This window comes from Falco punctatus, assembly GCF_963210335.1.
Source record: "Falco punctatus genome assembly, chromosome: 9".
In the NCBI taxonomy this organism is placed as follows: Eukaryota; Metazoa; Chordata; class Aves; order Falconiformes; family Falconidae; genus Falco; species Falco punctatus.
Genome location: NC_137589.1, coordinates 37496555 through 37568643, shown reverse-complemented (window position 1 = coordinate 37568643; position 72089 = coordinate 37496555). Strand labels below are relative to the sequence as shown.

Below are 72089 nucleotides of genomic sequence, written 5' to 3'. Positions count from 1 at the left end.
AATGTTGCATGGCAGGGACCTCATAGGAACAATACTGATACTATAGTTATGCATAAGGCACTAGCAATGTTGTTTATGTCTTTTAATAAAGAGCCTTTCAGATAATGAATGACAGATGGGCTTTAGTTTAGGACACAGAATATAAAGATTACATACTAATAGCAACAGCCAGGAAAAAAATGTGATAGGCAGGGACAAAGAAGAGCAAACAAGAAAGAATTTGAAAATAGCAAAGATACAAGCAAATATTTATGCAGGCTAGCTAATGTCAACCTACCTCCACAGTGCCTGGGGCATGTGGCTCCTTAGCAGGGACCCTAAGCTCCATCCAGTCTGTTTCTCAAGGGGAACGGGCTTAGCCAGCTAGAAAATGGCCTAGCACTTTGGGAAAGAGGAGATATTTCTCAGAAACGTGATTTAGAGTGGAGTCCTGAAAGAGATACTTGAGGCACTTGAGACTGCTAAATACAAAAAAACTTAAAAGCATAGCTGCGAGGGTGCTGCACCGTACAGAAGCCTCTGCAGTGAGCAGAAATACTGACACATTTTCCCTGAAGTATTTGTATTTTGTTAGAGGTAGAACTAAAATCCAGCTGAACAAAAATCTTCCACTTGAAAAAATAAAGTTCATAGAAGCTCAGGCCTCAAATACCTGTGTTTAAAGCTCAGGTAAATGTGAAGGCAAAAATGGAGCAAACGTTATTGGAAGACAAAATGCAAATTACTGAGTCTAATCTCTCTGCAGTGATCAGCACACTCACTTTATCTGGTTTCCATCTGTCATCTGAGCTTCAAGTTTACAGGCAATGTACTGTCTGTCCTGAAATCTACATCGCTGATGAGGCATTCAGTTTGCTGTAGTGGCGAGTCTCCTCCCTGGAGATAACCAATCTTTTTATTTGGGGAAATAGGTAAGGGAATTTAGTCACAAACATACTGGAAAACTGCAAGCTTTTCTGTCTGTGCTTTTCAAAAAATAATCACATTTACAAAGTTTTCTCCTAGAATGGTCTGGGTATACAATTTCCAAGTTCAGAAAAAAAATGTTTTTGACTAAACTGTTTCAGACAATGGTGAAGAGAATGCTGTGAATGGAGCTAAATGGAATTAAAAAGACAATTATATAGTCTTTTCCAACCAGTTTTCCTGTAAGTTTTTTTCCTGGTACCTCATAAAACTCACTTTTAAAGAGTATATTGTATTGTTAAATAAAAAAATCAAAAGCAGAACTGCTAGGGTGCTGTACTGGACAAAAGTGCCTGTGGTGAATGTTGAGGGAGCAGAAATGTTGACATATCTGAGTACCGAGCACTGTTCATACAGTGAATTTCAAAGGCTTTTCCTCATTCTATATGGGTTCTTATTTCAACACAAAAATTGTTCTGTGCTTGCAATAAAGCGCCGGGAGCGGCAAATCTCAAACCAGCCAGTACATGACATGAGATGCAAAGACATAAACCTGTGCTGCCTACACTGTGGTTATCAGGCCACCATTTCTACATAACTTCACCTACTGGGTCGCCTCATAGGCAGGGGAAAGGCAGAGATGTTTAAAATCAAACCTACCTAATTGCTAAAACCAACTCTGTGGAATCCATGTTCGCTTTGTGACTGTTGGGTAAGAATGGCCATAGCTGACTTGGGTATTAGATCTTAAAAATAAAAAAGCTGAATTTATATATCTGAAATGTGCAAACCTTTTTATTTATGCATATATACTTTTGCAAAAAGAAAAAAAACCCACTCCTGAAACACAACCCTTCTGTGAGCAGGCCCCCGATGACAAAGCTGAACCACCTCTAAATAAATCTGCTGCTGCTCTTTGTCCACTTATTAAACTACCTAAAAAAAAAGTAGAACACCAAAGTGCCAAAAACTTTAATAAAACAGATTAAAACTCATAAGCCCTGTGCGCAACAGGTGTTAAATCTAGATGCAATGTGCATTACGTTACCACCTGTGCTCATCTTATTCTGGCCAAAACAATATCCTTTGCAGGTGTGCAGGAGAAGTAGGAATGTAACAGTGCTTTAGGGTAAGGGGAGAAAGTGGCAGCTTTGGCTGAGGTTTTCACATAAAGTCTGCAGTCAAAGAACATTTAGCTGCATGCCAGGGGATGACCAGGTCTGTATGCAAAAACTTCTGGGAACCATGTGCAGGTGTGGACACCGAGAAATACTTTTTGCTAGCTAGATTTCCCTGTGTACTGCTGCTGACCCATCTGGAAATGATGGCACATGACAGTTGAAGTATTTCCTGGGATTAATAAAGGGATCAATTAGATAAACAGTCTTTCATAGTTATCATATTCATCATATTTATGAGAAAATTCTGACATTTCTTTTTACTTTTTTTCCTTTCTGCTTCAGCAGTAGCTGAAGAATGCTGATGAGATACTAATTACAGGCATTCAACCCTCAGCTGCTCCCAGTGGCTAAAGTTCAAACCCAAATGAAAGGGTTTTGGATACAGAAGTAACAAATTTCACCGGTGATCCTGGTTTCTCAGCTTCTGTGGAGCACGGGTCCATTGGGAAAGCACTCCTTGCTCCATGAATAGATGGTATTCCTTCCTCATCAGTCCAATGATCATTAAAACAAAGAGTGAGACCCTGGAAGACTTTTCTTAAACCTGTATCTCCTGTATAGGGAACATGCCATTTATATGCTTCTTGTTGAGCTGAGGTAGGTTCTCAGTAACACTTCTCCACGATGGCCTGCATCACTTCTCCACAGCTATTTGGAAGGTAAGGCATCCAAGTCAGGGGGAGAGATGTACTTTGAGCATTTGCAAGACTTTGTTATTCAAAACACAGTTTTAAAATGGCTGTAGGAATTTAATTAGAAACTTCCATTAGGAGATTAGATGACTAGAACAAAGAAAACCAGTGAAAAGGCTTCTTATTAAAACCAGTAGCACTGCAAAATATTGATAATATAACAAAGGAATGAGTGGATATGCATAGCAAATTATTAAAGGTTACAGATAAATGTCCAAAAGTTGCTTAGTTTCTGGTTATCCCAGTATATACAGAAGCCACCGAGACAAGATGACACATAGTCCCTGCCCCTGCAGAACATGTGGCTGAGTTCAGCCAGAGGTATCAGACAGTGCAAAGCTCAGAAGCGCAGAGCACTAGTCATTTGCATCTTTTCAGCCCTAGTGCATAAACGAGGCACAAATACACACATACACAGGTTGCAGCACAGATTCTAGCCACAAAGATTAGTAAATGTAAACTCCTCTGATAAATAATCATGACTGGCAAAAGGGGAGGTTTTGCCTGGAAAAGAACTGGAACAAGAAGAGTCTCAGGGCTCTGTGACACTGCAGAATCCCTGAGTACCCTTACTGTGCAATGTCAGCTCAAGTGAGCTTAAGCCCTAGAAAATTCTGCCTAGAGATCTGTCTTGATGTAGTCAGAAACTTTCACAGGCAATAAAAAATAAATAAATCAATAAATGATTTAAGATCAAACCTGGACACAATTTGATTAAGTTCACCTTCCTGGACTTCAGATGAGTTGTTGCCACTCAGAGTCATATCTTAGCACCTACTTACTCAAAACAGTCCTCCTGTTTCCATCCAAGACTTGTCCATATTCACAGCAGCCATCAAATTCCCACTTCTTGCAGCTCTGCTCTCTGCAAAAACCTGACCAGTGCCTAGTTTTATAGTTTATACAACTAGACCAGTCTTGTTTTAATAGTTCTTTCTGATACAGTCTGGCCCACTTTTGAATCTACACTTCAATTTTTCAAGACTCAGCCAAGTCAATGGGTTTGTAGTGTATATGGAACAAATAACTGAGGCACAAAGCATCTTCATTTTCAGAACAGAAGTGCTAGATTTTTCCAAAGCATCAGGTGTAAGACTGTTGGTTATGCCTATACAACATTGCAATATTGAGCTGCCCAGGGCTACCTAACCAGTAAAGCACTATGTTGATGTAGGTATGTTGCTGTCAGTATCCAAGTTAGTTCATGCAGAGTTTGATCTTTGCACGATACTTCAGGAAATATAGAACAATTAATTTAATTTTTTTTAAATGCCTTGCTTACCAGGGATATACAGAGTCCATTTCTATGAACACAGATGAATATGCACTCTATTATTGCTTGAGAAAGACCTCTTAAGTAACCCAAGACAAAACCAGTACATGGCAAGGCATGCATTGCCTACCTCACCCTTAGCCTTCTCACAACCGAAGATCCTTCCATCTTTTTCATGTTCTGGCAGAATCCAGTGAGCCAGCACTGCCTTGTTTGTCCTTGCACTGCTCTAACAGGCTGGGACAGCTGACCAGTCTCCCTTCTCAATTCCAGACCCTTCTTAATGTAACTTCAAACGAAAAGCCACTTTTCTGGAGTTTAACAGACTTACAGTTACCTCACTATTAGTCATACTGCAAACCTGATAATACCTACTACCCTGCCAACGTGGGAGCCAAAGCAGCACAGCTAGCAACTGGCAATGGCAACAATCTGACAACTTTTGTTTACAGAAAAGGAAGTAAACCAAAAAATGAGCACACAAAGATTTACAGAGACGTTTCATCTTCATTAACACAAGACAGCATTTTAATGGTTACCAGTTACTAAAAGGTTAATAAATTTGAATATTTCCAAGAAAAAGTAAGGGTATTACAAGATTAATAGATAGCTAGATGGATGGCTGTAAAATACTAGAAAATTGCTGATTGCTTTGCTAAAGGGCAGAGGCAAATTACAATCATTGTCTTTTGTTCTTGTGAACCCAAGGCATTTTTTTTTGTAGTCAAGTTATTTTAAAATGAACCATACAAGAAACTATGATGTCCCAGGAAAAAGTGAATATAACCCAGGCCATTTAAATGGGTCATGAAACCATCCTGAAGCAATATTGAAACACCCCAATATATTTGCCCATTTTACAGGCTTCACACAGTCTGTAAAAGTCTAGAAGACGTGTCTTTTTAACAATACTACAGTATCTTAAGGTCAATGTTATGGTAACACAAGCTTCCTTCCTTTCATCACAGAAAGAAAATTGCACAGCTACTGCAAGATAAAATCCCATCCAGTTGTACAAAAATTAAAAAAAAAAATCCATCCTTCTACACTTTGTGCTGATGAAACTAGATGGGGTCACCTGCTTAGAAAAGAAAGAAACAGGGAGGAGAAGCATATAATGGTACCAGAACATCTTCCAAACAGACCTTGCTTGGTACTATAATAAGTTTCTGCAATAATTTTTGTTCTCCTGCTGAAACAAACCAACCCTCTCAAATCCAAACATCACAACTCCTTTACCTTTTCAAAAGTCTGTGATAGTTCCTGAACAATTATTTTAATAATACTGTGACCATTCCTTTCAGAAACTCAGAAGAAGAAAAAAAACCTTTCCCTCTGAAGAAAAGTTAAACCATCTCCAGTCCGTGAGGCTGTTCTACACAAAGAGGACAGTTGCCTTAGCTAGACTCCCATAGTACCTGTAAGCTTCTTGTCCTAGTGTTAACCTGGACTGGAGTGCCCTTTTAACACATCCTTGTTTTGTCATGAAGTACAATGATTTCATGCAAGAGTATACTAATTCCTGGGACCACCCCCCCCAGTTCTGGCCATGGTTGAGAGCACCCTTGAATGGAAGCTCAGCAAAGGAGGGATTTGCTCTGTGCTCTCCCTAAACCTCTGCTCCAGCAGGAGCCTGGTGACACTGGCGAGAGCCAGGGCAGCAGACCAGGAAGGCTCTCCTGGCACCGTTCCTGATGATAACCATCAGGCTGAGAAGGACCCTGGCAGCTTGGTCCAGAAGCAAGTGGTCCCCCTGAGGACAACTGGGATCTTTGGAAGTAAGCAGCTTTGGGGGCCTGTTGGGCCCCTTTGCTCTTTAGGGAAGAGCTCCTTGAAATTCCACTCAAAATAACTCTAGTATTCCTCCAACCACACAATATCTGCTTTAAACTTATGTTTATATGGTAATATTTAAATTATAAAGCAATAGCCTTTCACCTTTAGGTTCCTGACTGGATTCAAACCCTCCTCCTATGGGAAATGAGTTTGGTGGCCTAAGCTGAGTCTCAAGTAGACAAAAGTCCTTATCTCTAAACTCCAAACATAATTCAGCACAACATGGCATGATTGGAAGTCCCTGCTCAGGAAAAGACAAGGAATGAGCTTGTGTCAGAAGTAAATTACCTAAGTAATCAAATCAATATTGAATTCAAAGTGGAAATATCAAAATTATCAGGTGGTGCTGTGGAGGCTACAAAATTGCTGTTTAGCACAATGTTTTCCAGCTATATTCAAAATGAGAAATGTCATTTAGAGCAGATAAACTACAAAAAATGAGGTCAAAGCTGCAAAGAAGCATAAGCTGAGAACCTTAATAAATTAAAAAATTTCCTTGAGTAGCACCTTATCTCCCTTGGAAGAATGCATACAGTCTGGAACTGTGTATCTTCCCTCCTCCCAAGTATGAGGCAAAGAACAACCACGATCTGCATCTCAGATACATTTAAAGATGGCTGAGCATGTGGTAGAAATAGCATTTAGAGGTGAGTCCTTAAGCAAACTCTATGAGTTTAAAACTGGACATCATATGTTGTGGCAAAATAGCTACAGAAAAACTAACAGATCTTGAAGTTGTAATAGATTCAATGGAAAAAAGTACAGTTCTCTCAGGTTGGAGGGGATAAAAAGATGTAACAGGCTGTGAACCTCTCCACCTGATGACGAAAAAAGCACCTCTTACGAAAAAAAAAATAAATTGTTGTGATCCTTAAACCATCTCCTGGTCAAGTTAATGTGACATTAGATTTTCATGTCTTCCCTGCCTGCTCGCTTTAGTGTCTACCCTTTACTCACAACAAAATGGATGACAGTTTCATTACAGAATGGCATCACTTGTCGAACTTTGAATTACTGATCATAAAAATATCAGTTATTCTTTGAAGGATTGTTTGAGCACTTTTTTTTTTATCAGCATTACTGTTTAGTGCAATGTACACAAGGGGTTGAGGGGGGAAGTGATGGTGGAAAGAAATCAAACCTGGCTGAAGAGCTATGAGTTTGCAATACCTTACCCATACAAACAAGCTTCTATTGCAGTTATAGGCAGCAGAAATAAAAGGGAGCTTTTTGGCTCACAGCTATAAAAAAAAAATTATCATAGTGATGAAGTTCCTCAGCCATCAACAGAGCTGTGATAACGCTGTTTGATGATGATTTTCCCATGAATGTTAAACAGCCGCCACTGCGGAGGAAAAGGAGCTTATCTGCACCTAATACTGATCTCTAATTCCTGCCCTTCTTGAACCATCCATTTTCTAACAGCATTAACTGGGAAATTTACATCCCATCTTAATGCTGCTAAAGAGGACAGGAGATGAAGAGTAAATGACAGCAGTGTAATGAGGATGGCTTTTTTCTCCTTTCTCTTTAATGGCTGAAGATTTACACAATTGTCTGTAAGCTTATATAGAGAGCTTACCTGAACCTTTTGCCAGCATGGATTCAACTTACAGGAGCTTTTGTTAACTAAATACACATAAATATTTTAAAGGAGGTTTAATATTGTGACTTCAAAGAAAGCTAAAAGACAGGATGAGAAAAAATATTTTTTAGCATTTTGATTATGGATAAAAATTGCTAATATTTCTTTCTTAAGCAGATGCAGATGTATTTCCAAAATACAAAAATCAGATTTTATAAATTTTTTTTTAGCAAAAAAATGCTTTTCAGGTTTTTTTATCATGTAGAAGAAAAATCTTTATTCAGGTTACAGAATTTTAGTGAAGAATTATCTCCAAAACTCAGAAACCAATGGTTATCCAAATACATTATGTAGAGCTGTATTTCATGTCACCCACAATATGGATTGCTTTCTGATCATGTAGCTTCAGCTTCCATCAGAATAGAAGGCGCTACACCGCATGGCAGAAAGGACAGTAAGAATGGAATGTTCTAATATAGGAAACCACAGCAACAATACTTGGCCAGATTCAGTCAAAGTATTTCTATACATCCAGATGATAATTTCAATGGAAATTAGAACCAGTTCAAGATGTGCTGTTGATATTCAAAAGGCTCTTGGTCTGACTCAAGCTTTTGCTCAGATACAAAAGACTAAATTTAATTAGCAAGCATTTTTTTTTAAATAGGGTTTATTTTTCCCCTCCAAGTCTTAACTTACTTCATATATATTATTTCTCCAGGGTGTGTAAAGAAAGGCTGTAGTTAAAAGGAAAAACACAAAATACTGTTTAGAAATGCAAGGGTGGAGGCTTTAACTCCTACTCATTAGTATAACTCAGGGCAGTATAGGTGTGTGAAAGAAAATGCAAGACAGGGGACTTTCCGTTTTTCAAAGACTCTTTTGATAATCTATTAATTTTACTCTTCAGAAATCTCAGTGTCTGTTTAATACACATCTTCTCCACTACTTCTGTATCAGGCATGCCACAAGTATTAAACACATACAAGATAAATATGTATCCATTCATGCATGTATATCCATAGGCACATACACATATGTAAATATTGTATCAAATGTATATGACAAACATCGCATTAAAAAGTACTCCTACTAATTTTTTATTCTTCTTTCAGCAACATTCATATATACTTCCCCTCCCTTTCTCCATGGGAAAACTGTAACTGTACCTTGAGAAGAGCTTCTCAGCAGCATACTGCACGTCTGCCCATGCACTTACCATTGATTGCTCCCCTCATGAAGGTTCAAGGGTCCTGAACCATTGCTGTTTTCAAAATTGGAAAGGACAGCAGTCCCAGGCCAATTACTATTGCTACGCTGACCGTGGTGACATATATACCTGGAAGCACATGTATCTCAGAATAGAAACTTACTTTATGCTTAAGATAATAGTTGGCACTTACATTTGTAAAACATACTTGCCTAAGACCCCAGGGCCTAGATCTTTCAAAGATGTATAGGTTTCTAAACTGCTTTACTACCTTTCATTTAGGCTTCTGTTTTGAAGACATTAGGACACTGTAGGTAGAACCCAAGACGTCCAGCACACGATGTACAGGACTGATTACTGAATGATAAGCTTGTGTGGTTGTCTTCTGTTTTTCTACAGTAATCTCTTGGTCCTAAGAGGCTGACAAAATAAAATAAGCTAATTTGTAATCTGTCATTATTGTCCAAAAAACCAATTTGAGCTTCAATTCAATCTAGCCAGCCCTCAACTCAGCAAATTTGCCTTAACTTTCTTCCAACCTTTTAAAGACACCTTAATTACCTGCTATATCTGGATCTCCGAGAGTGAAATAAAAGTAATACGTACCAGAGTAAATAAGTTCATCTGAGCACTTCCGTTTAAGGACCAGTTCTGGCCAAAACCCAGATATTTTTTTGCCAATGATAACCAGTTTTAAGTAGTACATTGCCATGACCCAACACTACTTAGATTCCAGAATCACTAATGAAGTTGTCACATGGAAGTTCCACAGAAGAAACAGAGAAGCCTGCACTTTGTGATGTACAGATCAAACCAATTTCCGAGGCTGGGAAGGCGTGTATAATCCCATTTTGGTTTTGATTTTCCTTCGAGCATCATACAAGCCTCCACTACAGCTGGCATTTTGGCAGATACGTGTCCTGTCACAGACTGGCTTGCCTCTTCCAAATAGGTCCCAAGTTGTATCACTTTTCCCACCTTTCATATCTGAAATAATCACAACTATTAATCCACCTATCTGCATAACATACTAGTATTCTCCAATCTAACTGGCAGCCCACCCTTCCACGTTGCATGCAACTTCCTGAAAGAACAAGAACACAAAGGAAGATGTTTGAGCTCAGAAGAAAATAAGGATCATAATACACAGCAGAACACAGATGTAGAGGACACTGGAAAAGAATCTAGGAAAAACAACAAGCATTCATGTCTCACTATCTCTCTCTGAGGCTGTAATCCTGAAAGTACCTCGCGCTACAGCTAGGTGAGAATTTTTTACAAAATGCTATTTCCAGAAAAAAAGTGCTATTTTCATTAGAATCAAAACATTATCGTTTTCTTTTAAAATCAAAATGAAATATATCCATCAGGCAGAAACTCCCTTTGAAATAATTGGAAGAGGTTTGGGGTTTGTTGTTTTTCTTTTTAAAGTAAAATTCAAACTGATACATTTAAAACAACTGAATTACACTTCCCATGAATCACTGCAGTATATTATGAAGAAAAACTCAGTTCCGTGTTAAACCACACCGCAGAAAACATCTGTTTGGTCTAACAAACTAAAATGAAACATTTTAAAGTTGTTTATGTAACTACCCATTACACTGAAAAATCAGTTTGATATAATGAATATAGAAACATCAAAACTTCAGCATAGCAGGTATTTCTGTTTTCAGCCAATTCTTCCACACATACACACAAACTTAGATCTACATTTAAAATTGGTTTACAGTTTGCTGTATGGGATAAGGCAAAAACCAAGGTCAGCATGGTGGTGTTCCCCACAACTGCAATGAATACCCAACCTTCATTTTGCTGCCCACCATAAATAAATACCAGTATGAAAGAAAGAAAACTAGAGAAAAACAGTAGAGGTCCACCTGCACTGCATATTTGAAATGAGATTAAAAGATGAAATATAATTAAAATATCAACACAAAATTTCACCGTCTCAAGTTGCAGCATGTACCATCAGAATCGCTGTTGGCAATGCAGAACGCCAAGTGCACCAAAACTGTATCTTACTATAAACTGCAGGATTTTTTTGTGCATACAACAAACATTTTAGCATAACAGGACATAGTCAAGATGCACCTTCAACTGTACTTCACAAAATATTTTCTCCTGGGCTGCATGTTAGGGAAGAGAGGGGACAAGTAAATGTTGAAGGAAAAAATACAGACAGAAATGAGAGGTTTATAAAGAAAGCACAGACAAACCCTTAAAACAAACAAATAAAAAAAGCCATAAATGCCATCCAAACTGCTTGAAAACATCATGATGCCCCAGATTGTGTTAACACTAAGCCTTACAAAGAGAGATGGGGAAATATGATGTGGCATAACTCTGCATTTAATCAAGGTGAATCCCTCTCTGTTGATTATCAAGTGAGGATAGATTTCCTGCTCCAATCTCTATCCTTATACGTGAAGAAAGATACTGCAACTGATAACATCTAAAACCATAATAAGAAAAAGAGATTATGTTAACTGTTGCTTAAGAAGTTTCTTTGTACCAGAGAAACAAACAAATTGAGGGCTTTAAAAAAAATCAAAGGGCAATTCAATGTTGCAATTCTACATGAACAAAAAAGGACTAATAAAGGGCTGTCTCCTCTTGTTGCAGGCAGATCACAGAACTCTCGCTGCTTCGAGCATGTCAGCAGTGGCTTCCTACAACCACCACCTCATACCAGCTCTGGGAATACATGGCTAGTTAGCTTTATCTTCAAAATTGGATTATATGCTGCCTGTGCTAGCTTTATTGTTGTACCTGAGAGAATAACGTGAGGTGGCTATGCTTCTGGGAAGAAAACATGCAACGTACCTGAACATGCAAGGTCTATTTATCATATGTGATGTGGCCTTTTGTGCCCCACCACCTACCTGGAATACCAAGCCAGAGTTCCCTCCCAGACTACAATACTACTAGATTGTATAATGGAAATGGATTTTATTTGGCAAGAAAAATAAATGAGATACAGAATGAACAGCCTGCATCAAAGACCCCTAAATCAGGATACAGAACAATAAAACTCCCAATATGCTTGACTGAACTGAAAATCACTTCCCACTCAAAGGCTGTTCTGGGAAACGTCTAAAGCTGTAATATCTCATGCTTGAGAAAGCCAATGAACAACTAGATCCTGCTGTAGTACAGGTTCCTGACTACAATGAAGCCAGGAAGTGATTTGCAGGCAAGAGATAACAGTGACTGTCCTGTAGTCCCAGAAGACACTGCAAAGACATTGCAAGGTTATCTTGAGCAAGCGTGCAGTTCACCTCAAGTGATCTGCCTCATCCTTGTCTCTCCCTCCCACACACTGGCTCATAGATGAGGATGTGGATGTCCAGAAATTCACTACCATCAGCTTTACTGTTTTTCATTCGATACAGCCCTAGTATGCCCTAGAACTCTTCATGATGCTCATGTGGCCACCCTTACTTCTACAGTGTGTTAAGACATATCCTGGGCTTCTTTTGCAAATCAGTATCTTCATTTCAGTCAATGCAATTAGGAAATAAAAGAAAAAAGAAGAAAGAGGGAGTCATGCCAAAGAGTGACTTTTGTATCTAACCACTCAATACTGGGCATCCAGACTTGATCACATAGATGGAAGCTGTAAACAGTAAGCACTACAAAAGATAGACGTAAATATTAATCAGCCTAAGTTAACTTTTTACACACAAAACCCATAGTGTTTTGCTTGTAGCTGCAGACTTACATTCACTTTTGTGAATGTGTCAAATTATGATGCTTATAATGCAGTATTGTGAATTCAGCCTGTGCAAAATATCACCAATGACATTTTTAAGTGGTCCAGTTTGAAAATGTGACCCTTAGAGACTTGATGAATAAAATTAGTCAACTTTAAATTTAAGTCTGTAACTTTAAAATAGCTCTTTTCTAATTAAAGTGTGATGAAGCTTTCAGCCTATCTAGCTTGGGATGCAGAGTGCACGAGCAAACCAATTAGAGATAGTGGCAAAAACAAAATGGTGTCACAAAAAGATTTACCACATCAGTCCCTCCAGTAGCTGTACCATTTCTGCTGATAAAGGTGAAACAACAGCTACTGCTGCAGCTAAGACTGAAGCTAATGTTAAGCTGACAAATCAACTTTTAGAGTCTTGGGAGATTCAGCAGAGCTATCAAGAGGCACAAAGGCTACTAATGCTTATGTCATACTTCTCAACTCTCACATTTTACCCAGGAGACACCAGATTTTTTTGGCTTAAAAATTTTTTGCTTTTTGTATTCTCTTGGGCAAAAAAATCAAAGAGGCCCATTAATTCAATGAGAATTTCACATATCTTGCTGCTTGATTTTTTTTTTTTTCCACCAGACACACTGTTTGAGGTTGAGAAGTATGCTATACTTTGATAATGACACCCTGAAGGATAGCACTGGTAGAAAGATGAACATACAACAAAATCCCAGCTGCTGCCATTCAATGCACACTTTCAGTACATGTCGATGCCTGAATTCAGGTGGAGAGACCACCATATATCATTACACTGCCATTCAGGGAAGCCTACATAATAAGACACAAAGAACAATTCAGCTAGTATTTGAACCTACACAGGACAGAAAAGAGAACAGACTGGTCTGGCTCTTGTAAGCAAGCATACAGCTAGTAATAATCTGTCAAACATTTGCACGCCTCGTGGTAATCTGGTTCACCACTGCTCAGAGGACATGATTACATGTGTACTTGAACAAGTCTCCCTGGCTGTCTAGTGGCGAGCATTAGTAGAAATGGGAAGAGACAAACAGATAGAATGTTACAAAAAAAAAAAGCAATGATTTTTATGACAGACTTTCCTCATGTTGTTCCAGTCTTCCGTATCTCAAAATGCTGGTAGGGAAAATATCAAAATTTGGCGCAACTTGAAATTGTAGACAAAATCTAAAAGCAAAGCAAGTGTTGAAATTGTAGACAAAAGCTAAAAGCAAAGCAAGTGTTAGAGGACAGTCCAAAGTAAAGTGCTTCTCGTGTTAGGTTCAAATTTTGTTCAAAGAAACGCCATGAATACAGCTTCTTTGTGGTCAAAAGCACATGTGTTTGGGCACCTGAGGGCAGAATTACTAGACCTTCTGCACACTATGTGTTACCAAAATAACCCAGTGTACTCTGTATTAACATTCAATCATAGCCCACGTGGCAGAATCTTAGTAGCATGAGTGGTAAAGATGTAGGAAAAGTATGTAGCTCAGATTTTAAAAATCTATATCCAGCTTCAAACAAATCTGTTCTCCTTTGTTTCAGTTGCAGATAATTTTGTAGCGAAATAGTATGTGCCTAATATTCAGAAATTAATGTGAACTATAAAAGAAATTACAGCTGCAAAGTTTCAGAACTCAGTATCCCAGTGCAGTTCACCTGTTAAGTTCATATCTGAAACTTAATTCAAATTCTATGTGTGTGGCTCCTCAAAGCCATAGATTTAATTCAAGCTTAGCTGCAACATTATTATTATGAAGAAATAGTAATTAAAAGACTAAGTTAGCCAGAGGAATTGGGAAAAAATGTAAGGCAAAGCATAATTTTAAGATGTAGGTAAACATGGAAGAATGATGTCTAGTTAATTACATGCAGGAGAACAGAAATAATATGAGTTAGGAGCATGACATTATTGAAGGTAATAACACCCAGTAATATATCATAGATTATATGAGATAAGTTGAAGAAGAGTAAACTCTTTACAGGTGCAATCAGAAAAGGTTACAAGTAACTAACCACCTTAAGTAACTACCATCTGTGAATGTGATATGAAAACTGGCCTTGTTTTAGGAAACAGTACGGGGATGGTGGTTGAAAGCCTGTACAATTAGCACCCTGTTTTTCAGGTGAGGAAGAACAAAAGCTGACAGAAGATGTTCTGACTCATTGGATTAGCAATACTTGCAAAACATAGTGAAAAGATCTGCATTTGACATAAGATGATGTAATCATTGTGGCAGAGACCTTCGGAAACAGGGAACCATACTGTGGACTTGATGCTGGAAACAGGAACTAGAGGGGGAGAGTTCCTAAACTTCTAGAAACTCAGAAAAAATTATAAATTCCCCAAATTAAGATTTTATTTTCAGTCTGCAAATAAAAGAGGAAAGACATCAGAAAAAAATACTACTAAATGTCCAGCAGAAACACATTTCTAATTGACTGAGGCCATTCTGCCTTTATAATGCTGATACCTGTATTTCTGATTTTGTCTTACCAGAAGACTTTTTCTAAAACTGTCAGTTTAAGCAGCACATGCAAAATACAATCTGATTTTTCCTGAGGCCAGCGTTTCTTTCAGGGCTCTGAAAGCATAGCTCTGATACAAATCTACATCTATGTGTGCCTGCTGCATTAGTGATCATCCGCAATGGCCTGTCTGCTGTGTGAGATTATGGGGATACTGCAGGCAGGGGGCAAGGGATCAGCCAGGATGTGTACAAACTTCAAATTGCTGGCTACACCCCTGACTGAAGTCTACATAAATTATGTCCACCACATTCCCATCATTTATTTCTTTTGTCATTCCTTCAAAGAACTTGGTCATATTCTGTCTGACAGGATTTATTCTTGGTAAAACCATTGCTGATCTTCTTTTAATAACCCCTTCTCCTACAAATACCCAGAGCTTTCATCCCTAATGATTGATTCTCATATCTTAACTTTCAGCAATATATCTGAAGATAGCTATTGAAAAGCAAGTTTCATCTGCCAAGGCAAGTATAAAGATGAACTCAAGTGGCTCTATGCTTAAATGTCTATGTATCTATTTATCATCTGCTAAGGTACAAACAGCTCATCATTACAACCACCACCACTGAAGGCGAAACCGGTATCCTTCACTCCATCAATTCTAAAGCAGGAATCCAGTGTCTCAAAATACCAGTTTAACTTTTTTGAACATGAAAAGGAAAAAATAACTATCACAGACATTTTCTCTGTCAGAAAACCATTTCCCACCCTCTCCACCAATACGTCTACTACAGCTAACACACATGTACTAAAAAATGTTGTAGTTTGTTCTAATACAGACCTGCAACTTTTATAGTTTCAAGCTCCAAAATATACTGTTTACCATATTTTATTGGTGAGGTTTTATGATAAAATTGCAGGTAATAATTGAGGCTGTCACATATTCTAGTATTAATACTCAGTCACTGAGTGGTTTATTGTCTCCGGTTTTAAACCATGGAGAAAAAACCCTGGTATCTGTTCTTCCTTATACTAGTCTGTATGCCTGTGTCCACTCTAGAACTAGCTAATGCAATTCCATGTCAGCATTTTGTAGGTCTTACTACTGCACTGATGAAGAAACTTCAGTTAGTCTGGAACTCAGCTGCTGAAATTTTGACTGACACCATGCATGAAAATCACATTATCCTGGTTGTAAAAAACCTTCTCTGGCTACCTGTAAAGTACAGGATTATGTGTAAAGTCCTAGTTATTAACTTACAAGTCCTTAAATTGACTTGGGTTTGAATACCTCAGAGACATTCTGGAACCATATATCCTCAGTCGTTTTCTTTGGTCTCAGTCAATTGGATTAGTTCTTTTTGGCTGAAGACATTGAGCTACAGGGCATTTTTAGTGTTCGCTCGCTTCTCATGGAATTCATTAACCATGGAGGTCAGACTAGCTGACTCTCTAACATACTCTAAATCTGAACTTAAGGTACACATTTTTAGATTGCTTATGAGGACATATAAAAGTTATATGATCCTCTTTACTGGGTGTCTAAAGTCTTTTAGATATGTACATATCCATGACCATCAGTATTTCAGAGCTAGAATTAGTCTTGTCTCAGGGTTATTTTCCCCTCTATGCTCTGCAGGAAAAAACCCCTCACTTTGTATTATTGCAAATTTTTCCCAATAACTTTGCAAGGATCTGCAGGGAAGAGGCTTGGCAGATGGAAATCCAATGCTTAGACAAGACATTCCCATTTTTAAAGCATGTTTGACAACATGAACTAGATCAATATTTCCAGGAAGCACAGCAGGCAAAATACAGCAACACTCTTTAAGTTTTCGAAGTCTTTCATTCAAATGTTACCAGTAATTGCTTTTAAGATATTTATAACTGTCTTCCTTTTTCTCACCAGTACACACCCAAAGAAGTTGCCTTGGTTTTAGTCTGTCTGCACCACAATAAATGAGCACTGAATTCAGACATTAGATCAAATTAAGCTCTGGTCTAAATAATTAATAAGACTAGATTAGATCATGATTTTGTTGTACTAACTAACAGGCACTCCTATCAACCCCTGCATGGTGTGATGATTCCTACATCCCACAACGGTACTGCAGGTAGACATATTCTAAATTATAAAAGCATAACAAACTTAAAAGGTTGACTAATAAGACGCACAGTCTAATGGTATTTGATTTGGCTCTCCCTCTCTGTCCTAGAGAAAAGTCGTAACTATAGAGAGGACAATGCAACCAAAACAGGGAGGCATGGATGCATCTAATCCATGAACACTGTCCCTATATTGGTATATCACATAAAGAACCATTCCCTATCAGCAGTGTATGATTAACTGTCTAGAGCTTGCATGCCAACAGTTACGGGTAGATGTCATCACTTTAAAAAATAAAAGCTGTTTCTATAGACATGCACGACAGCTTGGTGAATTTGCCTGCTTTAAATTAGGCTGAGTGGTTCATGATGGTGTAAGGAGGGGAAAGATATTTTAATAAAACCAGCCGAATCAAACCTTCTCTGCCCAATCGACTTCTCACAGAACAGGTTGACAGGGTATTAAAAGCTGTTCCATTGCATTCTGCATTTGAAAAGGGTGCCTAGCATCTAGATTTAATAGAGCCCTAAATAGCTATAGATAATTTATTCTACTTATAGCTTTGAGTTCTGTTTTTCAGAGAATATGGGTCTTACAAAAATGGTTTCCATGCAAATCAAAACCAGCTGAAAGCTTGCCAAGGCCAAGATGTAATTTAAGATGGCATTTAAGCTGCTCTGTCTTTTCTGTCTCTAGAGATATCATCATAAAATAAAAGAATTCATCAGGTAATGTTTTCTTCATTGTTCAACCGCAGAATTCTGAAGTGAAAATGATAATTAGACATACAGTGCTGTCGACACATAGTTTATGAGGAGATTCTGATTAATTAGCTATGGTAAAAGGTTTTTATATAGTCATAATTAATTTATATTTCAAGAAAAAAGGCAAACATAGGACACAGATTTTAATATTTCTTTCCTCTGACAGATTTATCAAAGTAATTCTGAAGTCCTGTTGAACCTACTGCACTTCATTGTTACTCTATAAAGTGGGAAACGGGCATCTAACAGCACAACTAATATTGACTTTCCTGGGAGTCAGACAGCTTAGCACGCTCACATCATTTTGAAAAATTCATTTTTCCTCTGCTGAACCAGCAAGTGAAACCACTGTGAACTACTCACCAAGACACACCTTGGTCTGGAATACATTGAATCGGCAACGCGAAATAAGGATGTAACACACAAGTTGCCTTTTAAGTTCTACCATACTTCTTTCTACTGAATTGACCTGATTTATAGCAGGACTGAGGTCAAAAGGTGATTACTCCATATTTCCTTTACTTTTGCATATTGAGTAGTAGCTAAAAGAGTTTAGACATATTGTCTTCATATATTGCCATGTTAGTTCTATAATCGTGCTCACACTCAAATCCAAACTCCCCTAACTGACCTCACAGGCTACATGTTGATTTACACTATGGTTAACACCGTGGCGAGCCAACCAGTGCAGCAGGCAAAGAGAAGCATGACAAACTCCAGCAAATTCAAGTGTGTAAAAGAAATGTAACTGGTTCAAACCACATTGTACAGAGAAAGTGAGCCTATACTTGGGCACAGAAAACAAAGATGAAGCCACAGAGACTAACTGGTGAGTCTTCAGTAGATTACTGTCAGGGATTAATTCCATCCAAGTAAGAGAGATGAAAACCTCGCTGATCTTTGAGACAATCTTCAAACTGCAACACTATGTTTTCAGGTCTATTAGCCATGGCACCTATATACTATGATATGAAGTTTCATTTTTTCTGAAAGAAACACAGTATGAATTCATGTTGGATATGAAGCTAAAGGTACAAGCACACATGAAATCACCAGATACTGATCAGGGATTGCTGTTCACATATTTTAGTCGCTTGTTTGGAGAGAGACTTAGAGGTTAAGTCTCTTCTTGGGACATTCACCAACAACCACTGGAGAGAGCAGGAGTCTTTCCAACATAATTTGGCTCAGCCCTTTGAAAATGCTCAGGTGGCACTTCAGCTATGGGCAGAATTAGAAAGACTGCCAAAGAATCTGTTTCTTTTCTTGCTTCAGCAAGAACCTTAGTGATAAAAAGTAGCTTAAAAATCCTAAACTGCAAGATTACAAGTAATGTCCATTCAGTTTCTGGTTAAGCTTATTTGATGCAGTATATTACTTAGAATGATTTGGAGCTATAAAAAAAAATGTTACAATAGTAAAGGTACCTGAATAAATAATTCTCAATTAAATGTTAGTACCTAATTATATTAACTTATAGCAATTACTGATTCAATTACAAAATTGAAGATTAACCTGAAAATGCAGAGTGGCTAATTTATTTTTATGATAGCTATACACTAATAGCACATGTAGTTCAGCTTCTCTAGGCACAAGCAAGCTAAGGGTTATTTTAGCACTCGTTTAGGAAGCTAGATTATCTTGCAACACTTGAAGAATATCTGACTAGAATACCTACTGAATTGTCTCTGACACAATGTCACATTTTATTATTCTTTAGTCTCATGTATCTTGCACAGAAATAGGGGAAGAAATAGACCTTGATATTTATAATCTCTGTTTATGGGTTTTAATTTTTTCTGGTCAAAATTTGCATGGAGTGTTTCATGTCAGAATCTGACTTTTATAGTAAGTGAAAGAAGCAAACGTATTTCCTAATGCATTTGCATTTGGATTTTGTCTCAGGAACAGGAAAGTTAGAGAATGTTTTTTGGTTCAAATTTGGGTATAGGGGAGAATAGGTTCAATTGTCAGTCTAAATTATTTTCGCTCAGTATTTAGGGAAAGCTTTTGACTATTAAGAACAGTGAGATAGAGTAAGGTGAAGATGATATAGGTAAAGCTCCCTTTGGGTCAGGGAACATGGACTAGATGAACTCCTGAAGTGTCTTCCAGACCTCAGATTTTATAAATGTGTGTAAAATAAGACTTTTGGCATTTTGCTCTCTCATGTAATTTCATTATTTTATTTTTTCAAAAATGCAGTAAAATGAAATAAATTGAGAGAAAATTATCTTTTTAGTATATTTAGCATACCAGAAAAACTGCTAACTTTCTATATTGTGTGTGACGAAGGAAAGAGTTTTGCCACAGATTTGTACTTTAAAATCACATGACTGAAAAAATAAAAGCATGCCTTGGAATCTTAAACAGGTAACTTCTCCCAAGTCAAATCTTCAGTGATGATTTACTTATTGTGCTACTTACAATAAATATCATGATTCTCAACTACAAAGATAACAAGCTGTATTTGTGAGTGGTGCATGTCACATATTTAAGAAGTAACAAAGCAGTAAAGATTACTTCACGTGTACAGATTATGTATTATTTGTTAGTGTGTCACTTCCAGTACTCTTTCTTTTCCAAGCAAAAGTATAGAAAACATGTGATTAACTATGACACTTTATGTGTTAGCTTTTACCCAGATAAATGTCAGATTTAGATAATCCTATGGGATCTATGCTTCAAATGCTTAGAAACATGACTCTGGAAGTTTAAGAAAATATGTACATATATCTTATTGAGATTAGTATACCAAATAGTACAGTCCTGCAATAATAATGCATGGGGCAGGATTGAGTTTAGCAACCATCTCCAAACATTTCCTATGTGAATTAGTGGAAACCAAGTATATGGTAAAAGGGAGTGGATTATTCAGTAAAGATGACTGTTAAATATATCATTTCTCCCTAATCCATCTCTGTCCTAACACGTTTTTAAAAATTTCAATCTCAAATATATTTGTAACTTTCAGGAAGATAAAATATAGTATATATGGCTTCCAAAATGGACTGCTGTGGATAATTCTTTTTACTCCAATGCACAGGCTTTAGCACAGTTAATTGGTTTCTCCTCTACCATTCCTTTTTGTTTATATTTTTCCCATTTTAAATACCAAATATCTATAGAATACGCAGATAAATAAGCATCAGCATGAATACCACTGCTGTAAAGGTAACACATTTTCTGTTGTAACAGGAGTTCCTACAACTGGTCAACTTTTTTTGCCCATCATGGACTAAAGACTATCTGCTAATAGTCTGCAAGCTTTATGTAGTATCACATTTATAAGACATGCAATTCTTGGGAACTGAACCTTGCAGGAAAATTTTGTAATTAATCCTCAGGCATTCAAATCCTTTTCCAAAATTACTTTTGCTTTTGAATTTTGTCTTTTAAGACACAAAGTCAAGTGCACTATGACACTACCTTACAGGGAGAATTTATGTCTTGCAGAGCATCTCAGAGATGTAAATAATTTTAAATGCATACTTACTGAGAAGGCTGCTGTATTACCTAGATCTTAATTCTTTGTCACATACCATGTTGCTATACAAGAAAGTGGAATATTCCAGGCCCTGGCAATTTGTGCTTTTGACTTGCATTCTTCATCAGGGTCTCAAACTGGAAAAATATAAAGAATCAAGACAATTAAAAAAAGTTATAAAATTATTTTTACAACCTCATTTGAGTTTTGGAGAGTCAGATTTGTTCACGTTTAATAAATCTGTCACTACCCAACACAATGTAAACAAATTATATAGAAGTTCACTGTTTCAGCACCACTTCTATCTCAGTCTTTCCACTGATTTACTGTATGTTTCAGTTACTTCCAAGACACACTGTACTACTCTACATTCTTATGAACACTAAATATTTTAAGAATTCTTCACTATTAAGAAACTGGTAATTTGAGTGCATGAAAGGACCACAGGAGAGGCAATCGAACTTTCCAATACAAAACAGAATTTGACACCGGATGTGTGGAAAAAGAAGTGTGAACAGCAACATTAACCTTGTACACGAGACCTCCCTTTCCCATTGCTGTTAAAATCTTTCATGCTGATGATTAACTCACAAATGCAAAAATTACACACCTGTCTGCCAGCTTCACACAGCTGCATAGATCTTGCTGCTGATCCAACCATCTGCAAAATGCAGCAGCTAGTTAATGAAGAAATCCATAGCACTCTTGGGAAACAATACTTAATTTGCCGAGTACTGCCTGCAACTCAAGAGAGGCATCCATTCTTTGGTACTCTTCATTAACAGCACTGGATTCCTTTTGGGACCCCTAAAAGGACAGGCCAGTCAGTTTTAGTATTTCTGAGTTTTATCAAGGGCTTGATGCAAACCAGACTAGTTTTGATTCATACACCAAAACAGATAGGCTGGAAGAATCAATCTCACTGATATCTATGCATAATAAAATGGTGGGCAGCAAGGAAGGTGCAAACCTTCAAAAAACCCACCCAGAAATCCACATCAAGTAGACTTCTGCTGTGTACACATACATAGAAAATATGGGACTGGGGCTTTCTGACACTGAAATATATGTAACTAGATATATTAGGAATTTAGAGCAGGAACTATAAATTTAGAATGTAGAGTATGAGCACTGATTTAACTGGGCCCTTATCAAAACATTGATTTCCTCAGCAAAGAAAAAGAAACAGACCAATGCTGTTCAGTTTTGAAGGAAAAAAAAATGGCGAAAAAAATATACTGGGTACTTGCAATACAAATGATGGGCTGTTAAGGGCTAAGTGTGATACAGATGTTGTCTCCATCTCACAAACTATATCCTTCTCTTGGAAACCAGCTTCATGTAAACTGCAAATAGGCAAGACACCATTTAATGAGAAAACAATAGGCTTCTGTATATTTTAAGTATCACATCTAATTTTTTTAACAGCATTCCAAACCAAAAGCTTTTGGAAAATTACTGTTGAAAAATAATGAGATACAATAAAACTATGGTTCAAATGTGTTAAATTATGATGATCGGCCTGACACCTTCTATGTAGAATTAAGAAGAAACGATTTCAAAAATGCTTGATGATTTACAACCATCAATTCCTCATTTATTTAACGAAATAATTCCTCCTGAAGAGTTTATTTCTAATCAAAGACCATTTAAGATACTTTAAAAAAAATTAATAGCACCCACTTAATGTGTGTTCAGTAGACTATTTCATCTCCCAAAATATACACACCAATTACCTTACCTTTTGCACAGACTACACTATCCCAAAGAATTCCAATGTGCTTTGCAAATATAATTAACAATACGGCATGTCAACTTCCACTGCTGATATGCAACTGCTATTTCAGGAACAGTCAGCACTTGGCAATACTGTGTAAATGTTTAAAACAAAACTGAAGAATCTGTTATCTGTTTAGGGGGCAAATATAATCAATTGACTTGGAATTTAATCAGGATTAAACACTGGCGTTTACAATCCAGCTCTTACTATTGCATTCCCATGGCATCTTGATGGTTAACGTCCCTTAGCTGCATAATGGATGATAATACTTGATTGGATGACTTGCATCAGAAAGAAGGGTGCTACAGAGTGAATAAGCCTGGTTTTTGTTTTGCCTTTTTTTTTTTTAAATAAAAGAATTCAATCATTCTTCAAAATATGCATTTGGTGTAGCTAAAAGGAAAGCAGTTTTGGGGTAGAGGTAGGCAGGCTGGTTGCAGCAACTATGGCATCTAGAAGCTGCTCACACTACATCCTTTCTGTTTTCAGCTTTCAAGGGATTATCAGGCAGCTAGCTACAGGCAGTCCTCTGGGTATCACCTGGCATATTCCTGACATACTGCCTACAGTAAAATGAGTTGATTATTGTAGCTACAGAGACCCAACACATTGGAAGAACCTCAAGCTGGTCACTCAGGCTATCCATAAAGCCTTGATGCCACAGTAGCCCAACAAAGACCACCACAGGATATACTAATGCTCTTAAACATAGCACAAAGCATTACAGCTAGAATACATAATGATTTTATGGTTCACAAATTTTGTTTTATGAAACAATAAATTGTGTTTACTTTCCCTGGTTATAAAGGAGGATGTGAGAATTCCTGGGTTGTTCCAAAAATGTAAAGCAGGATCAGCAGTAAAAGATGTTGAAGCAGCAGCGTTTCCCTGAGAAGCAGCCAACTTACAAGTGGAATATGGATTAGTGTCATCAGGAGCAGCAGCAAGAGCTGCACAGGCAGCCTGATGGGGCACTTTCTTACACATCATTCTGCAGTCGTACAGCTGAGCCACTCAAAAAATCAGAGCTGAAAAATTTTGTCCAGAACTATCAAGCAGATTTGCACCTTCTCTACACTCTGAATTTTACATTTTACTGAATAAAGATGAATGAATATCTTATGTAGCAGGTGTAATTTTGATCATCAGGAAAGAAAAATGTAGCTCTACTACTGTAAACAGTAATGCCATGAACTGAAGTTTGATGTGCCATACAGTATCTTTCCAGAAGTCTTAAATCTCTTGTTGGATGAGGAAAATAAAAGCTCTTTTTAAACAATTCAGTCAATCTCTTCTTCAAATTCTTTTTTATTTGTGAAAACAGTAGCTGGGAAGTCTCTAACATGTTCTGATATAATTTTCTTCTTTAACATGCTGTTTTGAGTTTACCTAAATACTCTCATTAATTGTAAACATACAAAATATACAAGAAATCAGTCTTCCACATTGATTCAGTGGTAGCATTAATTTCAGTCTCTTAACTAGCTATAGTCAACAAACCTGCAGGGAATTTGTGTATCTACTTTTCCTAGTTGCAACTGGTTGGCAAGTTCAAAAAATATGAAAGCATTAATTACTGAGTGACTGATATTCTGACTGCAAATATCATTTTTATTAAAAAATATAGAAGACCTACCAATATTTATACCGTAAAGTTTTTCAAGTGGCAAAAAATATTTAAATTTAAGTTGCACAAGTTCAAGAATCTATTTTGTCAATTTTAAAACATTCTGAGTTACCGTAAGGCAAATCTACATCACCTTACTAGGTTCAGTTAAAAAAAATAATTCTAGAAGTCTGGATTTACCTTCTTAGATGTCTCAAGGCAAGCATCTGAAATTGCAAGTACCACAAGTGATGGCACACTTTTGAAAACAAAAGCTTCTATTTCCAAAGCACAAAATGTTATTATTCTTACTGACTTTCAGATGCAGACAAGCCTTATTTATTCACCATACAGACACAGAACCACATGTCTAGTTTATTTGCTCTTGGCTGGACTGAATTGGTTTCTCACAGTGTCTTTATTTCTGTCACTTGAGTTTGTTCCTATGTATCTTTTTGTGTTCTTATTAACATTCTAAAAAAGTTGAAGAATTCAAAGTAGTGAGTTTTCCAGTATGACTATCTATAGTATTTACCATTATAATGTCAGCTTCAAAAGACTTTCATGCTACTTAAAGAGTTGGTAATTCATTGTTTTACAGAAGCTTCTGAACTTTGAGGATTTTCTCATGTTTTCCTCCTGCTTAAGGTGAAATAGCTTTGACCATGAAGAACTAGCTCTGCAAGACTTTAAGGTAAAGATACAGTATGAAATACCTCCTTATTCATAGATTGTTCATTCCACAGTATAACATAATCATATGACTTTTACTACCTAGCACCTCCTGGGAGTAGGTGCAAAATAAGACAATTCCTAATTTTAATACTAAAGCACAACTTTCACCAGATAATTCCTTTACCCCAATGGGTTATTACTTTGTGCCACCAGAAGGCACGTCAAACTTTTTATTCCCACCCTACAAATGGCAACACTGAGGGAGCAAGACCCAAATGCCAATCAAATCTGTAGGTGATACTGGTATCACAAGCAGCAGCTCATAACTTCCAAATCCTACTGGCCAGTAGCCTCAAATTGTGATCATCAGCCCTTGCAAGTAGTCAAATTGACCATACAGACATAATAACTATGCATTTAAATTAGCCAATTTGTTTTTATAATTACAAGTTTAATCTGAATTATGTGTGTGTAATAAAATTTAGAACTACCCTAAGTATGTTTCTCATAGTAGATTGCAATTTTTAATTTCCTGATACTCTGCAGATGTCGGAGAAGGGTTACTGCAATCCTTATGTCTTTTAATATACCCTAAAGATAAGTGAATCAAGATGAAAAAATCCATGAACCACAGGCAACCTCATTATCCATAGTTTCTGTGCTGTTCATTTCCTAAGGACTGTTCTATATGAGGGAAGTTATCTATAGTCTATATATACTATAACAGCATAGATCTATTTTCCATGTGCTACATTTTCCCCTCTCTAAACTGTACTCCCCCTGTTGGTATGATCAAAAGATAGCCACTTGTCCTCAAAGAGAGAAGTATAATAAGCATTTACATTTATAAGTTTTATCCTATATTTTTAGCAAAACAGACAAAAAAAATCAACATAAATGTTATATACTCTTAAAAACGAATTAGGCCTTAACAGCTAGCCACCTCATGTTGTTCTAAAATTCAACAAACTCTGAGAAAATCTCTTCTTATACAATCTTTGGATATGTCATTTGCCATTTATATTTGATGGCCTTAAGGAAAAAAGTTACAAAAAGGTATTAATGCAAGTAGATAATAAAGCTGCATTCTATAAATCTATAGCAGCTTACAGTAATCATTAAAGCATGCAAAACTCTTTCATCTATTCAAAAATATGCAGTGCACAGAATGCCTGCTAAGGTGCATGACAAGTCAGAGTTAAATATATATTAATAAATGAATTAGCTTCATAAATAATAGCCATAATGACATTTTAGGAGACAATAAGTCTGAGGATTGTCAGAAAATGGTTGATGTATGAGCTTCACGTCTCAGTGATTCTTCAAAATGAATAGGCTTTGCGAGATAGTTCAAACCCACGACCAGCCTATTTCCTTGAATAATTTACTTGTTGTCAATTTGTACAGCCACATTACACATGCAAATTGTGCTGCCTGTGCAAACACCACTTGGAGATGATAAAAACAAATTTACGAAGGCTATAGAGGAAGGATTTATTTCACTTTCTCGCCCAGGTCAAGCAATACATGTATCTGACGATTGTGTGTACCCAATTTTGTTGTAATTATATCAGCAAATTATTCTTTATAATCTTATTATTTTTAGCAGTCTCCTTGTGCTTGGGATAATTAGCTTTCTTCACTCAGTGTAAAAACAATTCAACTTGCCAGCTAGGCAGGGCACAGCTCCATTATCTGTTTTGGGTTTAAATTTATTCCCTATATTCTTGGACACTTTGTGTAAATTAAAAATTTCATAGTCCCTAATACTGTACACGCTGTTCATTCAGTGATGAATTAAGGTCCCTAAACCTCTACGTTTGCTATTAGATATCTCACCCACTTTATATGTTAATCTGTGCTAATGAATTCCACAACCCCTAGCCACAGCGAGATGACTAAAATTATTACCACTTACAGAGATATGCCTTTTTCATTTAAAGTTCAATTCAAATTGCTCCCATAAACAGTCTGCCACACAAAGATACCTCCTTTAAAGAAGAGTTACTTACCTGTAAGTAGAGTTCTCTGAAGGTAGCACTATCTTTGGATATACATTCCTCAGCCACGTGACCTCTGGTTTGTGGCGGGGGGGAGTGGATCCATCCCTTGATAGTTAAGACTTTTTCCTCAAGGCACTTCATTACCTCTGTGGCTCCTGTGCCTCAAGGGTTATTTTACCACAGCCTGTCAACACAACTGCCCCTCGCCTCCCAAGGCAGGCCCTGGACGAGGCTGAAGAGCAGGCAGGCTCTTTAGAGAGGTGGCCGTGGTGTTGACAGAACATCTACAGAGCAGCTTTGTACTGAACGAGTCTCAGGTAAGTGTCTTCTTCCCCCTCCAGATAGCTACCCATGAGGCCATCATCCACGGCAATAGCAAGTCCAGCAAAATAAAACCACACAGAATGCCACAAAAAATGCTGGCATAATATATGTAGCACAACAACAGTCACCCACAGGTCAGCTTGCCCATGGTGCAGCTACTTGCACTTTACAGAGAGCCTGGATACATAACTGAAATTCTACCAGTCTCAAAGGAAAACAAACATTACAGTTTCCTCAATGAAGAACAGCAATACCCTCTGCTGAGCAACTGTGTTTAAATCCAGTAGAGGGCATTGGTATACACAGAGACTGAATAGGTTCATTATAGCAGCTTGAAAAATCAGCTGTTATTTACATAAATGAAACAATGGCACATTTCAAATATGGTATGGAGTATCAAAACTAGCCCTTCAAAGTCAAATCAACACAAAATACAACTAAAAGGATCAAGATTCTTACAAGACTTTCCAATTACATAGACCTTTATTGCAGTACAAACACTAAACCAATTAATTTTATCTAATATCCTTGGAAAGTATTTAAAATAGTGCTGTTTGTTTCACAAACTCAGCCGAGGAAAGGTTAAGTGCTTTGCTTTAGCTCCATACATGAGTGCCACATGAAGGAACTCCTAGGCTCACTATTGCACTTCTAAATAATGCCAATTAATACACAAAGAAAAACTCACTGAGAGGTTAATAAAACTGCTTTCTGACACTCCTTGTTTAAAACCTGTCAGATGATATTTCATTTAGCAATATGACAGAAGAGTGTTTCTCTTCTACTGCCAGAGCAGAGGAAATTTATCCAAGATCCCAATCTAGTACATGGACTTCGCATTCATTACAACAAAACTGGGACTGAAGTATTTGGATTGCTGAAATCTGTCCTATACTAGGTGAATACCATAAGATGGGGTGATGTCTACATTGCAGTGAATTATACAGCTGCAGGTGCCACAAAACATGTTCTATACCCAAAGTAATAAACATAGTTGTAACAACACAGGGTCAGATCAGCAAGCACAACAGCCGCTACATACCAAGCAGCTTAATAAAAGCTGTGGCACTTTTAACAAGATGTGAACTTCATAACCTTGTTGCCCTATCATTGCTGGTATCCAAACCAGGTAGGTTAAGGATGGTATGGGCACATCTACAACAGCTCCATTATGCTTTTGCCTTCTGCAAAAACTTATTCTAAGAATACAGATCATCAGCACCTTTAAATGCCTACACTTCTTTGAAGACCTTCCCCACAAGATTAGTTAATTATATCCTTGGCTCAACATAATACCTAAAATGTGTCACACACCTTCAGTGATAATTTAAAACTTTTCTACTTGTTTGTACTCACTCCCCTCTTCCCTATCCACACATGCAGTATCAGTACTCTAAGCAAGTTTTGATCTGCTTTTGAATGGGTTCCTAAACTGCTATATCATTCAACAGTCATAATCAGAATCAATCCACATAATATACAGGACTGAAAGCTGTGGTGGTTTAATAATTTGACCAGATATTCCTAACTGAGGGGAAGATAACTGTCACAGCACTCTCAAAACTAGCCAGCTGCAACAAGGCCTTTTACCATCACATACCAAGTTAACTTCACTAAGTAGTTACCACACTTTTCCCCAGCACAGCCACCAACCCCCCACAAGGCTTCAAAGGTCCATCTACTGTTCATGCTGCTTCTTCATGCCAGTCCCTCTGTTGCCACTGCCTCATCCAGAGGGGAAGAAGGAAGGAAGGGGGAAAAAAAAAAAAAAAAAAAAAAAAAAACAAAAAAAAAACAACAACAACAACAAAAAAACCACACAACCCACCCTTGCCTCCCTCCAATCCCTTCTCACTAGCTACTCTCTCTTAGAGCTATTTAACCACCTAACAGAACCAGCCACAGCTGCACCTTATCCACACCAGCCAACCCACCACCCCTGAAGCCAGCCCACAGCTGTGTATTATCAATGCTCATTAACCCAGCTTCATTCCTCTACAGGTAACATCTGTTAGGAAGGCTGACCCTTTGAAAGCTGGCCTGACTGTTTTAGCTTTCCAGTGGAGCTCTTGCCAGTGTCTGTCAATGCCTTGAACAGTCCAAATGGGATCAAAACCTGCAGATTTTATGCTTGCAATAGACAAGGATGATGAAACCTCTTTCTACCTGTGAGGTACTGAAGTTTTAAATATCTTGCTCACTCCTCACAGGAAGCCTGTGGTAAGAATAACTGAGTGCAGATCTTCCAAGTTTCAAAGCAGCAATTTTGAACAAAAGGTCTCACTTCCTCACTGAACAGTAATTGTGTGCGAATACTTTAAAGACGCAAAGATGTCTTCTTAAAAAAAGTAGATAAAGTAACTTGCGCATGTGCTGCTAATGCCTAAAACCACTGACATTTCTTTCTGTTTCTCTGGACAGATTTTTCAGCAAAATGCAAACCTCAGAGGAACAAGAATGTAGTAAATGATATTATGACAAGCTTAGTAAAAGCTCAGGACTTGATTCTACATTGTTTTGTAGTGCTCTCAAACAAGCAAATGTAGAAGGACCTGAGCAGGCCTGCTCTGATGCTGCCTGACAGAGCCCTGCAGACTAACTGTGGAGCTCTTCTTGGCTCACAGCAGTATGAGGACTAAGAAGGGAGCACATAGCAAAGCTTTTCAACCGTACCCAGGGGATTACACTCAAGCCCATTTTTCTTCAGAATACTATGTTGTTACATCACTTTCCTTTTTTTTTTTTTTTTTTTTTTTTTGCTTAGTGTCCTTGAGAACATGGGAATGAGAGCACAAGGGGACTTGAGACTTAGATCAATTGGCAGAAGACAATCTCTGGTATATAAACCAACTGTACGCACATGTGGCCAACTTGTGTCGCAGTGTAAAAGCTCTGTGCTAGCTGTTCCACACTCTTGGCCTAATTCAAACCTAAATGAAGCCAACGAAAATCTTTCCACTGACTTAAATGGGCTTTCGATCAGAGCTCAGGCAAGGGCCCGCCTGGATTAAAGTCTTACTTTGAATGAGGTAAAGAGAGCTCAAATTACAAAACATCATTATTACTTACAACATATACTATAGAATATTTACTAATATACTTTAATGTATGGTCTTAGATAATGTTCTTTGGAGATTTCCATTAATTGTCTCTGTGATGGTTCTTGTAATGTTTGTTTAGCAAGAATTAATTTGGTTCTTATATGGCACAGTATGTGGAAAAGAAAACCCTCTGTAATCCTTTTAACTGACTTTAAATGCTCATTTGAATTTAATTATTTTAAAGGATTAATACAAACTATTTTTTAAGTTAGCAACAAATTAAAAGTTTAGGAAAAAACAGGTTATTTTATTGTCTTTACATCTCTCTTTAAAATCATATTAATTTTCCTTTCCAACACTATTTTATTGTATTAAAATATAATCATGCTAGAAAATTTTCTCATTATGTTAGCAAAAATGAATACAAGGTAGACAGTATACTAACACAATGACTGTAATCTGCTAATACAATAAGGCCTTCCTATTATGTTTAAACAAGAATTCAGTTCTTGATCACTTTTGACTTATTTCCAAAACACTGTCTCAAAAGGATAAAATGTAGCATATTTCCATGCTTATGAAAAAGTTTCTGATGTCCTCATTTACTGCTAAAACCCCAGAAACTGCTAATAATGCATAATTTATGTTGTAGTAGCTTCCATTTCTGTACTAGGAAACTGTGTATATTTTGTAGAAATAAGCATGCACATAATTATTTCTGATTAGCTAAACACGTCTTCAAGCATATGCCCGAGGAAATAGTTCAGGCCTCTATCGTGTACTGAAGCCCAACATCTAACCTCTAGCTGGTCTGAAGAAGAGAATTCCAGTGTGACAACCTGCTGTGGGGACCTGGCATGTACACAGCTGTTAGCTTTTCTAGTATCTGACAAATGTGACAGTTTCTGTTACAGTTACTCATTAAAAGAGTGTTTCAAACAGAACACAAGCAGCGCTGAGTTTTTAGATCATAAGCAGTACTTTTTAGCTAGACACTAATAGCCTGCTCCCTTTCAGTGCTGCTACATGAAAACAAGCAAAGGTGTGGAAAAATGCTCTGTTCAGGCTTGATACAGTGCACACTGCCAAATGTGGTGGTGGTATGAAAAGTACATTGTAACAGTACCAGGACTAAAAATAGCACCATAACATGGATTGGTTACCCACATGAATACAGGATATCCTCTTCTCATGCAAACTTGCTTAAGACTACTTCAGGAGAGCATGAACTGGACATACTGCAGTGCTATACTCTAATACTCAGTTACTTTACAGTAACAATACAGAAAAACCAACCCCCAGAGCTGCTGTTTTTAACTACTGAGCAGACTGTGTAATTTGCTTTACAGAGATTCCTGTAGCAGGAACCTCATACTCCTGTTGCCACAAAACTATACAACTGGGACTCAAAGTAGTATCTGTAAATATCGAACAGCAGAAGGTAAAGGCAGAGAACAGAGATATAGAGAAAATTACCTAGAACCCAAAAATTCATAAAGATCCTGAAAGATTCAAATCAAACTTGATTTTACATCTAATTGCAGTAGGCCTTCCTTCTAAAGTTCAAGTAGTTTTTAATAATAGCATAAAAAATCTCTAACCTGTAATTATCGTGTTACACTAGTTTGATGTTCCACAGGAATCTCGGAGGCATGACTGGTTTCATTTGTAAGTGTCATTGTTTGGCAGGTCTTCAGGACAGGTATTCAAGTGAGAAAGGAAGTTAGATCAGTTGACCAAAAGGAAATAAATCAGATGATTTAAATATTTGCTTGATGGGAAACCAAAAATTGGCATGAGAAGATTCAACACTGAATCAAGTTTTGGATACAATAGCAGCCCTCACAAATCTGACGTAGGGACTTCAGTGTTGGTCACAAGGGTGTGCTGCCTTTTCCATTTTTTCCCAGATAAAAAGACTCTACACACAGTTTCAATGAAAAAACAGTAAATTGCAAATCCTGTGAAGCAGCCAGCAATTTATTTCATAACTTCAGCAATCGCTGACCTTTTGAATACAAATGCTTCTGGATTGCTGAAAGCTAGGGAGGAGCTCTTTCCACCTTTTTTGTCATGGAAGAACTTGTGAGAAGTCAGAATTTGTTGCAGAACTGGGGATTATCCTGAAATTTGGCTTTTAGAATTACAAATACAATGAATCTGTAATTATAAAATGAAATGCTGGTGAACACTTGAGTACTTCATTTGTGTGCACTACCAGTGCCAATTTGTGCTACAAATTGGCTTGTGGATACTAAATAAGGAGCACGTCTGGATAAAAATTTTGTCATGAAATTGAACTTGCCTTCTGAAAAAGTATCCTTATCAAACGTATAAATTTACAGGTCATAAAGACGTCACACATCTTTGAATTTTTGAAGTGTTCTCAAATTTACTTACATCAAGAAAAAATCATGCAGCCTAATAGTCTAACATCTTGATAAAACAAATGTCAATGAATGTCCGAAATCAATACATTTATCAATTACCACTTATCTGGATACCAAATACAATCAATTATTAAATGTAAATAAAATAAATCTCTCAAAAATTGATTTCCCAGATGAGAGGAAAATCTAGTTAGCAAGCTGAGTGTGAAATGTACATGTAGTTCATGAAAAAGTGATTACTTACGGAATTAATTGATTTTAGAAATGAATCTGAGGATGTAAAATTATGGCATAAAAAGGAAATGAATCTGAAGATCTGTTTCATGTCTAGGAGAAAGGTGTTTATTTTTTCCTTCCATGCATGCACAGCCAATTCCAGAAGCTGTGATCCACCAAGAAATCCCTACTCAGAGCCATATTCCCTATTACCCATCTTCGTAACGCTTAAACTTTTGCCCTTTTCTCATTCCCCTCATAGCTGAACCGTTTGTCCACAACTGCATTGTGTCCTGATTTGGTGTCATCGATTCCTTTCTCAGAAGTCTCGATACTGTGATTTAGTTTTCAACCTGCCAAATTGTCACAGAAAAATGCATCTCCTCTCATCTTTCAGACACGTTTCAGTGCAGGTGGTGTCAGCCTTATCCCTTTCTCTTTTTCTTGCAGTTTGTCTGTGCCTTCCTTCCTGTTGCTCCTTACATACAAGATGTACTTGCTGAATCATATTCGACGCTACTCCTAAATCCTTGTTTTAACTGTCTCACCTATGAAAGCTGAAGGGACAAGGTGTAAGCAATTCTTCCAAATAAGCAAGTCCTTTACTGAATGCCCTGCATATCCTTGCTGTTCACCTTTGAAGCACCTAGCACAGTGCTATTTGGCTTAGAATACTCTGTGAGTTTCCAAGAACTTTTCCACACTCTTGGAGCAGTTTAAGGAAAATGTGAGCTCTGATGCAGGAAGGCAATCCACAACGAATAGCCTTGCAAGACCTGGGAGTAGCATTTTTGAGTTTTTCTCTTTACCACGTTAATCCAAGACACTAGTGGGAACTTTGAAGGACTTTTCCACCCTTAAAGTGTAAGGTTGCTGACTCTTGTCGTTCTGTCCCAGCATAAACACTTAGGCACTGTATAAATTAGAAGGTTTACTTTTGAAATAGACGCCATACTTCGCTATGGCAACTAGGACTGTTGTAAACCTCGTCACCCGTGTTTCCCCCAGAGCACTGCCGTTACCGACAAACCCGCCTCACTCGCACGCCTCGGGGCGGCAGACCCCTCCGGAGCCCGCCCGGCTGCCTCACTGCCAGGAGGGGCCCCGTACCCCCGCTGCCCCCAGGGGGACCCCTCTGCCCGAGGCTGCTGCGGCTCTTCCCCCGGGGCCAGGGCTGGCCCCCCCGCCCCGGCACAGGCCGCCCCCGCACAGGCCGCCCCGGCCCGCGGCGCGGCCAGCCCGTCACCCTGCTGAGCTGCCATGGAGACCAGAGAGGCCGGGCCCAAGGCAGCAAGACCCCCGTTGATTGGCTGCCGGGCAGAGCCCAATCGGCGAGCGGGGTGTTCCCGCGGTGCCAAGATGGCGGCCAGGTAAACACGGCGGAGGGGAAGTGCTGGTGCCGGGGCTGCGGTGCGGGGACGTGGGGGTGCGCGGGCTGCCCGGTAGCGCTGGCGGCTTGCGGGGACGGGAGCTGTCGTCTGCGGCCCGCGCCCTGGCTTGGAGCGGCGTTTCTCCTCGCGTCGCTTCTTCGGGAGCGGGCTGCCTGCTCTTCCCCGGCCTGCGCCTTCACCCGGCGGGCTCTCCCTCCGCCCCGGAGCTCGCCGCGGCCGGCCGTGCCCGCCGGGCGGGGGGCGGCGAGGGGAGGCGGCTGGGCCGGCCTGGGAAGCGATGGCGTGGGAGGGTTGGCCGGGCTCCCCCGCTGCCCGTGGGGAGAGACGGGACGCGTTTGCTGCAATACCGCCCTGGGTCTGAAAGCAATTGTAAACACATGCGGAGTGGTGAGGCTTTTAAGAACAGGGAAGGGAGGGGAAAGAAAAAAGAAAAGCTAATAGCTTCAGTCTGTGTACTTAAATCCTCAATTTCTCTCTGACATAGTAAGTATTAGAAGCTTTATAGCATGCTTGTCTAAAGCATCTGATAACGAATTTTCTGGAGAGAAACAGAAATATTTCTGATTATGCATGCTGTTATTTCTGTTTCTCTCTCCTGCAGGCTAATTATGTTTTGATGTCAGAATGGGGAAGTTCACGTAACTCTGGTGTCTTTGCAGTGACTTTACATGGCTTGGACTTATTTGAACTGGAAGATGTGGAGTGGTCTGTTACCTCCAGGACTGAATGAAAGTGATGTTGACTTAAGTTCTGATGATGGAGATGAAGCCCATGGTTCCCTTTCGAAGGAAGATGCAAATGAAGACGTTGAAAGAGTTCGGCTTCCTGAATTGCAGGAGAATGGACTTGAAACTAATGCCATCAGTGAACCTGTTGTGATATCAGTGACAGATGGAGAAAACAAATCTCAACCATGCCCTTCTGGAGTTCCTTTAAATATGTGGAATGTGGGTATTGTTACAGGTCTCAAAATGTCTGGAGCATAATTGCAACATATTCAAAGTCGAATGGCTAATCTTAAAATTTAAAATAACTCCTTGATGAATAGTCAATATACAAATCTGAAATGACATAAAATATGATAAAGTGCAGTCATCATAATATACCTTAGATTGTTTCAAGCAAGTTGAACAGAAATTTAGGTAGGAAGTGAATGTAAGATATTTATTTTTTTTTTCCTCCTAGTGCAGATTGAAAGCACAGCAGGGAGTTTTTTGGGTAACTATGCTTTTGCATAAAGACTTGTGGGTTTGGTAGTGTATGGGCTCTGAGCTTCTTCATAACTGCTTTCTGCATGAGTAAGGATTTACAGCTCAATATATCAGCTGCTGTACTGGTGATGCATATCTGTGCAGTACAGGCATACCCTTATGCTTTCTGTAGGGGTTGATTGCAGACATTCAGACTCAGTTGCTTATAACCTCTTGATTTTCCTGTTGCATGTAAAGACTGGAAAAAAAAGATATAAACAGAGCAATCTGTCTGTTTGGCTTTGAGTCAAAATAGGAATTGGCAAAATGTAGTTACTCTCCTCCATCCGTCTATCCCTGTAGGCGCCTGCTGTGCAAGGACTATGCTGTCAGTAATACTTGGATTGCAAACTGCCAGGTAGGCAATAGCAATCCACTGAGTGGCCCAGGAGTGCACAATCAGCATAGGTGTGTGTATTCAGCGTAACTGAATTCCTGTAAAAAAAACTGTCAGGTTTGAATAGTCCTGGGATTTGGGGAGGGCAGAATGTCAGAAGTGATGAAACATTGGAGCCAATTCTTGTTTAACACCGCCAAAGTTGGTGGTTCTCAATGTGTACGTTTTAATGTAATAGATACACTGTGGATAAATAAGATATTGGGACAAGATTTGTCAGCACATTGTGTAGTTTTTTTAAAAATGTAAAGAAAAAATAATTAAAAAATACTGATTTGCCTTTTCTTAATCTTGTAGAAATTTCTGGAGCTTCAGGAGAAGAACCGTGAAATGAAAACCCAAGCAAAACAGGAAAACAAAGGCCGAAAAAGAAAGCGCCGGAGAAAAGGTGTTGTTATATAATTACAAAATTTGTTTTTTGAAAATGAATTTAGTATCAAATACACTGGAAGTGGGATTTGCTTGTTGGTGGGGGCTATTTACCAAGAATTGAATGCTAAGTAGATGTATTTAAGCTATTATCTTGTGTTTTATTTTTCCACTTGTATATGTTGTAGGGCTAGGTTGTAAATTGCTACTTAAAGTTCAAGTAGTAAATTGTCTATTTTTTAAAAGGAGGTAGAACTTAGTTAATATTGGTTTATAATGGCTAAGTGTATTTCAGCAATTTGGTAAAACATTTTGTGTATTCTGGTTAAAACTTCTTCACAGATACTGTAAGAGTTTCTTTGTATGAAAAGGCTTACGGTTGAGTGGTTTAAATCCACGTGACTATTGGGTAAAAATCCTAGCGTGTCAGTCTTCCAAAGGAAATGTGACCAGATACAGTTCTGTTAGTTTCATTGGATGTTGTAGTGTATTACTGTGTAATGTTTGATTTTATTTTTTTTTCTCCCTCTAGAAAAACAGAAAAAGAATGATGAAGTGACTAAGAGGTATAGCCAGGTCAATGTGATTATCTGAGGTCTGTTTTTAGTATCAGGCAAAACTTGTAAAAAGCTTGACCGTGTGCATGGCCAAAGCCTAGCTTTGAACATGTAAAATATCTGCTGAAGTTGTTAAGTGTCTCTGTTGGGCAGGCTGAATTTGATGCTAGTGATTACTTGATGGAGTTTATTGGTTGATTTTAAAAATAAACACAAAGGTATTATTTAACATAACTTAAAAATGACTTAATGTTATTCCTAATGATGTTTTGCATGTAACTGCATACAATCCCCTGTTCAGCCTGCTGCTCCTCCTCCTCTTTTTCCTCCTTGGCAGTGTTAGGTTTACATTTGGACTTGATCTTAAAGGTCTTTTTCCAACCTAAATGATTCTGTGATTCTATAAGCTTGCTTTCAAGATTGTGGAATTACACTTGGAGGGAAAGGAATGATTAATTTCACTTCCATTAAAAACTGAATGGGTGAAAAGAGCATGTCTACTAAACGGAAGAATTCTTTTCAACATGAAAAAAAATATTACAAGTTGTGGAAAGGGATCTGGTTATATTAATGACTTGTTATTTGTTTTTAGTAGTCAACAGTTGGTAAATGAAGACAAGTGGAAAGAACTTACACAATACTTTGGAATCAATGATAGATTTGAATCACCTGTGGATAGCAGGGCTCCACAAAAGGTGACTGTCAGCTTGTACTTGGCCGTAAAAGAACTCAGCCTTAACTGAGATAGGAATAAGACTGAGACTGTTGGAAAGTGAGTAAATGACAAGTCACTCTGAGGAAGGATAATTTTGTGCACATTTTTAATGAATTTCCATTTAGGTATCACATGAATCTTACTTGGATTGAAAGGTTGCTTTGCTTTCTTTTCAGACATTGTATGTGCTTGTTTTGTGTCTGGTTTTGTTTTTTATTGTCATGAGACAGAACACTTAGTATGTGGTGTTTGAATTTTTTTCTTTTGGTTTTTTTTTTTTTAAATTGTTTTAACTCCAAAATGTGTCATGTAAACCCTTTAGTTGACACCAGAGGCTACAGGGATTAGAGGGCCAAACCTACTGTACTACAGTGTGCTGGATTTATAACACGTTCTATTTGTAAATATTACTGTGTAGCTAGTCATATTTGAAATAACTGATGCAATATGATGGACAAGTTAAGCTTATTATATTGCGAGTTCCTTGTAGCACTGTGTGTTCTGTAGTTCTAGTAAAGACGTGCATAAGTTGTATGACATCAAATGTTCAGTTAGCTTTGTCATAAATTTTGTATTTTTCATTTGCCTAAAGTAAGTTTCTGCATGCAAGTCAGGGGACACTCTCTGCTTCTGAGTTGTTTTGATACTATTTAGTTGTCATTAAACTGCTCAGGATAGATCTAGAATGAGGCCCAAAGTGTTAGAGTGCACTAGTGGAACGTATGTCTCATTTATTTCAGAAAAGACATCTAAAAGAATTTGCTATTGCTGCAACTTCCAGCTGTGCGCTTTTTTCAACTTCCACTGGAATAACTCGAAGTACCTGTAGATCACCATTTCTCAGGAATTGTTTGCTTTTTTGCTTTTATCTTTTTAAAAAGTATATATGTTAGGAAACTGTCAAATGTGTTTTCTTTAGCATCACTAGTATTTAAAACCAGTGAGGCTGTAAATTGTCTTTTGTTATGAGAGTGCGACTTTTTTGTGAAATTCTGAAGTCTGTGCCCACTGCTATGCTATCTTTCTGTATTCCATCAGAAGTTTCCAACTATAATTTCCAGTAAATATTTACCTTTTATTTTTACATTATTTGTGAATGTTGTCTTTAAGCAAGCTGTTACATTGATCATAAAGGCTATTTTCTTATTTTCAGAGGTTAAATTCTGAAGCTTTTTCATTGTTTCCATAGGACTGTTAGAATTTTTAATTTATTAGCACAGTGGAGTGGCACCGTGCCAGAACTCAGTTTTTGGATAAAGATAAGATCTTAGAACTGTAACGATACAGTGGTAATTGCCATTCTTTGTTACCTGACACACATATTTCACATTTTGTTTAGAAAGCTCCAGGGATGGAAGTGATAAGCCAGATTCTCAGATGAAATTTTATTGTGACAGGCATAAACTAGTCCATGTAATTTTTTTTAACCTACAGTATTATCCTGCACGTAAGGTGGAACTAATGCAATGATTTGTGCTCAGACAGTTTTTCAGTGAATTCTTAATTGTACTGTCCATTACAATACATAGACAAAGTGATTTGTGTTACATAGAAATTACAGTTTTATGCAGTGTCTTAAAGAGTTTATGAAATATTTTCAGGAAGGAGATGCTCCATTTAAGTGTTAGTTCTTTTTGTCCTAAACATATTTGCTTTTCTTTTTCTAGTCTGGCCTTGAACTTAGCATAGAGAAGTCTGTGGCTGAAGGTGACATTGATAAGGCCGAGGAGCTGAGCGATAGATTAGCCACTCGTGAGGTAAGTGGGCTATTAACAGAAGCTCTGAGGAAAATTGGGGTAACTAAAAACAGCATTGGAGGTTGTTTGGGGCATCTTTCTTGTTTCCTAAGCAGACTTCTGTCAGTGATTGAAGGATTTTGCTGCTGATCTGGTAATGCTTGGACAGCTGTAGCTATCTATGTATAAGAATTGAAAATACAGCCCTGAACAATCCCAAGTAAGCTTGCTGTAAAGCCTTGGTGCCACCCACAAGTCACAGGAGTCACTAACTAGTCACCTGTATTGAGCTTTTGATTTGTCTGCATGTTGCAAGCCAAGAAAACTGGAGTAGGATGTTTCCTTCCTGTTAGTTTCCTTTGCCTCCAGTTTTTCTTTGCGTTCCCTTCCCAATAAGCTTGGGAAGCCTGAAGAGACTAAGAGGTATAGCAAGCGTAGAGCAAGACATGCCAAGCTAAGGACAGATACACCCAAACTTGTGCAGCGGTGGGTTTTTTTCTTGTGTACTCATGTGATCAGGAGTCGATGCTGGAAGAATTCTGAAGAATAGATGGATGTCAAACATATTGCTGTAGCCTTAGAATGATGTTACTAGAAGGATAATTTTTTCTCCTTGTCATAATTTTTTAGTAGATAAATGCATATTAAAAAAAAAATCCAGGTGATGGAAACACCTTTTTTTGTTCAAGATGTCTTGTTAGTTGGTGTATCTGAGTAATTTTATGAAGGCTATGCTGTTTTTTGCTACAAAAATTGGACCCTTTAAATTTGTCTGTATTACTGAGAGAATACTTACACTGATGAGGAATCTGTTGGATACCTGTGGTGATTGCAGTTTTATATAAGAAGTAAAATGGTGCATGTATGGTAGGTGGTAGTAGCTGAAGTACTTAATTGAAATCCATGCAGGCTGTTGTGCCCACCAATTTTTGTGGGCAGGGGAGAAAATGCAAAAGAAGAAAATTAAGGCAAGATAGTTGGGTTAGTTTTGAAGCCAGGTAATAGAAAAAATAGCTAAGTACTATTTGAGGCAAGTGGAGAAGCTATAATTTTTAAGTAAGCTGATTTATGTAATTTAAAATATATATTCTGCATTTATATTAGGAGTTAATTTTATAATTTTTGCTTCCATTCCTCTATGTTGCATATTCTTCCATCTTCATGGAGGTAATGGAAATTTTATGTCCACTGTTATACTAGCAAAATTCAAAGGTATTAGAAAAGGATTAAGAAAGGGAAAACAAATTCCAAATACTTCTCATTTTCATACAAATATTTAATATGTTTAAGTACAGAGTTTTAAGCTAAGCTTTAATGTACAGTTTCAAATTTAAATCAGTTTCCTGCAATACAATACGGTATTGTGATGGCTTTAAAAACAAATGGCTCTTGAATGGGAAAGTACAGTTCTTAAGGTTCTCTGAGGTTAGGTAAAACTAACTCTTCCTCAGTGTGTCTTCATTAAACTCCTATGTTTAGTCAGTCAGGATGGTTTCTAATGACTCTTGCCTGCCTTTTCACCTGTGATGACAAAATTTCCACCTGCAAAGATGGCTATTGACAGCGATAGGAATGTGTCATAATGTTCCCTTTAAGTCTGGCCAGCTTATCACTGTGATACTGTTATATTAGCTTTTGTGTGTACAACATGAAAAATGCTTGCTGTTCTCCTTCACAAATGTCATTATCCCATCTACTCTAAAGTGGTTAGAGTATCATAATCAATAAAACATACTGAGGTTGTAGTGGAAATTGTTTGACTATAAAAACAAATTAATGTAAAGTTTTAAGGTTTTGTAATATTTATGATAAACTGTTATCTGATTTTGGTAGCCATGGGATTGTACAACATCTAGCATATCCCAGGTGCTACAGCAATGTATTATTATTTGTGGAACATTAGCTCCAAATTGTTGACTTTCAAATATTAGCATGTTGTAATTCTGAAAACAAAATGCTTGAAACATTATTAGTATTCACAGCCTTGACTTGGTTTTGGTTAAGTGGGCTTTATCTGAATAAATAGTATGTTGAAAGAAGGAAAACTCAAATGACTCTGACTTGATCTCATGAGGAGTTCTGTTGAAGCAGAATCCATGTGAATTCGCTGGGGTTCTTTACTGGTGTAAAGATGTGCTGCATTACCCACTGCAAGATTCATTTTTCTTTGACTCTTAAGAAGCTGTGGGGTTTTTTTCCTGAATCTTTTTGTCTAAGGAAGTTATTCTAACAGTGACATATTTTGATTCAGTGAAGAGCTATAGAAAAGGATTTGATTATGGGAGGGCTTGATTCAAAAACCAATTGTTTTGTATATAAGTACTATTAATAAAATACTGCTTTTATATTGTGTAGTACTGACTCAATCACTCCTTTCCTTCTTTTTGCAGTTTAAAGAAATGTCCCTTTTAAAACTCATTTTATATAATATTTCTAACAAGTGAATTGATTTTTTTGAAGTATGGCCGTTTGTATCCCTCTGCCTTCCAAATGCAACACAACACTGAGAGCAAGTCAGGCATGGAACTATTTACTATGACCGTATTGAAGTACACCACTGCTGAAGTCTAGAGAAGTGGATGAATTATTGTTCTTTTATCTCAACTTCATCTTTTTATGTATAGTTTTCATTTTTCTTCAGCAATGTTGAAGGGTTGGGGGACAGGGAGTATATGAGAAATGGCTACCTTCTGTTTAGGATACAGCCCCCCTTGCAGCTGTGTGAAAAATGTTCAGTGGGTAGGTGTTCTTTTTGAAATCAGGTGTATGGGGTTTTAATCGGCACCATTTTCTTTTGCAAGAAGCAGTGACTGGAACCTGCTGATAAAGCTTTTGCTTTGAGGCACAGATCCCAGAGTTCTTAAAGCCGTTTCCTGCCTTAATAAGTGAAACTAATTTTTGATGTATAACATTTATAAGCCTGTGAAACTGATAGGGCAGCTTCAGTATTTAGAGAAATGAAGCCAAAAATAAACAGATGATGAGAATAGGCAGTAAAAACATGTCCTAAAAAGCAAAGGAATGCCAAAATGATGCTGTCGCTATGTTATCATTATGACACAGTGAGAAAAAGGTATTTTTAAAAATCAGATTTCTTTAAAATCAGTTATGACTTGGGCAATATGCATAATCTAGCAGCTGTGAGGGGATCACTGAAATACACATCCTAAAAAGTGAAATGCTACTACTTCAAGGTTTTGGGTCTTTTGGTTTCCATGTGGTACTTGTTGCAGGTCCTTTAAGGAAGATGTTATTGTAGGGCTGTAAGAGGCTTTGGACAATATATTATTTGTCACCGCCTTCTGCTTTGACAAATGTGCGGAAATGTTGATTTTAAAACAAAACTACTTAATCTAGTAGCATTCAAGGTTTCAGACTGAGAGAAGTTAAACTCTGATACACGGCCTCACAAATAAGGTATTTACAAATGCTGCATGTGTGGATTCATATATAGCTTTTGAGACTAGCTAAAAATGCGTTACCCCTTTTTTTTATTGGCAGTTGCATTTTTGTTAAAAAAATATAAATTGTACTTAGGGTGATGACATTCAGTCTAATTTCGTTGCAAACCTCAGTACCAAATACTATCCGTTGTCTGCTGTTCTCATCCTAGTGTTTGGACTAGAATAGTGGTTGCAGTTAGTTTGGGAGTTATCAAGGTAACAGATTTCTAACTTGTAGCGTCCTTGGCCATTCCCACAGCATGTTCTCTTGTGGGGTGTTGTACTTCACCAAGTTTTATTGATCCTGAAATTCTTGATTGCATTATGTTATATTTGTGTGGAGTTCTTCCTGAAAGAATATGGGCATGTCTCGTTATATCGTACTGCATAATTTAAGGCCATCAGTAACTGCTGCTTTAGGTAGGCTGCTTCTAGACCCCAGTCTAGTCTAGCTTGAGCATCGCGTGCTGTGACACAGTTACAGTATCTGAGATCAGCACTCCTTTTTAATAAGTCAGTGTTGAGCATCAACATAAGGCAGGTGGGTCACATTGCTGTAATTCACTGTGCATTTTTAAACAAACTGTTAGATTGAATTATTTCTCTAATACCTACAGCATACTGCTATTAGTATTAAATGCATTGCAGTATGCGTGGTATAATATGCACAGTTAAGGTTTATTACTGTAATGCAGTTGCTGTCTTTGTTAGAACCTTGCAGGGATTTCAGCAGAGACCTTCATGTTTTAAAGTTCTGCTTTTCAAATGTAGAATGGCATACCTAAATCTATTGTTTGAACACTGCATTTAATGATTACATGTTTAACTTGAGAGACGCCAATAGAGGTGCTGTAGGAGTTACCTCACAGACTTTGAACTGTTTGGAATGAAGGTTGTCAAAAGAATGAAGTTTATGTGGATGCTTAGCTGGGCTGCAATTACATGGTTTTCTTGGTGGTGCTCTAAGTAGGGTAGTTGAGATTTAATGGTAGCAGGTACTTGGATATGTAGCTGGGAATAGACACTTGAAATTGTCAGCTTTGTAATGCTTTTTCAAAACTTTTTGGAATAAGATCTTGGAATGTGTTTTAATTGTTCTTACTCTGTGTGAGAATCTGCCTAGATTTTTTTGAAGAGTAAATTAGACTATGCACAGCCACAGCAGTTGGAGGTGTTTATCCTTTTGAGTAAGGATGCTATATGGAGATAACTGGTAATTCCACTTTGCTGTAAATGAGTTTCAATTTGCAGTGATACTTGTTTTAAAATGATTTGGTTTAAATTAGGAATTTTACATTTACCACCCTACTCCTAATATATAAACCTGGAAAAATTTTTTACCCTAGAGAAAGAATTTTTCATAGTGCTTTTGTATTCAATTCATTGCGTGGTGTCTCAAGAAGCAGAATGGAGATTTATTATAGCTCTAATATTCTGAGAACTAATCTGGCTAAACCTCAAACTTTGCATTTGCTTGTGGTTTTTTGTGTTAACTGCCTGGTAGGTAGGTGCCACGTTGTCTAAGAGCATATTAGCCTGAGGGCTGTAACTTGAACATGATAAAATAATCTTGACCATATTAGACTTACCTGTCAAAAGGAACTTTTAAAATATTTTGTAATTTAATGTGCTAAATTACTGGAGTAGTTGTCAGTCTCTAAATAAAGCAGACTTTCTGACAGCACTGTTCCTAAGTGCTTAGCTTAGTGGCTTCTGGCATTTTGATGAAAGATTTTTTTTAAAAAAAAAGCTGTGATTTATAGGGAATCTATGGTATTGGAATCAAGCTTAAATGAAAGATCTACATTGTAATTGACAAAATTAATTGGCTCTTCACTGGAGTATCATTCTTATGTTACAGCAAGATCAGTCCTTCTATTGTCTTGAAAACTTGTTGTATCAGTTTTGACCACTTATGATCAAATTAGTGTCTGTTGTCTGTAAGTAACTTCTAGTCATATAGTTTAGAATGGGAAGAACGTGAACAAGGTAGTATGTCATAGCTGTTGGGAGCTGTTCTGGAAGTTGTTTTCTATTTGAAAATATGGGTAGGATATGATTGATGGTGAGGTCAACCACACATTACTGTTTCAGATGGACAGGTTATACTGCTTGATGTGCCTGTGTTCGTAAAGCAAAATAAAATTTCAGAATTCTGTGCAACATTCACAATTCATCATACTGCTTTTAGGTACCTGAAGAGATTGATGCAATTTTATATGGAATGTAACCAAGCACCAATTAACTTGGAAGTCTTGCCTGTTGAAGGACCTGGGGGGGGGGGGGGGGGCGGGAAACCCTTCCTTTTTTATCTCTGAAGGATTTTCTTTCTAACACTTGGGAGAGGTGCTTCCAAATATCTCTCTTCATGGAGGTTGTTTTCTTTTAACCTTTGGAACATGGCAGGGTTATCACCTAGAATTAAATTCTTATGCTCCCTTAATTATGTATATCTTTTTCTTAACAAACCTTAAAAAAAGATTTCAGATGTTACAAGTCTAATTAAAGAGACAGACAAAGCACAGTTTATACTGTAGATTTTTTCTGCAGTTCAATTAATCAGCATGTTTTCTCTTTTAATTAAAACCATTTTAGTAAATTAAAGCCCACAGCAAAACACATATATAATTTGTTTGTAATTAGCTCTTAATTGGTGGTAGTTGAAGCTTAGCACCCTTGGTTTCTTTCTTCATGATTGCCATTTTATTAGCAGCCAGTCATTAATTAATCTTTTTTTTCTAATTAGCTTATAAAACTGTTGATGGCACATTATTGTAAATGTGATTTTAAGTTCAAAGCTTGTTAATAAGCTTTCTTACTTAGAAGAACAGAGATAAAGAAATTGCTGAAAACAGTACTACAGTTCTTTTTTTAAAACTGCCTTTCTTATAAGGAGGCTGTGTAAAGCATCTAACAGCTTATAGTTAATTTTTTAATGCTGTGTTTTCTCATGAATGGAAGAAGTTACTTGCATTTAAATGTTTAAATCTAGCAAAGAGCTTAATATTAGAACAGTTTTCTGTCCTTGCTCCATTACATGTCATCCAAATATAATTTGATGTTGTAATACACAGCATAGAAATACAACAAAGGTATTACAGAGTGTTTTACAGTGAAAGTTGAGCACATCATTGAAAGGGGACAATTTTCACTGCAAAATCCACTCTGTATTCTTGTTTGCTTTATATATTTTATATACGTCAGCAATGGATAACATTCCATAACATAAAAGGAGAAAATCATTGCTAAAGGCAAGCCTGAAATAAGTAGATTCATATTTGATGAGAAACTGTAACACTGTATTAAAAGGCTGTTTGGCTTCCCTGGTATGATCATGGGGTATTTCAGGACCTGTTTGAATATAGATACTTTGTTAGAGCTTCTGTAGGTTTTGCATTTTCTATACCATACCTAAATATTTCTGGAGCTGTTCTTGAATCTGTCTCATTACTTGTATTGTTCAGCATTTACATTGCACAGCTCTATCTTAATGACAAGTCTTTGCTTTGTGGTATTTAATGTTAAATGTCTTGATTTTCAAGGAAGTTTTCTGGAAGTTACAGTAGATTCTGTTGCAACTTAATAAAAATGTTTACTCTTCTGCCTGAACTTTACATGCTGTTTCAACTTCAACTATTTCTTTGCTTGTTTTAAAAGTGTTTTATGATGCTGTGCAAGAAACACTAGAAAGGGATAGCTGACAAGGAAAAAATTAAAAATTGGATAAAAAGTAAATGAATAATGTCATATTACTAAAAAGATGAGAGGCTAATTTGTGCCGACTTTTTGCTAATTTTGTTCAAGCCTCAAAATGAGGAGCTGTCACCCGTTCTGTGTAGCACTGATGACAGTGCCAATGATCCATGAAATAAGCTGCCGCTGGCTTTGTTCTGATAAGAATGAACAAATCTGCACAATGTACGGCTCCCAGAATCTCATTTTCATACTTGCATGCAGGCTAAAAGAAATAAGCTGTTTGCAGGCTTGATTAATCAGACATTTGAGGGTTTTTTGTCTCTTTGATCTCTTTCGTCTCCTAGGTAACTTGCTTGACATTAATGTTGAGCTTGAGTAAAGACAATCAGGAATTGTAGACCAAACTGATATAAAAATTAAAGACCTTAACACTTTAAGTACTCCAGTAATGGTTCTGCTTTACTTCAGAAAACATCTGTTTTCATTTAATTAAAGAACAAAAGAGAATGGCATAAATATTTTTCAGAGACCTGTTATTCCATAAAAAGTTGAAGTATGATAATTGGTATTTTTAAATAAATGCCTTGAAACTGTTCAAAAAGGAGGAATGCTTCAGAAATTTATTACAAGGTAACAATTTCAAATGAGTAGAAAATTTTCATTTATGCTACATTAAATATCTAGAGTAAGATATTTGATGTGATTATTGGTCAACTTCAAGATGGAAGGGTCTTTGCTCTGTAGAAACTAACTTGTTTTTTAAGTTTGTCTTGAATCTATATATATTGTTACAAGGATGAACCATAATATCATCTTTGCTACCCAATATGATTTACACACTTTAAACCTGTAAAATTGAAAGGAATTTAAAAAAAAAAAATGTCGCAGTGCGTTTGCTTGAGGTTATGCAGACGCTTTTACAAATCTTCCAAGTGGCTGTAAAGATGAATGCCTCAAGGGTCTAGCCAGGGCCCTGCTTTTCCAACCAGCTAAAGCCCTTATCTTAAATCCAAGCAAAGTACCATTAATCTTTTTGAAAGACCTTTTATGGCTTTTAATATATCCCAAATTAGAACATTTTACACCCTTGGTTCCTGAAATATGGTGATAAAAAGCCTTTAGAGCTTAATTTTCCTTACTGCGTGCTCTGACCAATTTGCAGTTCTTTGTGATAATGTTTAGACACCTTAATTAAAATGCAGCAAAATATTGGATGTTCTATATGGAAAATGCTGATACTTCGACTACACAAGAAATTGTTGTATATATTTTTATTCATGCTTTCTTACTTCTTCTAAGATTGTATTTTATTGAGTTATCTGATGACCTGAAATGTTTGATTTGTTGTTTGTGGGGTTTTTTAATGTAAAACCCATTGACCAAGCTTTTTCGGGGACGTGGGAAGAGTGAAGATGCACATCTGGGTGTGGTCAGGAGCAGAAGACATTTAAAATGTTTGTATGTGTTTATATGCGACATTTGTTTCGATGTCTTGAAAATTTGACTCTAGCCTAGAAATGATAACATTAACGCTGCAAAAATGTTTCTCCTTCCACATACACTACAGAGGATCTTATTATCCCATATTTTCCATAATTTTCAATGATAGAAGAACTCATTCTGTCTTCCAAGAAATACAGATCAGAAGATTTTTCTGCAGCACTTGTGTAGACCTCACTTGTGTATACTTTTCAATTGGCATTAGAATATCTTTTAAGGAGATGCTGTTATTCATCACATAGGAGTTAATTTTCAAGTATGTTAGGAGGTAAAATACAGTTAAAAATAAAGGCATAGTTCTGCTGATAGACTTCAGCCATCAGATTGCTCTAGTTAAGCTAATAATTAGTCCTGTTTCGATTAACAAGTAAACATTTTTTGCATATTTTAGGCGTGTTTTCTTAAGCTTTTTTATGCTGCAAGTATATTGAAGTTAATAGCTGCCCTTAAATATTAAGTGACAATGCAAATAAGAGAATGCTATGTTCCACTCTTTGACTTGAGATTTGGCGGTTGGGGTGTTGGCATTGAAGAGCTATTTATATAAACATGTTCATGGGAAAATTACGTCGCTGATAATAGTAAAGTTTTGAAATGTCTGGTCACATGAATTATTTTGTGCATTAAGATAATTCCATAGGTGCATATGTGTGACTTTATAACATGTGCAGATAGTAGATTAAAACCCTGTTTAGCTTTATTTTGTGTTGTTTTCATTTTAAAATATTATCCTTACCTCTTAAACCTTTGTGTTGCTAGTTTTCAGACTGTCAGACAAAGCACAAACTGACATGCTTACTGCCTAGATGTATGTAGACTCTCAAAGCCTTCTGCAGAAAGGCTATTTTCTTAATATTTGAACCTTGAAAGGGCCATAAGGTAAATGGCTTGTAGTGATGCTGTTTTGTTAACAAAATAATCAGGGTATCAACCTACCTACGGAGTAGGTGTTTGATAATAGAATTGTAGAAGATGGGGCAGTGTACCTGCACCTGAAGATGCGTTCTTGAGTTCTCTCTTATCTTACCTGAATAAAATGTCTGTGAATAAATAAGAGTTGCCTTCTTAGATGCCAGAGATTATTGAAATATATTATCATTCATAATGGATCTTTAACCAAATTCTTAAGGGGTGTTCTTTCACTTGAGTCTCCCATGCCTCTCTTTTTTGATGCTCTCATGACATTTTGAGGAAACTTAGAATAGCTAGTCAGAAACATGTTAGCTAACTACAGCACAAGAAGAAAACTTGTTTATCCACATCACAGTTTATAGCAGTTTTGGCTAAATTAATTGCTTGTTTGTGGAGAAAAGCAATAACTTTTGAGGCTAAACTCTTCCGAAATTCATATTTTAGTTGGAGATAATGTCAAGTCATAACAGCAGTCACAAAATGTAACTGCAGTGGACAAGTTATAAGTGCTGATTAAGGAAAATAATCTGGTCATAGTTCACAGTACCTTCTTCTATCTTTTTTTTTTATGCCCCTTGACATTCACTAAAGTAAGCTTATTTCTCACAGTGTAAGTTTATGAAAGTATTCACCTACAGCCTATTATGACCTTATTTGAAAAGTGTGCATATAATCACACAGTAATCTAAACACTAGTAATGCGAAGACTAAATGCCACTTGGACTCTAAGGACACTGCTTCATTTACTTTCTGGACAGACTAATCAAAACATGACTGCTGGTACTACTGGGAAGTGTGTGGTAGTAGCAGTTCTTCCTGCATAAAACTGTCTTTTTGGTGGTTTTCATATTGGTGAGACCTGATACTATTGTGTTAGCACAGCTGAGATCACAAGCTGGTCTTAATAACGGAGACTCTGTATGTGTGTATATCTGTCTATATATTTATTTAAAAAAAAAAACAAACAAAAACCCCAAATAAAAGTATCTAGCGGGCTACTGCCATTTTCTTTTGTTCTTGACAATGAAGGATTTGATGAAAAGGATTGCTTGCCCCAGGATCCTACTCCTTTGTCTTCTCTCAGGAGACATCCTTGCTCATCCAATGTAGTAGTACAGAATCAGCCTAATGTTTGAAAGATACTTTTATATTGACTTCTGAGAAACAATATCAGACCAAGTAATTTGTGAGGCTTAAATTTCATATGAGCCTTTTGCATCTATTCAGTTTTCCTTTTTTCCTTTTCATGTCTTAGCTTGGTGTGAAAATTGCCAAAGCTGCTGCTTGCCGCAACTTTGTAAAAGCCAAGCAAGAAGCAGAGGCTGCCCAAGAAGCTCAAAAGAAAAAGAAGCTTGCTTGGGGGTAAGTCATTTGAGTATGGAATTAAACATTTGTGGTTTCATTGGCACTAGGTATGTACAATACAATCTCAGTTAAATGTTTTCTTAGTTGAAATAGGCGTGCACTAATCTTGTTTAGTTTAACCTTGTTGGGTTTTGGTTTTTTTGTTGTTTGTTTGGTTTTTTTTTAACAGTGTATCAGGCTTAAGTACAGAGGCTTTACCAGAATTAATGTATTGGTTATATGGCTACACTTGCCTTAATGTCCTCATTACAGTAATAATAATATTTTATTTTTGTTGTTATTAAGAATAGTATGGTTGAATACTATACACACATGCTTGTGATTCCTAATGGATATTGTGCTCTATTTCAGATTTGAAGCTAAGAAAAGATGGGAAACAAAAAGCAACATGGGATACATGTAATCCATTTTTCCAGTCATATACCTGTTTTTACTTGAAGAATCTTTGTGGGTGACTTCTGAAGTCTAAACACAACCCCCAAACCAAAACCCAATGCATCAAATTCCTTGTGTTTCTCTTAATGCTGTTAAACCACACTATCTTCTTTTGGCACTCTCTTTTAATGTAGCAAAAATGCTGTCTAAGTATCAATATTATGTTAAATACAGTATTTTCCCTCCAAATATGAAAACCTAAGATAATGCATTGCAGAATGCATTTGGAATCTGGTGGAGAACTGTCTATAAAGTTGGAATAAAATACTTGGTCCAAATGTGTTCTGTGCTGCACTGCAGTTACAATATGTGAGTATAAGGGGAGGGATAAGTTTTCCTGCTGAGGTTGTACAGACTTAATGCAGTAAGTACTATTTTTCTGATAGCTTGAAGGTTTTTGGGGGGCACTTAATAAAGAAAAGCAAAACCACCTTATTTGTTTTAAGCCTTTATTATTTATGAGCTTAATAAATATAAACAGGAAAACACTGGCTGGAAAAAGTCCATCCTCCCTCTCCTGGAAGAATCTGGTACTGTTGCTCATGTCCTGGTGCCATGTTCTTCAGAAAACCTAAAATTCCCATTCCTTTCCTTCTCAAGAACTCAAGTTTTAAAAGTCCCAGTTTCTTAGAACAGATAAAGTATTGAAATAATGTATCTTGAAAAATAGCTGAAATACATAGTGTTGTGCAGTTAGCAGCACCCAGGAAACAAATGCAGATTTCACTCCAAGTCAGATGTTTTACGGATCAATTAGGATTTTAATGTTTATGGTATAATCTTATCACAGGAATTGATGATAATGTTTCTTCAGAATTGTTCTCAGTGAAAAGTAAGGACACATTCAGAACTAATAACTTTTCTCCCTGAAGCTCTTGCATATATGTTTAGTCACCACAATGCCTGAATTGAATTGGTAATGTAAATGTCAGTTATTGTTAACCAAGATTAATATGTTTCAGGCCAAAGGTATGGTATTAGCGTAATGGTGATTTACTATGTAAGTACTTGAGGCTAAAACAACTTGCCAACAAATAGCAATTTGAAGTTTTACAGCACTAATTCGAAGAGTTTAGGTTTGCAGTCCAACACGGAATAGTGCATTTTTGTTCATTAGCCCTCAGGTTGTTTGATTCTTTTTCTTTTTTTAGCAGAACATCATATTTCTTTCATAAAGATGAGAGTTTGCAATATGGTAATCTGCAGTTAGCTGTAATTAGTTATGATGACAGAGTTGAATACAATTGCCAGGATTGTAAATCAGGGGCTAAACAGGTTTCTGCAATATAACATCATAAATCTCACGCTATGGCTTACAAACTACATTAGCTTTAGAAACTTTGGTGTTGGAGAAAGCAAGTGATACCTCTGAGTAAAGTGATTATAAAGGTAAATTGCATGTTTACTTATGTAAACAAACAAATTACACCATGTACCTTCATCAAGATTTTTCTCATTTCTAAATGTTTCTGTCCAAGACTTAGACAGTATCCAGAGTGTCTGTTATTTTTTCATGTACCTGGCAGATAAGTGTTGGATACAGTTGATGTTTCTGCTTGTTATGTACTGAAAAGCAGAATGATGCTGTTAATTGTGCTGAAAACATCAGCAGTATTCCCTTAAACGTTTAGAAGTAACATATTAAAGAAATGCTCTGTTTTCTTGTAATAGCTGCTTTAAATAGTAACAGTGTGTAGTAGTCAAAGATCTTGATCTAATTATAAGGATCAGTGCTGTTTGATAGGAGAATGTGCTCTAAAAGAAATCCAAATTGTCAAAACCCAGCTATTTGAGAACTTGCCACACTGTCACAGCAGTGCATACCGGCCACCTGTAGTATCTTTCATTTCGAATGACTATAATTAGTTTTATGTTAGGCCATTAATAAGGTAACTATTTAGGAAGTATGCAGAATATTTGCATTGGGTTACTTGTGTGATGAATTTAAAAATTATCAGATTTCAAGTATTTTGATCTATCTAAAGTATTTGCTTAGAATATTGGTTAATTGATAAAGCTATACAGTGTTAAAAAAAAAATCCTGATTAACAGTGAAAATACCAAAGCCTAACACAGCTTTATAGAGTTCATCTAAATATGCATTCATTTATTTATTGTGTAACTGTACCTTTAATAAACATCACCTAAATTGCTTCTCTGATTCTAAGATGTCTTGCATTCCTGACGCTTTTTTTGTAGTTTTGCTCTGTGCTGTGAATTTTGGCCAACTAAGTAAAACTGTTCTGAGATTTCACTTTTCTTTGTTTTTAACAGAACAATCCAAATGCTGTTTTCAGTTAATCAGCTTAAATATAAAAACTTTTACAATGAACTAAATTTGAGATGTAATAATAATTCTTTTAGCAAATAAAAAGTTTGTACTATCTTCTCTTCTGACTGAAATTGTGTATCTAGAGGAATGTACTTAAATTATTAATTTCATTACAAATCTGTTGTGAAGCCAGATATTTATTAGGAACTCATTTGATGATATCTGGAATTGGGCAACAGTTAAAAGGCAGCTTTGCCTAAGCTCCTTCCTACCCCTCAGAAGCCTTGAAAAGCTTAAGTGCACGTACTAGTTTTGCCCCATTTTTTTCTCCACTACAATTCCATAGTTCTTCCAAATATAATCATGATAATCTTGGATATCTGGAATAGTCTTAAGCCATCTGAGGAAAAATCTCATAGCTTCCCAAATGCAGCTCTCCAGAGAAAAAACTAACTTTGAAAAGGGGAATGTCATCTCACAATTATAATTTGTTCTTTGAATTAGGGTTATATTTTGAGCCACCTGGCCTGATCAAAGCTAGCTCTGTTACGTGCCAGGCTTTGCCAGTAAGGCCTCATAACTAAGTTTGTTGCTCAGGGGCTATAACACAGTGAGGTGGCTAGATTGGTTTTGGTTTTACAATAGACTTGGTTAATGTCAAGTTAATGGCTCTGCTCCCTGTTTCACTAAGCACTGTAGACACTCACTGTATGCTTCTCGCTCACGTGGTTGTCATACTTTTTATTTCTTCTCCCATCTGGGGATACTCCAGACTCATGTTCTTGCAATTTTATTGCGTTCTAAGGCGTACACAATCAAGAAGTAAATTGTTTATCTTTTAGGATAGCTTTTATCGTAAAATACAACCAGTTTGAAATCTGACAACGGTATACTAATACAATTACTAGTATTTCTTAATAATGCATTCCTGAGCTCTTAAACCAAAGAGTGGCTGCAGGGACAGTTTGACAGATAAAAACATATATATAGTTGTTAGTTTTAATAGTTTTTTGCCTGCAACCATAATCTGTATCATTATTTTTTAGTTTAATTCTGTTGGACAAGTTTCAAAGATAAATACGGTGTGTAATAAGCCTTTGCAACCTCTAATTTGTGAAGGAGTGTCTGTCCAGTTAATACTTGCTCATTGAAGCAAGGGGGTTTGAAATCGCTGAAGTACGAACTGTAATTACTGATGTCTGTTTCCTATTCACCTATGGCTTCTGGCATTTGATCAAAAAATGTAATGTATTGCTTAATCTCAGAGCATTCCCCACTTTCAAAAATATTTACTTCATGAGAATTGTACAGCACTAAATGACCTCAGCAAAACCAGAGTAGATTTTTATTTGGCATTGGATCATATGTAGTTAATCCACAAATAAGAATTTTTCCTATTAATTTTTTAATGTTGGTAATTTAGATATACGTGTATTTATAATGTACCTCTAGTGCGAGCTCAGAGCATTTTAAAAAGTATTGAATATATTAATAATAGGGTATGTTTTTTACTTCACGAATGGGATGGCTAAAAAGAGGAATACAAAGGCTGAGCAACTTACGCGAGGGCAAATGCAAGCTGGTAGCAAATAGAATCGCTTGGTTTGTATACAGTTTGTCATCGCTGAAAATAACATGGTGAAAGAAGTCTTGGACAAGTGTGAGGTAGGTGCCTAAATCTCTTTGCAAGCCATTGGGAATAGGGTACCTCATAACTATCTGTCCTACTGAGAGGGTAAAAAACTGGGATATTGAATGCAGATGTTCAGAGCATCACAAGAGTAAGTAGAAGCCCAATTTCATTTGAGAAAAGTTGTCATCTTTCTTGTTGAAAAATGCCTGCACTGCTTTGATCTGCCTCCAGCTATGTTTATTATACCATCAAATCTTGTCTTCCCTGTTTCCTTGGGACTGTGTGTGACAGAGTTGAGAGTTTTTCTATTTCTTGGCTTAGAATCAGACCTGGAATACATAATTTTCTCCTCAAAAAGCATGCAAGTTAAGCCAATACTGAGAAATGCAAACAGCCAAATTTATATACAAAAATGAGCTCTAAGATTTTGCATATGATGGTTCTTATTGTACTCGTTCTTTGATTATGTTCATAAATGTGATGGGCACCATCTGAGGAAGGATAAAACAGTGAAAAAGACAGTGTCATGCCGAGCTGTTGGTTGAGTTGCAAATGAGAGAAGAATGTCAGTTATTGGATCATCATGCTAACTTAAATAGTACATTTATTTCTCTTGGTGTTCCTCAGGTATGCCGACTGCTTGGCTTATACAAGTGAAGTGACTTCAGGTCAACATAAAGTGACCATGGATTGAATGAAATTGAAATGAGCATTTGCATTTATCATTTACATATCTCGGTGAAGTAGCCTTTCACAACATTGGTGTAACTGAGTGGAATTCATGTGATGTAAGACAAAAGATCCCTATAGACAGAGGGATTCTTACCCAAACGAGAACTGACTGCTTTCTGATAGCCAGAGGAGTTTTGTTCATCCTTTTTTTGACAGCTTAGCTGAAGTGATCAATATATTCATATATCCAAATAGCAAATCTAAATATCGAGTGAAGTGCAATGCTCCCTGTGGAATGGAATCTCTTGGCTAGATAGTACTTACAGTATTTTAAGGCTGTGTAGAGAACTGTTTGCTGACCTTGTGGGATCTTCCTTAATACTGAAATGTTAGTTGGTCTCTACCGGTAAAGACCGTTAATTTGAAACTAGTAGCCCCCTGAATTTACCAGAACATCTCAGTGAGACAAGAAAAATAATCTGGTGATTTGGTGAAAACTCATCTCCATCTGTGATGAAAAATCATGATATTCTTTTGTGAACTGAAAAAGATTTGCAACGTAACCAGGGGGCATTGAGATAATATTTTTTTTTAACATTGATTCCTCTTCTGTAAAATTTATAAAAATACCTTTTCCACAATTACAGTCTGTCACCAGCCTCCCAAACTACACTCTATAATAGCATAGATTTCTAAGAAGGACCTAAATAAAACTGGGTGTAATATGCTAGGATAAACTGTAAACACCCAAAGAACATTTGAGGGTTGACGCATTGTTTCAGCTTCTAATTACCTTCAAACAATGTAGAATGAGCTTTTATTTTTCCCAGAGTTAATGAAGAGAATGTTGAGAGCAGCCTGCTAGCAAGAGCTGTCCTCTCTTCTTATCTGCTGAAGGAGCGCACAAGCTGCAAAGGGGGAGAGTCAGCCAAATGGGCATTTCCAATTTGAATACTTCTGTCTTTATAGAAATATGTTTATAAAATGTCCTCGAGACTCACCACAGCAATGCCAAGGGCTTTTCCTGTAGAAATACAGACATCACAGAATACTCTTTGTTAAGAATTACTTATTTTGCTTCTCTTGCTATGTGGCTTGGGTTTTTTGTAGTCTAACAAACAGCATTATTTTAAAATAAGCTTTGCTTTAGGTCACTTTGATTTTTAAGGAACAGCTCAAGAGAAGGGAATTGGGTGCCCTTTGTCAAGCAACAGCATGTTTTTGCAAGCTCCATGGGGTCACCATTTCATGTCATACTTTCATCAGGCTTGTTAAAGCTCTGCATCACATCTCACACCCTGGAGTGGACCACCTGCCATTGGGGTTTGGACTTCAGGTTACCCACCTCTGGTGTGTTGGAGTAGTTGTTCTTTCCTAGTTGTTCTTTCCTTTCTGATCCCTTCTTCCTAAAGGCAGAAGCATTTTATTTTTAAAGCAGTTCCTTTCAACATCCTGTTTAGAGTATGACTCCGCAAATAGTTGTATAGGGCTAATTGAGGGAGTAGGAGAATGGGGCTGGGAGCAAAATGAATGCTGAAGTTCCTGTAGAAGAAGGAGGGAGGAAATAAACCTCTTATACTGACATCATCTCAGGTCACACTGTACTGAAGGGCCCCATGCTTAGTTTTAGTCCCATTGGAATCAGCCTTCATTGATTTTGATAGCTGATGAAAATGCTGGATGTTGTTGTTAAATATAATTATGGGTTTGAAGCAGAGAGTTACTTGATGTAACTAATTTTCTTTTTTTTTCTGATTCATTCAAAAAGCCCATGCTCTAGGAATATGTTGCCAGACACTTTCATCATGCAAGTAGCACAATTTAGCCACAGACTAATCTCTGGAGATCATATTCTGCTGCCCCCAGTCAAGAAGAGCCTTTACTCCACAACTGGTTGCACTGGAACAAATAAGGGTGACAAAACTTGTATGGAAACAAATGACTGGAGACATGGACCCGCATTTGCGAAGGGCAATGGATATTAGCTCCTGTTTCAATGCTGAGTGGAGAAGGATGTATAAATCTTTAAACTCTGAAGGTAATGTTAGGTGGAGAAAAGGAAGCAGGCACTGCTACGTTTGGTGCTGCTAAACATAATGTAGTACTTAAATGCTGGCCCAACCTTTGTCGGAAGAGGCGTCCTACATGATAACTGCCATACAGGTGCCTGAACCCTGTTCTTTTGCATTAATATTCATTGATCTTGGCACATGCATGTCACCAGAGTTCTGTCAGATATGTACAGATCCTCAAAATGTGATTCCCAGTGGATTTAAAGGGCTTCATCCAAAGATACAGGTCTTAGCTCTGAGGTTTCTGGAATATCAGCTTTCTCACAGTCTTGAGTAAGGTGAAGTGGAACAGGATGTGGAGGAGTTTTTAACTAATAGACAAGGGAGTATTGAGAGTATTTCTTTGATGCAAGGAAAAAGGTATATTGAAGCTGCAGCTGGGGGGGAAAGAAGCCTTAGAAAAGGAATTGAGAGCAGAAAAGGCTGGAGGACTGGAGATAAAGGAAAGCAAATTGTTGGTGCAAACTCTTCCAGCTCCACTGATGTCCATGATGAGATAGTTTCTGCCTGTTAAAAAAACAGGTGCTTGGTTTACATAAGTTGAGTGTTCATTACTTGCTGATATTTAGGTATGGAGAGGTGCTAAACAGTGCCTGCCAGTTGTTTATATTTCAGCATGTGAGCTCTAAAATTTATCACAACTACTTCTGTAACAACAAAAAAGATGTTCCCAGAAATCCTTTCCAGTCTTTGTGTTGTTCAATGAGAACTGATTGCAGCTGGCATGTCCCTTTCAGTACCCTCAGGGTAAGATAACCAGATGCCTGCTACCACTGCTATACTGTAGGCAGACTGGTAAGAACTGGAAAAACTACCACATCTACCGACCATGAATAAACACATTTCCAGTGCCAGTTGGGGGTGTGTACACCTTGGTGAACAGAGTTCATTAGTTTAGAAGGAAGAAGTTCATGGATTATACAAACTGGTCAAGTCTTCAGTATAATCTAGTGAGAATGTTTCTATGGTCTTGAATGTCTTCTGATGTCTCCCTGTGGTCATGCAACGTGGAAAAAGCTATAGCGTAACCTCTGCTTGTCGTGTCTGAGCTCCCTCTGGTGTAGACAGAACATGTACTGCTTGCACAGATGTGAACAAAATACTGCTTGAGTTGTATTGCCCCTTAGCCAAATGTTACTCATTTTTTGCTATGACCGTGCACGTAGCTCAGAGTTAGGACTGCTGATTCACAAGGGCCCAAGTATTAGGGTAAATTTCCCTCCTCCCCCCAAATAAGAGCACAGGCATGTGAGGAAGGTTGGCCAAGGCCATGGAGAATATGAGTCACAGTTTAGAGACCTGATCTCACGTTAATCACAACCAAGCACAGACAACCTGACATTTGACTTTTACACAGTGAGAACCTGGCAGCAACCCTTCTGATTCACAAATAATCTGTTGTAAGCACCTGTTTTCTACTGTTCATAACGCTCACGTCTTACATATTTTGCCTTTGTCCCAGGTTGAATATTCTTCAGTTGACTTAATGGTTGTCACAAATAAATGTTAACTAGAAATTTATGAGCCATAATCATATTTAGGATGCAAAGTTTTGTTGAACTAGGTTTTGGGAATAATTGTTAAAAATCCACAATTCTTCCCATGTTTTGTTGTGAAATTCATCCATTTTGATGACATTTCAAGAGCTATATAACCCTTGTTGCACTAATTTGCTAGTGTGATATGCCACAGACGAAAGATTTGCTGCACCAAGACTGAACAGAAGCTTTGTTTGAAATTTCTTGTATAGCCCAGTATTTCAGATTTAGCATAATGGTATTGCAAATCGTAATGTACCTCAATTGATATTTACAGCACTGCTCAGCAGTGCAATTCATCATATAAGCATAGAATTTTACTTCTAGAAAAAAATAAGTGAAAGTGCTTAGATCACATAGACTCCATTAGAAATAGGATGCCCATCTAATAATAGAAAAATGTGTGAATTCATGCTGAGGATAAATGAGTACAGATCTATTGAAGCAAGCAGTCTTTTTATGTGAGTAGAGTTGCACATGTTTTCTCCAGGGATCGGTTCAGTCCCCTTTGCCTTTGTAGTCTATGCTGAAATTCTTCAAGATAGGAAAAACTTGCAGAGTATTTGCATGTACTAAGTGCCTGGCATAGATCAGAGTCTTTACTTTTCACTTTTGCTAGCAGTACAATCATTTAAAATTAAAGAAAAAATAAAGCAAGTAATTAATCCTGTATGAATGTTCAAACATTCTGTTACTAAGAGTTATTTTCTCCCTCTAGACCTTGAACTTCCTCTGTGTATGATCCAAGAAGGCAAGTAAAAGTCTTTTGCAGGAAAATACAATTTTCAAGTACCCTGATTGTGCTATGATACTTGCTCTACCTGAATCTTTTTAGATAACAGGCATCATGCTGTCTTTGGTTTATTTATCTCTGATCGAAGAGCAGGGTAACATAGAAGTGGCAGTCAAGGAACTTATTAGGGGTGTATACACAGTTTGTGATAGTAAGATCAAGCAGAACTTGTGAGAGGGAGAATTTTCTTCATCTAGAAATTCAGCCGTGCTCATAATAAGATCCACCTTCACAAAGGAAAGAGAACAATCCTGAAAAAACTCTCTCTCCCACCCCCACCCCTTCGAAAGGGCACTTTGATCTTGTTTTTAAGGTATGGATTGGGACTCTGGATATTTTTCCATGGTCCTTTGCAGGCCAGAGTAAGATCATCCTGTCCTCAATCCAAGCTGGCTAGCAACCAGCCAGCTCCAGACCCAAATCTATGCAGCTCAGTGCGGTGCTGTCTGTGTCCGCTCTATTAAACCTTCTGAGAGTCTTTAAGCCTTGTTTGCCAAAATCTGGATAGGTATTTCTCAGAAGAGCATAGTTCAATATCCAGCACTGGCACCATTTCACTGTGAGACCCCGGAAAAAGTGCTCTGAGCCAGATTTTTAAACATGCAAAGCTATCCCAGAGCCCACTGTTAAAATGCTACTGATCTTTTAAAAGACACTGCTCAGTTGCAGTCTCTGTTTTTGCCAGAGGGTATATATAAAGCCACTCAAACTTTGACACTGCCTCACAGGGAGGCTGTGAATGAACTTGTGCATTAACCTCTAAGTACAGGCAGTCTCCTGTTGTTCCAGTGGAAATTTAATTATTTATAAAACCCGACATGATGCTTTTAGGGAGGATCAGTCAACCCTGGGATGCTCCATGTCCCAATGGCTGGGAAATTTCCTCAGCTGTGGGAAGGGTGTCCTCCAGACTGTAGTCCAAATTTGACAGAAATAATCAAATTAAAAATCTTTTAACTACCCTGATGACTGCTTTGGTGGAAGGCTGCTCCCTGGTCAGTGGCTGGTGGCTTCTTTGGTGGAAGGCTACTCCCTGGTGAGTTGCTGGTGGCTTTCTGTCCATCTTATCACAGATGGGATGCACAAAATTCAACTGCTACCTATAGGGAGAGCCCTGATGAGGAAGGACCTCCTGTCCGGTCTGAGCAAAGTGCCTGTTTGTATAATCTCAAGATACTACCTCCACAGATCAGCTGTTCAGGTCCTCCTTAGGCCATGATGGGTGGGGACCAGAGGCACTACGGCAGGGAGAGGGTGTCTCTGTACAGAGTGACCTCATGCTTCCATGCTCAAACTCTCAGCATTCAAATTCCTGAATTCTTTAAGGGATACAGCCATGATATTCTCTTGTTTTTTAATCAGAGAAAAAAAAAATTGTTTTCTAACCCTTGTGTTATCTGCTTATAGCCAAGTTCTTTGTTGCATTTGCTGCTATGTTCAAAACAGATAATAAATAGAAACCTGATTTTGACAGTGCCCTGTGCTGCAGAGTGGAACAGCTTTCCTTTGTCGTTACGAAAGGGAGAGAAAGGGAACAAGACTCCATGTGGGCATGCTGGTGGTGGTTGATCACGTGAAGGACTCTATGGAGAAGACTCCATAGGCTGCAGGGTATCTCTGAGAATACTGTGGCTCTAACCAGCACCTAAGCTTTCAACAATCTCTTGACTGAAAATACTCCTGGACAGAACTCTGGGTTATTAGAAGAATAAAGGTTTTCACTATCCAACCATAGTTGCTTCTACTTCATCTTATTGTATAATTCTCTTCCTAGACGATTTTAATTTCCCTCCCCTCCCACTCCCCAACCCCTCCTCCCCCAAATGGCTCTCTAAACCTGGTACTTTAATCCAAACCATACAGCCTGGTTCCTTGGGTGAACTGCTTTTGTTGTATTGATGCTTGCTACTGCTTTCTTTTCCCAGGATATTAACTGTTCTTTGTTTTCTTCCAGGTTTCTCAAATGGTGGGTCGGTCTCACCTGTGTTAAGCATTCTGAAAGCAACTATAAGGGGTTATAAGGCCAAAAGGGATAAGGAAACGTGGTTAAGTCTGCCATTCTTTATATAAAAACCTATGTAAGAAGGAAGGACTAAATCTGTTTTACATAGGCAGGTGAGTAATGATATATGGAATTCCCAACTTCTAAATCCTTTTTAAATGAGATCTAAGAAGACCACTTCAAAAAAATTTGACTTTTTTTACCCTAACTTTTTAATTGGCATGAATTAAATTTTGGCTTTCCTCATGTGGGAAGGATGAAGGTAAAAGGTACAAAAGCAATTCAGTTAACTTCTTGCATATCATCATGCAACAAGTACCTCTGAAGAGGGCTGCAGTCAGTTCAAGAGGCATGCACTCGAGAGCTCATAGGGCATACTTCCAAACTGTATTACAAGCTGGGGCTTAAATTTGTCCTGATTCTAAGACAGGAAGACCAACAAGACAGTGTCATTTGCAGGAGATATTGAACACAGAATCTCATTTAGAAATATGTATCCAATCTCTTTATTATTCTTCTTTAACAGTAGATACATATGGAGTTTAAGGTGTTGAACAAGCCTGCTCAATGACCTGGTTTTGTGTGCGAAAAGAAATTCTACAATTTGGCTTTTCTTCCTCAGGGAGGCTGTTGTCCTTTCTGAAGAATTCAGTATTGCACAGTGAATAGCAGAGGTGTATATATCGCAGGGAGGGTCGGTGGGATGCAGAAGCAGCAAATTTTTGCTTCAGCACAGCCTGGAAAGCAGCTATGAAATGAGAAACAAAGACTGGAGAGGATGGCAGCACCCACAGAAGCCATGGCAAGCTCCAGCTCTCCCTCCTCCCTGCCCCCGTACCAGTGCGGAGAACTGCTTGCCTGGCTTCCCCAGACTCACTGCGGCTCCAATATTGTAATTCTGCTGCAGTCGTGCATGCCATCTGAATTCATTTGTCATATTCTATGAACTAGAATCCATCAAAGCGTATTCACTGGCCTTTTAATTAGTGTTAGATTAGCATTTTAAGATATGGGTAAATTCCCAAGTCTAACTTTGTTTAAAGGTGCATATTCAATACAGTAGCCAGGAAATCATGTATTCTCATGTACTTATTACCTTAGTAATGTAATGCTGTGAGGGAAAAAGGCAGATAATACTTCCGACAAATATTAAATGTTATTTGTATAGCTACTGTCTGTGAATTTAAACAGAAAATCATTCCTCACGCCTTGCCATGAAACACACACAAATTTCTTTTGTGGCTTTCATGTTTCATTAAAGCTTTGTATGTGGAGGAGAGGAAAATCTAAATTGCTACTTAATTAAAGGGATACTGTCAGATTAAATATATTTTGAAGAAATGAACTTTGCTTTTTACCTGGGTTGTCAGTAACACCTAGGATTATTAAAAATGAAATATTTTTTAACATCTAATATACTTCTCACCATTTATCAAGCTGGGTCTTTTCTTCTCCTTGGCTGGTGAAACTAAAACAGTCTCTTGCTTTTTCCATTGTCTGGATCCTATTAACTAACCCAATATTGGAGGGCTTTAGGTTGTAAATACCAGGAGGTGAAGCTTACATCTAAACCAAAAAAAGAAAATGTATGGTTCTTTCTTTATTCCATTAAAATATTTCTCTAGAGCTGGACAAAATGTAATATATGCTCCTTTAATCACATTTTCATCGCCACACAGCATGTGCAGTGGGGGTTAAATCCTGGAAAGCGTTGAGCAGTGTTGTGTGTGCAGCTTTCTCTCTTTATAGAAGGCCAAAGGTGCTAAGGTTGCACAATTGCATGGAAAGGGGTCAAACAGCTATGCTGCAGTGTGTGGAAACCAGAGCCTGGTCCCACCCAGCGAGCTCCTTGCTGTTATCTTTAAAGGGAGCAGTAAGGATTTAAGTTAGGACCAGGGCAGGGGTTGAAAGTATGTGGGTACCTCTGACAAGTGAAAATGAGAATTGGCTTGTAGCCCCTCCGGCATCTTCACTCTCCCACAATGGCTGCATGGTCCTGTCTAGAAGGGCAGACAAAATCTTACTGAGGCAGGTGCCAGGTGCAGCTGTGGAGAAGACTGGATTCTGTGAGTGGTTTTGTTGTTGACTTTACAGGAGCTGCAGAAAGAGGATAGAGAGGGCATGTATTATGGGTTAATTTTGTTATACTTGGAAATAATAATATATGCAGCTATCCCAGAACTCTGCAAAATCAGAAAGGGCATTATTTACAAAATATCCCTATCTATGTATACCAGTGAAAGCTGGTTTTGGAGTTTCATATTAATGCATATTAGCATTCTCGTGAACCTATCTGATAATACTTACACATGGAGACTTAAGCTCCTTAAGCAATGTTCACACCTCCATGAAAAATAATACAGTTAAGTTCTTCCTTCAAATAAACTTTCTAAGCAGGTCTATTAACAGTTATCTGCTATCTGCCACAAGGGGAAACATGTAGACAGTTCTGTAGTGTCTTATAAATCTTGGGCTGCTGAGTATTAGGTAGTAAATTAAATGAGAAGTGAGAGCTCCTTTCAGTGGATCCTCCTACTTCATTTTGCCACATGGGAACGTTTAAGTTGAGTCCTAAGGAAACAATCTGCATCCCCAAGGGATATGTTCCTGCATTCTGAAAAATAAGCCTGCTATGTAAAAGGCATTTTAGAATGCTTTTGTGGTGAAGATTTACCATGGCCTGGAAGTATAAAAGCCTGCCTCGGTGTCGTACAGTGTTGTATCATTTTAACATGGGTAAGTGCAAAGTGAGACCACTCATAAAATCTGACTTCAAATATCTGGAGATGTCCACAGGCTTCAATAGCAAACAATAGCCTGTGGTTTGGCTCCTGCTAGAGAGTTGAGCAACAGGAACTCAATTCCCAGGTCGGCTATTTCCTCTGACTGTGAGCAATTCACTTCATCATTCCCTGCTCCACAGTCCCCTCTCATAAGGGGTGGCGAGGGGAGTGGAGGAATACATTCCCACCCTTGCAATGGCTGGGGTGGCCAGGGATCTCTGTGGCGGAAACCATAAGTGTCACTTGGTGGACAGAGGTTCTGGACAGAGCCGTGGAAGCTGATGGGAAATTCTGTCTGCTATGAAATGCTATCAGATCATTAGAAAACAAACTCTAAAGAAGGTATGTCATTGTATATTAAATTCCATAGACTTTGGGGGTTCTGTTGGAAAGATTTGTATGAAATCTTACTGGTTTAATCCCATTTGTTGCTACATGAATTTTCCACAATGGCAGTGGAATTTCATTTGAATAAAAAACCACCCTCAAAAACCAGAGGATTTGTATTCTAACCATAAAAATTAAGCTGGCTGGATTTATAATATGCCATAATAAAGTAAAAATACATAAACAGGGAATCAGACATGTACAGGCAACACAGAACATAGATAATTCCTTTTAGGATTAAGCATATGGCCAGCAGCTGGCAGATCACTGCAGATCTCTGTGAAACTAAATGATAACATAGACATCCTTTGCTGCATGTTCCTGGGTGACAATAACTGGTAGGAGGGAAAAGAGTGGCCATTCATAATCTTTATTTTTAGTGAGATTTTTATTTCTGTTTTGAAAAGGAGAAGGAAGACATGTAAAGGTAGAAGCTTCCTGGAAAGTGTAAGCCTGTATAAATGGCAGCAATGGGAAAAATAGGCTTTTATTTTCTTTCAAAGACATAAAATTAAACAGAACTTTCCAGCATATGTTAGTATTCATAGCTCTTGCAGACCATGCATCAGAACAGAAGACTTGTGATGATTATTAGTTCTTTGTGTTGCGGTAGGTCCTAGAGATCAGGGTGCTATTATGCTAGTTGTTCGTAATTAGAGATTGTGTACTCCCCGGAGTAGTGACTATCTCAATAAACAAGACAAAGGATGAGAAAAAGGAAGTGGTATTGTTCTCATTGTACAAACAGCACACTGAGAAACTGGCAAATTAAATGATTTGCCCAAGTTCATAGAAGAAGTCTTTGGCAGAATTTGATAGACAAAGCTTCTTGTTTTGTTTGCCTTCTAGGAAAATGACTACAATGTTGATATTTAGTGGATTGATCCTCTTCTGCCAAAGAAAGAAAATACTGTTTTAAATGTAAAAAAAATTTCAGATTTTAAAAATAATTTTGTTACTTTCTAAATCTATTATAGGCACATGGATGTCAATTTTTTGTTACTGAAAATTTTGGTTTTCTTTTCAATTTCCCCAGTTTATTTCCATCCATCTTTGTATTTAAAAAGACACTAGTAGGAAAAACTAGAAGAGAGAGTTGAGAAACCTGGTGAGGAAAAACAGTAAGCTGAAATTCTGATAAAAATAATACAATCTCCCCATAGTTTCCAGACTCATAAAAAAATCTGAAAATCTGTCAATATGGAAAGAAGGACTCTTTTTGAAAGACGTAATTAATTTACTGTTTCATTTTCTTCTCTTTTACCACACACATTCAAGCCTCCAAACCCAGGCTGAGATGGAGCTAGAACAGATATCTGGCTATACAGCCATGAGGCTGCCCAGAACACTTTTCCATTCATTTGGGCTGAGCTGCAGTGCTCCCCTGCCCAAACTGGGAAAGTGGGGCAAGCACTGGAGTCAGGATGAAGCCATTGCTCACAGTGCATTTGGAGATGGGAGAGGCTGTGCCATTGAATAGGGTTAGGGAACCAAGGGTTTTCAGAGTTGGATCTTGCAGCACTTGGGAACATTTCAGGACTGTTGTGAACCGCTTGTGAGAATCTGTGATCCTGAGCTCTTGCCTGTTACGGGTTTTTAAGCTCATAATTCTGTCTCTTCTCTACTTGTAACACAAGACCTAAAATGGGCTTCTTGCAACAATTTCCTGCCATGTCTGCACCAGTCAAAACCTGCCCTTTGGTTGCAGAGTTCTCAGGAGCTTATTTCACTCTTCCAGTTCTTTGTGTGGTGTCAAGAGTCCAGGATACCAATAAGGAACTTACTGTTTTGCTTTCCAACATGAACACATGAAAGAGAGATGCTGGAGGCACAACACAAAGGTCCCTTCTTCCATCCCACGATCCATCCTGTCTCTCCTTAAGTACATCAGAGGTAAACATATAGTTTGTTTCTTTTTGTCCTTGTCACCTTGTGCTAGGAACACTGTGGAATGATTCCTGTGCTCATACAGAGGTCAGAGGGTTCCCCCTAAAGACAGGGACCGGGGTCCTTGGACATCATCCTGGAATGTCTTGCAATATAAACAAGTTTTAAATATGTGCTGAGACCTCCTGTCATTTGAATGACAATGATGTAACATTTTTATAACACTTAACAACTTCAAAACTTGAGGGAAAAGCAACCAAATTAACAAAACAAAACCCTTTGCTAAAACTCAATACTTTTTAGAACACTAAGTTGCCATAACAACTTGATGCAAAAGTCTTTGGTGGCAACTTTGTACTTGGTCCTATTGAGGCTAAAATAACCTTACTCTTGTGTTAATACTTAGCCAGCATAGTAAATACTATTGGTTACAGAAAATTAAAACTTTTAAATAGTGAAACTACTTTTACTGAAGTAAAAGAAACCTCTTAAATCTAAGTGTTTTTCTTCTTTTAAAAAAGCATAATTTGTCAGACATTAAAATAACAAAAGGTCTTTGAAAAAGGATTATGGTTTCTGATGTTTCACTACTAGAATGGATTTACTTTATATCCTACTGATGTTGTAATCTTGAATTCTGAGGTAATGTTTTAGCCCTTTCTTTTCACATAAATAAAGATTTCAATGATAGCACTTCATTTCTTCTGTAGAACTTTCCTTTATTTTTCAAACTACTCATTTTCTCTCGCTTAAACCATTTCATCAGAATAACATACAAATTGGATGCAGTGCTTATTAGGAGGAGGGGAACAGTTAGAAAGGCAAGGCATTTCAAATCAACACACTGCTGACTGTGAGGTAGATTTTAAATGGAGAATTTCCATATTGCTTATATGTTTTCCTCCACAATGTATTTTTTTTTAAAAAAAGTCTTATTTTTAAGATTTCCCTGTAAAACAAAACTATGTATTTTTTAATATATCGTGGGGTTTTTTTCTATTTTAAAGTCACTTGAACCTTCATCGCTATATGGAGCACAAACAATTGTTTTCAGTGCTAAGCACTGAATTTTAAGAATCAAAAAGCGTATTTTAACATGGTAATAAAACACTTGCTGATCAGACTGACTTCATCCCTCTTTGAAAAACAGTGCCACGTATCTGTTTGGGTTGCAGAGATTTAAATTAACACTAAGTGTCTTTGAAAAGTCACAAATTCCCACCCTCTCTGAAATTAAATCCACTCTTTACACTCAGTTGGGCTGCTTTTGATATCCTATAGGACAGTGAGTGGGGGAGACAGCAGAGTATCTTTAAAGGATTATTATTTACTACCAGGCGGGAAAAAAAAAAAAAAAAAAGTGCTGTGTCCTTCCAGCTCATGGAGACTTGACACGATTTCCCTCTAGCAACTTCTTCATTATTAGCTTGCTTGGCAAATAGGGACCATTATTCTGACTCTCACCCTACAACCTGCCTTTGAAAGTATAGAAAAAGTGGTGTTTATAAACCAGATTTTTTTTTCCTTTATTATGTATAGTGAAGCGAAGGCCAAAGCCTTTTCCGCTTCAGCAAAACCAGCGGGGAGGAAATACATGTAGTAATTACCTTAAACATGCAGGCAATAAAGGCTGCTGCCTCTCAAACCACGCAGTTCGAAAGGTGGAGGTGCCAGCCCTCACAGCCCCAGAACAACCGGCTGGAAACCCGGCATCCCCATGCTCCTCCAGCTGGAAAACCAGCATCCCCACACTCCTCCGGCCCTCTCCGCTCGGCCAGCTGGGCCGGGCTGGGGTGCTGAGCCCCCGGAGCCGGGGATGGCTGTGCTCAGGTGCACCGTCCCACTGATGGAAAGGGCATCCTCCAGAGAGACACCGCACATTAGAGGGACTTGGAAATATCCACGGCATTGAGGCTGATTCCCATTTGCAAACCAACAACAGAGCAGACGGGAGTTTGGTTCAACCCTGTCAGAATTCTTCTCTGGAGAAGTTTTCAGTCACCTCATCTTTTGGTGGTTTGGTTTTTTTTGTTTTGTTTTGTTTGTTGGTTTTTTTTTTTTTAATAAGGCTCAAATTGACTTTTACATTATATTTCAGCAAAATTTCTTTTTCTTTTTTTCCCTGTGCTCCTAGAGCCAGCTGCTCCGCTATGGTAAATCATGGAAACTTCACTGAGCCACCACAAAGGACCTGGGCATCAAGGACAGGCTGGGAAGTACAACATGGAGTACATGGTGCTCGCGGGCTTATTGAAGGGCAGAGTATGTGCCTTCCAAAAAGGTGAAGAGACCAGCCGGGCCCCGCTTGTGGCCTTGTGTGCCTCCTACAGCCCCCGCTCCGCCAGCCCTTCTGGCCAGGCGCCTTCTGGAGCCTCATGAGGACTTCGCAGGGGCGCCGTGCTGAGGCCGCTGGCGGTGAGGTGGGGCGGGACCGCCGGGTTGCAGGGGACGGGGCGGGGCGGCCCTCAGGGGCGTGGCCTTTGGGGGCGGCCGTTGCGATTCCCGCCGTTGCGATTCCCGCCGCGGGCCGGAGAGGGCGTGCGGCCGCGGCGCTGAGGGGGCGGCTCTGAGGGGGCGCTGGCGGCGGTGGCGGTGGGGGGCGTTAGCGGCGACCCCGTCCCCGGGTCCCCGCAGCAGCCGCCGGCCGGAGGCTCCGGGACTCTCCCAAGCCGGTGTCCTGCCCCGGCCCGTTGTGGCAGGGCTGTCCCGCTAGCGCCATTCGCTTTGGAGGCTCCCACCCTGCACAGCCAGATCTTCGTTGCCCTCTTGAGATGTGTGGCAGATTTATCTCTACTAATTTTTAAATACGAAGTGTATCTAGTGTACTTATTACTCCTAATTAATGTGAGAATAAAGAATCAAAGAGGGTATTCCTCCAATGAGTTGTTTTTGAAGAGTGACAAATTAATCCCCTTGGATATGGCTGAAGCCAGGGAAGATCTTTTTGTTCCTCTAACAAACTGCAGCAATTAGATGTCCAAAACTCTGTTTGTGATAAATAGATTTTAATATCTATTTGTTTTCTTTCTGTATGCCAGAATCCCAGAGCTTATGTCATTCAACCAAATGTTCTTGCAGGTAACCAGAGATGTAGGAATGTGTTTCCAGTCATCAGGACCTGTGTGCACACGCGTGTGTGTGAGTGCATCCGTGCAGAGTTGGCATTCAGGGTTGCATGCATCCGTTTACACACTAAATTCATTAGACTTTTTCTTACGATCTTGTGAGCTTGGGACTAGATCCTCAATGACCCAATTTGTTTGCATTGTTACCTGCATTCACTTGCCCTGAAATTACATTTCAAGCGCCATAAGGAAAAAATTTATGGTTGAATTTTTTGTATGGTTCTCCCTGTAATTGTATTGTGACGTTTCAAGGGGACACTTGCAATCTGCTTTCATAGGGATCCGGTGGCGTTTGCAAGAACTCGTTCAGACCTCATGGGTACAACTTTAAATCTTCCTCTGCTTGCGGAGTCAGAGGGCTTTGACAGCACTTGGGGGTGATAAGCCAGAGATGAGATTTTGACAGGCCCCTTTTCTGATGGGATCTGGCGATAAGTGACTGGGAGATTTCCAGTCCGAATTGTTCCAGGTCCTGATGCTGAGCAAGGAAGGAGGGCGTGGAAGCCACCTTTGTGCTGAAGTGATCAAAGCAGGGGACTGAAGGCTGCTTCAATGCTATCAGCCCGTAACAGGCCCCCACGGGACTCCTGCACCTGCTGTGGCCACCACTCCTTTATGCTTGTGCCGCATCCTGCCCTGCGCTCGCCTTACCCCCGGGTGACACAGAACCGACTGTGCCAGAGGGTGTTCTCTCACAAGAGGGTAATCCTCAGCTGTTTATTCAGGCGGCTCAGAAGGGACAGCAGCTGCTGGTCTGCTGTGGAGGTGGGGTGGTGGCCACCGGAAAGGACGCGCAGCTGTAGGCAGCCAGGCTCCAGCCAAGCGAGGCTGGAAGGTGGGTTTTTCTCCCTGTGCACTGTTTCTGCTGTGGGGTCTCACACAAAGCTTATGCTTCTGGCAAGGTATATGGAGCAAGTGGAGCTTTGAATGTTTAAAAGCCTTTTCTGTGGTGCTGTAGATGACCCCTGTAATGCCCTAAAATTTGTGGCTAGCTAAATACAGTAACCTTCCAAAGTGCACTATCCAAGGGAAAGTACGGCTCTTGCACACTCAGGGCAAGGAAGATAATGCTTCCATTTCACTGCAGCCATTCAAGGCAAAATAAGTACAGTCAAATCCTTCTGCAGTGTTCAACTTCAGGAAAAGTGATATTTTCACAGCCTTTTTTTTCTTTGATATCAGACTTTTTTCAAATGGAACCAGGCTGTAAATAGCTGTGAAAATTATTGAGAAGGGGAATTTTTATGAAGCAGAGTTTATGCCACGGAATGCCACATGAATGCAGACAAAGATATATAAGTTTGACGATTTTTATCTCATACAATACACTTTAAATGTATTTTTGGTACCCTCAGTTAACAAGAATTTTTTAAACTGAATGCCATAATGAAATTCTAGAGCTAGAACAGTTATGATGATCGCTTAAGATGAGGGTATATCTTACTCAGTGCTGTTTGAAATCTATTGGGCCAAAACTGACCTATTCAGCCCAGGAAACCAATGTAAATTTTGAGGCTAGGATGGTGGGTCATGGTTCTTTGAGTGTGAGGCTTAAAAGTGATGTACTGCACAAATGGGAACTCGAGAGGCCAGAAGGGAGGGAAACTAGTTTTCAAATCCAAAGAACTGGTGATGCACAGATGGAAGGTCTAGTGGTGTGGGTTACAGGGGGAGGAGTAAGAGAGACAATGGGCACAGCCAGATGGTGAAAGACACACTGGAGGGACACGCATAAGCCCTTGTTCTTGTTACCTATAGGAGATAATTTGCATGACCCCTAGAAGCAGATTTTTAAGTAAAACACCAAAATATCCAAATGTACCGTTTAGTCTTGGAAGCAGAGAATGGAGCCAACTGTCATCTGCTCCGATTTCTCACTCTCGCTGT

General features: G+C 38.1%; 1 protein-coding gene across 3 annotated transcripts; it reads left to right on the top strand.

The window, feature by feature from the left end:
- Positions 1 to 34501: 34501 nt before the first annotated feature.
- Positions 34502 to 53428, top strand: FAM204A (family with sequence similarity 204 member A). Of its 3 annotated transcripts, none has more exons than XM_080401042.1 (8): positions 34502 to 34642; positions 35323 to 35610; positions 36608 to 36698; positions 37212 to 37245; positions 37829 to 37931; positions 39619 to 39708; positions 50494 to 50600; positions 50955 to 53428. In XM_080401042.1, exons 2-8 carry the CDS (start codon positions 35332 to 35334, stop codon positions 51004 to 51006), a joined length of 756 nt encoding a protein of 251 aa, XP_080257168.1. In that variant the 5' UTR covers positions 34502 to 34642; positions 35323 to 35331; the 3' UTR covers positions 51007 to 53428. The 3 variants fall into 3 exon arrangements, with proteins under 3 accessions (XP_080257168.1, XP_080257169.1, XP_080257167.1); XM_080401043.1 differs by having other exon boundaries at positions 34624 to 34642; positions 35265 to 35610; positions 37832 to 37931; XM_080401041.1 differs by having other exon boundaries at positions 34625 to 34642; positions 35265 to 35610.
- The last annotated feature ends 18661 nt before the right edge of the window (positions 53429 to 72089 follow it).

Excerpts from the sequence above, each read along its gene's own strand:
- FAM204A (XM_080401042.1), top strand. The coding sequence starts at position 35,332 with ATGGCTTGGACTTATTTGAACTGGAAGATGTGGAGTGGTCTGTTACCT. Across the intron at positions 36,699-37,211 it reads AAGAAAGCGCCGGAGAAAAG|AAAAACAGAAAAAGAATGAT; the intron begins GTGTTGTTATAT and ends TTCTCCCTCTAG. Across the intron at positions 37,932-39,618 it reads ATAGCAGGGCTCCACAAAAG|TCTGGCCTTGAACTTAGCAT; the intron begins GTGACTGTCAGC and ends TTCTTTTTCTAG.